The following is a 72,089-nucleotide window of genomic DNA, read 5'->3' as shown; positions in this document are numbered from 1 at the left end:
TGAGGAATCAACTAAAGCTTTATATGTTTGTATGGATGGAAGTAAGAAAAGAACCACCATGCTTAAAATGATGGGTGTTTCTTATATTGATTCTTTATTTAGTAAAATTAAGATTGATGATAAAAGGACTGAAGAAGAGTCAACTTTAGCTAGAAGGCGTCATGATAATTTGGAGGGTGAAAATCTTGTTGAGAAAATTGATAAAAGTGAGTTTCAAGAGGTCAAAACATTTACTAGTGATGTTCCCAATCTTTTGAATTACAATGACTTTAATTATGATAGTTGCTCTTTGATTGATTGTATTTCCTTGTTGTAATCCATGATAAATTCACCCCATGCTTATAAATAAAATAAAGCTTTTACTAAACATATTATTGATTCTATGATGAAAGCTTTAGAAGAAAAGTTGGAGTTAGATATTTCAATTCCTAGAAAATTACGTGATGAATGGGAACCTACTATCAAAGTCAAGATTAAAAATTATGAGAGTTTTGCTTTATGTGACTTGGGTGCTAGTGTTTCTACAATTCTGAAATCTTTATGTTATGTGTTTGGTCTTACCGATATTGAAAAATGTTCTCTAAATTTATTCTTAGCGGATTCTACTATTAAAAACCCTATGGGAAGAATTAGTGATGGTCTTATTCTTGAAAATAGGAATTATGTTCCCATAGATTTTATTGTTCTTGATATTGATTGTAATCCATCTTGTCCAATTATTCTTGGTAGACCGTTTCTAGTACTATCGGTGTTGTGATTGATATGAAAGAAGGCAATATTAAATTTCGATTTCCACTAAGGAAAGGGTATGGAACACTTCCCTCGAACTAGAATTAAGCCACCATATGAATCAGTCATGAGGGCATTGTATGGATCTAGAAATAAAGATGACAACACTTAGATCTTTGCTTTATGCCTAGCTAGGGGCATAAAACGATAGTGCTTGTTGGGAGGCAACCCAAGGAAGAAAAGTTATTTTTGTCCTTTTCTTTCTGATCTTGAGTGTTTGCACAATTCTGAATTTTATTTGCTTTTATTTGCATCTATCAATCTACTACAATTTTATCTCGTCAACTTGACTATTTCTAGCATTGTTACCCGAAAGGGTTTGACAACCCCTTTAACACGTGGGGTTGCAAGTATTTGCTCTTTGTGTGCAGGTACCATTTACTTGGTGTTGTGTGGTTCTCCTAATAGTTCGATAACCTTGGTCTCATCACTGAGGGACATACCTACCATAGCTGTGCTGCATCATCCCTTCCTCGTTGGGGAAATACCGACGTAGTTCAAGCCGCATCATTGGCCTATTGTCTGGATCGTATATTCAAAGGCGCCTATTTTCTTAGGATAACTAGGAATAACTGTCCCTAAGAAGCTTGGCCAACAACAATGACATACAAATAACATGTCACAATGATTACAATGGAGGCCCAATTCTTTTGCTAGATTCTCCCAGATTCTCCCAAAATCTTTGAGCCCCATTTGTTTTACAATCCTATCTAGTTAGGGACTAATTAGTTAGGATTGTAAAACAAATGAGGGTCAAAGGTTGTAGGAGAAGCTAGAGTGGGGCAGATTCTGGGAGCCATGAGGGCGTCGTCGGGGTCCGGAAGTGAGTGTGAGCACGAGCTTTGTAGAACATGAGACATACCTAGGTTCGGGGCTCTCTGGAGAGATAACACCCCTACTCCTGCTATGATGACTATGATCAAGAGTGTACAAGGTTCCTCATTGAGCTGTTTTGCTAGAGGAAGAGGGGTAGAGATATCGCTTGCTTCTCCTAGGTATGGTGTGTGAGTGGAGTGGATGGTGAACCTTTGCATGGGTGAGCCCAGGGTGGCCTTGTAGGCTGACCCCTAAGGGTACAATGGTAAAGCTACAAGGCCCTAGGGCTGGTTGCTGAGTGTCCTGGGTCGCCGAGTTCTCCGCCGGCTGCTGGGGCTCACCTATGGAGGGTCCCGCCGGCTGCTGATAATTCGGCCAACAAGTAGGGCCCGCCACCTGCGGGTCACGCTGATTGCCTTTAACTGTAGCACGATCTGTGCTAAAGAGGGCCGCGTTAGGGGTCGTATGGCTACAATGTTTTGTCAGTCAGGTAGGTGGCCTCCTGCTCAGCACGTATTGTAGCCATGCCATGTCGGGATTTGAGGGGAGCAGGTGGCACTGTTGATATGCTCCATCTTGTCATAGTGGTTGAGTGCAGACTCCGAGGGAGTGGACGGGCCAGCTGCTGGGAGCCGGCCAGCCCCAGAGCTATCTTCTAGGGGCGCGCCATCTTCTGGAAGGTGGCTGCGTGGTACCAACCGACCCTGGGAGCCAGCCGTGTGACCAGTCGGGACGAGGGGCCTTGCTAGCCCCGATGTCTTCAAATGTCCTTAGGTGCGGATGAGGCTTCCCAGGGTCCACCCCCCCGATTGTAGTCCCCAAAGCTGGTGAGACGCCACGGATCGTAGCCGGAGTGCCTCAGCATTTTCCCCTTTCAAGAGATCCTACACCTTTGTTCCATCCGGCTGGGAGAAACTGCGTGCCAAGAGCCGGCCGCGGCGAAGTCGGTCGTAAGTTGAATTTTGAATCGTCATGGCGGGCGTTGGGGAGATGCCGCCCGTTGCTTGAGCGCCGCGTGGTGCCAGCAAGCTAGTCCAGCCTGCCAGCCCACACGCATGATGGGACGCCACCGTAGGCCTGGGCCCGCCATTACACGGCCTTGGCATGTTCGCGGATCTGCTACGTCTAAGGTGGTCGGTTGCCCTTCCGAGGTTGAGTAATTGTGCACCATAACAGCGCGGGATTTTCGGTGGCGTGCGGGACATGGGCGCAGTTAGTCCCATGCCCCCCAAAGCATCGCCTCGGCCCCGCCATCGATGCAGTATAAATGGAGGGGGAGGGGTGGCCAAACGCACGCACACCCCCTCCCACTCTCTTCTTCGTCCTCTTCTCCTTTTCCTTTGTCGCGCCGCTGTGCCACACGCCACCGGAGCGCCGCCGCAACACCAACGCCACCCAGCTTTGTCGAGCCGTCGCCGGGCCGCCCCAAGCAATGGCGCGAGGTGATTGGGACGACTCCAACATGAATGAGGGCAACATCAAGTTCCTCCGCGTGATGCGGAGGCTTCCCGTCGAGGGGGTCGTGGGGACGCGGCTCCCAGATGACGGGGACATTTCACCGGCGCTGAGGGCCGGGGAGTTCTTTGTTTTCTGGAGGCATTTCCTCAACAGATATGGTTTGCCTGCGAGCATCTTCCTCCGCTCCTTCCTCGACTTCTACCGTCTCCAACCACATCATCTTACCCCAAAAATAGTGGCGCTTCTCTCTGCCTTCGTGACCTTCTGCGAAGTCTACCTTGGCGTCCTGCCCACCATCGAGCTATGGGGCAGGTTCTTCTACCTAAAGCTGGGTACCCAAGCCAAGGGCAAGCCAGCCTAGTACGAAGCCTACGTTTCCATGCGGCGCACCGGCTCTGGGACCCAAATTCCTCCCATCGCTTTGCTGGAGTCGGTGAAGCTATGGCAAAAATCGTACTTCTACATCCACAACCTCCACCCGACTCGTGATTAAATCAACCTACCGGCCTTCGCGATCGGCCTGCCTGCCGAGCCACGGAACAACTGGGGGCAGCAACCCAGGCCGGTGCCGGCTTCCATCACCAATGTCCTCGTCCGGCTTCAGGAGATGACGGACTCGGAGGGCCTCAAGCCGGCAGACTTGCTGGCCGCCTTTGTCTACCGCCGGGTTTCGCCCCTCCAAGCACGGCCACACCTGATATGCGACATGAGCGACCGTCAGGACCCATGCCAGATGTCCACGAAGGAGCTCCCGATGGTGGAAGTGGTCCGCCATGTCAATTATTTCTTTGACAGGAAGCTCAGTGAGGCCGACTGGCAATTCGGCAAGCAGCCATACAGCCGCGCCAACCCGCCACCACCAGGGAGTATCTGATCCCCATTCTTTGCCAATGCAGCACTTTTCATCCGACCTGACCACCCGGACGCGAGGCAGCGCTTTCTTGGCCAGGGAGCAGTCAACGCGCCAGCTTCGGGCCACCAATGGACGCCAGACCGCGAGGAGAGCGATGTGGGAGACCCCAGGCTAGGGGAGGCTGCGTTGGAGGACGGAGGCGAGGATGACGCCGCCGAGGGAGGCGGTGTTGGAGCAGGTGGAGCCGTAGGAGGAGATGATGACATCCGGTCCTTGCCGGCCGATGATGAAGACGGCAAGGGGTAGCGGCTCCCTGAAGGCGCCGCGAGGACGGGAGCCAACCGTTCGACAGCGTGGCCACCTAGCTAGCGGAGCGCTGGCTGCCGCACCCGGCGCGCCCAAGCGTAGCACCTAGGGGATGTTCGGCAACAAGCTTCCTAAGAAGGCCAAGCAAGCGGCTGCGACTAAGTAGCACAGGCCGCAAAGGCGGCCGCCACCCGGAGGGCCTCGAAGGAGCTAACGATGATATCCGGGTAAGTGCATCTACTGCACTGTCTAGATTGTTTTTCTTCCCCTTTGAAAATTTCTCATTCTTGTTCACTTTGCTGAGCAGGGCGCCCATTGCCACAACGCGGGCTCCATCCGCTTCGCTGATCAGGTCAACAGGCGGCTATGAGGAGGCCCAGCATGTGGATCCAGCCACCGCCCTCCGGGAGGAGACAGAATGGAACGCGCGTGAAGCGCGGGAGGAGCGGGCGGCCGTAGAGTGGGCATAGGCCGATGCCCAGGTGGCAGCGTTGGCGCAGGCGGAGGCACGGGCTGCAAGAACGGTGTAGGCCAAGGCAGCGAACAAGGCGCAAGAAGAGGCCGACGCCAAGACCGCGGTGGATCCAGTTGGTGGAGGGATCCCGGAGGCCGCCAACCTCGAGCAGCCAGAGTTGCAGGTGAGGGAGAACCAAAGACCTACTGGGGCAGCCAGAGCCAACCGGTCGGTGTCGGAGCAGGAGTTTGCCAACACCACCATCCTGGAGGCGGTAGAGATCTAGCACATGTTGGGTGCTGATGAGCGGGGTGATGGCCACCCCAGAGGGCCGGAGATGCCGCTGGCCGGCGCCAGATCCGTGACGAGGCAGGCCATGAAGGCACGCGTCTCGTTGCGCCTGCGCCTAGCGCGGGCGACCTCCGTGGCGACGCTGGTGAAAACCGGAGCCACGAGCTCGGAGGAGACCAATACTGGGGCCACGAGCACCACCGCGCTGGGCTGGACTACGGGGACCGGCACGGCCGCCCTGAACCTTGCGGTGCAGGATGTGGTGGACAAGTTCTCCGCCGATGGCGCCGCTCTCTTGTAGGTGAGGAACAAGATGGTGGCGATGCAGATGTCCATTTGGGTATGCTCTTGACCTTCTACATTTCAATTTTGCAATCTTTAGTGGGGGTGCGCCAGCTTACCTACTGTGTGTAGCCCCCGAGTTGCAAGCTGGCTGCTGAGCAGGCGGGTTGGAATTTAAAGGCGTGTTTCTATTTCTCGGCGTAGTTCTCTTGATGCAGGATTATCACAACATGCGAGCGGCCACCTACAACTTCTAGAACCAGATGCTTGCCACCCGGACTGTCGAGTTGCAGACGAGCAGAGGTATGTGGGCCGACTTTTAGTGGGGGCACGCAAGCGGACCCACTGGGTGTAGCCCCCGAGATTCAGGCCGACTGCTGAGCCGCCGGGCCGGATCTTCTCCCGCAGCTTCTTGCTTTAGTTGATGTAGATGCTGATGATTCCTCTTTGCTCTTGCAGAGGCCGCCGCACAGCTGAGGAGCCAGGTGCACGAGCTCGAGGGCCACATTCAGGCTAAGGAGCTAGAGCTCAGCCAGGCGGCCACGAAGCGCGACCGGCTTGAGAAGGAGCTGGCTGACCAGACGACCTAGCATGCGGAATAGGTCCGACTTCTGCAGGATGGGGAAGTGCCTCAAGGCCGAGTTTGAGTCCCTGCGCTCGGGCTGGGCCGACAGGGATAAGTACCTGTCGGACGGCTACTCGGTGACTGAGGTCTTGCTTGAAGGTATGTCTTCTTTATTCACCGACTAGTTAGCCGTCAGCTATCGCTGGAAGCCGGCTTCTAATCCCTTTGTCTTCTTTCGAACAGAGTACCTCCCGGGCCACTCTGGTGCCATCACCCAGGCGCAGAGTGTAGAGATTGTGTTGGACAGGCCCAGGAGCTTGGGCGAACAATTCCTGCCGTCTAGATGCGTCTTGAGCCGACGCTCCGCCTGCTTTGCAGTCTTCAACGCGTCGGGTCGCAGGTCTTGGATGGGCTTTATCCGGGTGCACAGATCCCCCGGACTCCCAGCTGGACGGCCGACTGGCCAGAAGTGGCATGGGGGTACGCTACAAAAAAAAGACACATCCGTGACATTTTGGGCTGAACGATTTTTTTTCTATCATGCTTATGACACTTCAATGACGATAATTGTAACAAAACCCGGTATCATCATAGATGTGGTGGGCTCCTACTTCTACGACAAAAAATCATGACAGAAAATGGGCTTTTCATCCTGGGCGGGCCGGAGACGCAGCTGCATGACATTCTTTGGGCCGTCCATGATGGAAAAAACCGTGGTAGAAGCGAGGGCGAGGAAAATTTTGGCGAGTTCCCGGTTACAGTGGGTGGTCGAGGGCCGAGCGATGCGCGTTTATCTCATACACGTACGCGCATGTGTGCGAGGCGTTGGGCTCTAACTGAACCTGAGCGAGCCGTTGGGCTCTAACTGAACCCGAGCGGTTGCAGTACAGGCTACGCATTACTGAACCCGAGCGATCGATTGAAGGCTATTAACTGAACCCGATCGAGCGATTCCTTCACTACTGCAACTAACTAAAGCCGATTGATGCTGCCTCTAGATGAACAGTGAGCATTGCGGGAGGGGCGGGGTTGGATGAACAGTGAGCGATGGGGGTGGATGAAAAGGACCCCGTGGTGTTGCCTCTGGATGAACAGGACCCCGATCGACCGAGCCGGTTGGGGCTGGAATAATAGGACCCCGTGGAGGGCTGGATGAACAAGACGACCCCGTGGAGGCCGAATGAACAGGACGACCCCGTGGAGGGCTGGATGAACATTATCCCGTGGAGGGGTGGTTGAACAGGAGCCCGTGGAGAGGGGTGGTTGAACAGTAGCCGGTGGAGTAGCACACGGTGGAGGCTGGATGAACAGGAGCCTGTGGATGAACAGTCGCAGGTGGAGGCTGGAGGAGGTCGACGGTGGATAAACAATAGCCCATGGAGGCTGGAGGAGGTCGACGGTGGAGATGAACAATATCCCGTGGAGTCCCGTTTTGTGGTACGCCACACCCGTCCCGATGAACATGACCCCTGTTTCGACCGCAGCGCTCCAACACAAGTCTGTTTCCTCCGTTTTGTGGTACGCCACACCCCTCCCGATTAACAGGACCTGTTTCGACCATAGGAGGTCCAACACAAGTCTGTTTCCTTTGTTTTGCGGTACGCCAGACCCCTCTCGATGAACAGGATCCCGTTTCGAACGTGGTCGATCGAACACAAGGCCGTTTCCTCCGTTCTGCGGTACGCCAGGCCTCGTTTCCATCGGCTGTTCCGTCGAAGCCGGTTGGCTCCCATGCGTTCCATTGCCTCCCGATGAACACGACGCATTCTGTTGCCTCCCGATGAACATGACGCATTCTGTTGCCTCCCCATGAACACGACGATGACGTAGTTTCTCCATTCTAACCCAGCCATACACGAGCCCTGGCCGTACGTATGGGTGAGTAGGCATTTGAGACCCCGCCCGTATGTACGTACGTGGCCATATTTTCTTTCTTGCACACTGGCCGTTGTACGTACGTGTACATGCTACATGCGCGCCTCTACTACGACACGTGCACGCCTCTACATCCACCAGTATGTACGTACATGTTCATGACCAGAATGACAACGCTACGTACGCTTCGACCAGGTGGGTTCCGACTGTCAGACACTTCCTTGCGTGCGAAGATGTAGCTGGTGGGTCCCAGCAGTCAGGGGGCGAATCATTTTTTTGCCCGAACGCACTTCCTTGCGTGTGAATATGTAGCTGGTGGGTCCCAATAGTCATGGGGGAAACATTTTTTTCACGGAATACGATGGCCCGTCTGGTGGGTCCCCGCTGTCACGTGGAGGAATAATTATTTTGCGCATAATAAGGAGGCACTTACTTGCGGCTGCCATGGACCCAGCTGTCAGCCTCTCCACGTACAGTACTCTTCCGATGGAAGTTGGTCGTTGACCACATTTACCATTCCGCGCTGAGAGCACCACCGCGGTGGACGACGGCGAGGCCTAGGAAGGGGACAACACGGTGCCGGGGAAGACATGGCAGTGGATGCCCACGCGGAGAGGAGTACGAGGGTTCATTGGTTCGGCTGCGGTGTGAGGCTGCCGTCGCCGCAGTATAACAGGGGGTGTGGGTGAGTAGAGGGATGGCCTAGCCAGCGGTGGGAGTAGTAGGAGACTATGAGGCCTCCGCGGCTTCACAGCCGGCCACGGGAGGCAGGAGCATGCGACACGACCGGCGCTGCTTTGGGCGGCTGGAGCAAGAAGACCAGATGTTGAAGAAGCACTACGGCCGTTGGATGGACATCGTACGGTCAATAGAGCTAGAATCGTGCATATTGACTAAAGTTGACAAAGGCCTCCGTCCCAGTCAATTTAGTAGGCCCACAAGTCAGCCTCCCACCAAGGTGGATCCCAGCTAGCAGGGGGACTATTCATTTTTTTGTGCGTAATAAGGAGGCACTTCCGGTGGGTCCGAGCTGACAGTGGGGGGAACGTCTTTTTTGCAAAACACGGTGGCCCGTCCGGTGGGTCCCAGCAGTCAAGGGGGAAACATTTTTTTTCGCGAAATACTGGTGGCCCGTCCGGTAGGTCCTTGTTGTCCGGTGGAGGAATAATTATTTTCTGCGTAATAAGGAGGCACTTCCTTGCGGCTGTCGTGGACCCGGCTGTCAGCCTCTCCACGTATAGTACTCTTCCGATGGAAGTCGGTTGTTGACCACATTGACCACGCCGCGCCGAGAGCACCATGGCGGTGGACGACGACGAGGCCTAGGAAGGGGACGACATGGAGCCCGGGAAGAAGCGGCAGTGGATGCCCACGCAGAGAGGAGTACGAGGGTTCACTGGTTCGGCTGCGCTGCCGTCGCTGCAGAATAACAGGGGGTGTGTGTGAGTGGAGTGGAGGCATGGCCTATGTCACACCCTAGCTAGTCATGCATTAGAGTGTTGCATCATGTTTATTCTTTCACCAGAAACCTGAAATGGGGATGACAGAACCCCCAGTCCCCTCTGAAACCAACTAGGGTTTACTAAAAACTTTTTCAATGAACCTGAAATGCCCTTCTAAAATGCCCATCATTTTTGTCTTGGTTCAGAACCTCTGCCAAAAGTGATGCACATTTTCCTAGGCCATCTTAGGGTTTTTGAATTAAATCATAAATATTTGAATTTGGGCATTTAAAATTATATAAAATATTTAAATGCTCAAATATCTCCAAACTAAAATGTTTCATGTTGGAAATAATCCAACTATGGACCAGGAGTAGTTTGGTGATTTTAGGAGTTGCCTAAGTATTTTATTTAATTCAACAAAGTTGCAGAAGTATTAAAAAAACAGAAAACAGAAAGAAATGGAAAAACTTACCTGGCGCCCAGCACCCGGCCCACCTGCCGGCCCAGCCCAGCGCCGCTCCAGCGAGCTGCTTGCCGGCCAGGCAGGCAGGCAGGTGCCCGACGGCGACCGCAGCGCGTGCCACGCACCTGCTCGCCGCCTCGCCGCTCCCCGCGCCCGGTGACGTCGTGGATCAGCCTCTCTCGCTCCCCCGAACCCCCCAGACACCCCCTCTCCTCTCCAGCTCCTCCCCCTCGCGCTCCCCCGCCATGGCCGACGCCACCATCGCCGTGCCTTCGTCGTAGCCGTGCTCCCCGCCACCCGTGCGTCCTCTCATCGTGTCCAGGAGCTCCGCCGTTGTCCACTCCATCGAGCAAGCCGAGCCCCGAGCGCTCGCAATGCCCGAGTCCACCGCAACGACCTCGCCCGAACCGCCGTCGCCGGAGATCCCCTTCAACGCCGTCGTCGCTCCGGTCCATCTCCAGCCACACCAAGGGCTTCGTCGCACTCACTGTGAGCTTAGCCATCTTCCCCCCCTCCTTTTCTTGCTCCCGAGCTGTGCAGCGACCTCCCGGAGCTCAACCGCACCCACCGCCGTGGAGCTCGTCGCCGACGTGCTCCCGGTCACCCTCCGACCACTCCACGGTGTCCATCATGCTCACCGTGTCACTTAGCACCTAGCTAGCCACTCCCCGAGCCTCACCGACCCCTCTAGCGTTGTCAGGACCCCGACTCAATGCCACATCGATCTAGCATGTAACACCCCATATCACTTTGTGGCCTCACGCACGGTATTCCCACGGGTGTCGCCTTACCTTTGCCCGGGACCGTTTGCGTCTTTTGGCACACGTATATGATAGTGTCGCTAGCATCCATATGGTAAGGAGCCCGGGCTGACATGGCTAGTCGTAAACCCAAAGTGGCACAAACTTACAGGGACAGGCATCCATGACCCAACATCGAACGTGTCGGTCATCAGCGAGTAAATCCAGGCTGTAGCACTGGGCTAGCAGGACTCCGGTGAACCGGGCTGTAGCGGGCTAACAGGACTCCGGTATTCATCGCGTGACATTTCCCTGAAGGGACAGACACAGGAACGAAGAAGGACACATGCCGGCCAGCCTAAGTGTTCCGGAGCAGTAGCAAGCTACCATGGCTCAGTGGAAACACTAGGAGACATTTCCCGGTAAGAGAGGCTACTAAGGATAAACAACTAGATAGTCAGATCCCACACATACCAAGCATTTCAACAACATACACACAATATGCTCGATATGTGCAGATACAACATGGCATCACAACATGACTCTACAACTCAAGTAATTATTCAATAGGCTCCGAGGAGCGAGATATTACAAACATGAGTCTCATGACCCAACAATCAGAGCATACAAGTCAAAGCACATGCGGAAGCTTAACATGTCTGAGTACAGACAACTATAACTGAAAAAGGCTGAGAAGCCTGACTATCTACCAGATCCTGCCGAGGGCACAAGATCGTAGCTGAGGTAACAAGCTAAACGTCGAAGACCACGCGGAATTACTAGTGAGACTGAAGTCTCTCTGCAAAAACATAAAATAGGCAAACGTGAGTACAAATGTACCCAGCAAGACTTACATCAGAACTATCTACATATGCATCATTATCAACAAAGGGATGGTGGGGTTTAACTGCAGCAAGCCAGCTTTGACTCGGTGGCTAACCTGAACTACGACTGCAATGTAACTCTTTTGTGGTGGCGCACATGAGTCCACATATTCACCATATCAATACACCACTATGGATCCGCTCCCGTCTCCCTACGAGAACGCCATCCATAGCACTCACGCTTATCTTGCGTATTTTAGAGTATCCACTTTCACTTGTCTATGAACTATGCAAGGGGTCCAAGTTTCCATATCCGAGGAATCCGGCTATTCGAATAGATGATGTTAACCCTGCAGGGGTGTACTTCTTCACACACGCTTTCGCCACTTATCGCCCTGTACACGTCATGTACCTCGGCAACCTTCAAGCGGAAGCCGGGCGAGGGAGTCGGCCACGACCTGACTAACCGAACAAGTCTCTAGTCCAGGTTTATCGCCTATTCGGGTTCCATCCGCAAGGAGATCCGGCCGGGGTGTCGCTTACGGCCCCAAACGATGTGTGCAGGGTTCCCAAGCCCACCAACCGGGTGCCACTTGGTACACCGGGCCACTGTGCCTAGTCTGTCCCAAGCCCACCTGTACCGGGTGCCACTTGGTAGACTACTAACACTACCTACAAACACCAGAAACTAGTTGCAACTCCTGGACAGAGATCATGTTGATTAATAAGTCGAGAGGGGCACTTAAGCATTCCAATGTGTGGTAGTAGCTGGTCATGGATCACAAACACAGAACTCAGTTCCTGAGGACGGCTGCAATGAGACAACCCACCATGTACTCCTACATGGCCTCTCACTGCTACCTTTACCAAATCGTGTTCACACACTTAGTTCACCCATAGTAGGACATGTTCACACGCCTCTGATTCATCCCCGATGAATCAGACCTGACTCAACTCTAAGCAGTAGCAGGCATGACAAACAAGCATGAATGAGTAGGCACATCAGGGCTCAAACAACTCCTACTCATGCTAGTGGGTTTCATCTATTTACTGTGGCAATGACAGGTCATGCAAAGGATAAAGGGTTCAGCTACCGCAGCAAGTATCAAATATGTCGTTGTTGTCCTAATGCAGTAAAAGAGAGCAGGAGCGAGAGAGTGGGATTTTATCGGAATGAACAAGGGGGTTTTGCTTTCCTGGCACTTCTGAAGATAATATAGCTCTTCATCGGTGTCAACGATCACATCATCGGTATCACGTCTATCGAGAGGGGACAAATACCGGCAACACAGAAGGGAACACAATCAATGCAATGCACAATATGATGCATGATCATGACATGGCAAAATGAATGTGTTTTGGGCTAATGCATCTAAAACCAGATTAAATGAAGTTGGTTTGAATCCAAGATTCAAATTCAAACTCCATATGTGGTTATTTAAATGTCATTCACTTCATTTGCCCTAAACAGTAGTGATAAGTTGTTCTAACATGCATGTAAATGGTACAGATGGATTCCTTGAATTTTTCTGATAATTTTTCATATATAAATTATTTAATTTGGAGTTACGGTTGAATTTCTATGAATTTTAGAAGTTTTAGCTATTTTCTGGAATTTCCTGATTATTTTTAAATCCAGAAAATCCTTATTGCGTCAGCCCCACGTCACAGTGACGTCCGCAGGGTCAACTGGGCGCCCCAGGTCAAACCTGACGTGTGGGGGCCACACGTCAGTGACACAGGAGCTAATCCCGGTCAAACCCAGCGCTAACTGAGGTTTGACCAGGGGTGGAGCCCACAGTCAGTGGCCTAGGGGGTTGGTTAGGGCGTCATTAGCGCTAATTAAGCGTGCCACGTCGGCAGTCGCCGGAGTTTCGCCGGCGACGGCCCAAAACGCGGCGGAGCCGCACCGGGGTGGCTCGGGTTTCGTCTATACTGCACCGTTCGGTGCGCCCTTTGGCTCTACGGGGAGCTGGCGCGATGGCGCGTCGGATGGTCGTGGTCTCCGGGCCTGGGGTGGCCGGAGTCGACGGGGGCGAGCTCGGTTGCGGCCGCCGGAGCTCGGGTGAGACACAGGCGACCACTAGGGGGCACGAGAGGGTGAGCTGCGGCAGGCAACGGGCTCGTGGAGACGTTCTGAGCACGATGGTGCACTCAGGTGGGAGCTCCAGTGGCTCTGGCCACGACGGCGACGAGGCACGGCGGCGGCGAGCTTCGGCCGTGGTGGAAGAAGGAGCTAGGGGACGAAATCAAGTGCGGGGAGTGAGGGGAAGAGAAGAGGAGCTCACGGGGAGTCGGACGAGACGCTAAGTGGGCTCGGGGACGTCCTGTCGGCGGCGAATCGAACGGCGGCGATTACCGGCCGTGGCGATGAAGATGGCGGCGATGGCGTGGCTACAGGGCACCCGGCGTCGCATGCGTCGTGGTGGAGCTTCATGGGGTCGGGACGGAGCTCAGGGGTGTGGAGAGGGAGCGAGGGGGTGGCTGTGGCCGCGAGGGAGCTCGTCGGTGACGGCGGCTCCGTTCGGTCCAGGCGGGAGAGAGGGAGCAGAGGAGGGAGGGTCGAGGGAGGAGAGTGAGCGAAACGGTCAGCGGGATCGGGACGGCCTGCGGGAGTCGTCCACGCGGCCAGGGGCTCGTCGGCAAGCAGGAGGTGGCCGCGCGGCCGTGCGCGTGCGAGCACGCAGCTGCTTCGGGGCGAGGGGAGGAAGACGACGGAGGGATGCAGTGGTGGGCTGGGCCGGCATCTGCTGGGCCACCAGGTGGGTGGGCCTCAGGTAAGCGTCGGGTAAGTTTTCTCTTCTCTGTCTTTTACTTATTGTTTTCTATTTTTTTTTCTGCAGCTTTGTGGCTTTATTAAAAATACTAAATCAATCCCAAAAATCATGCAACTGCTCATGACCACTGTTAGAAATATATCCTACAGTAAACATTTCAGTTTGGGATTATTTGAGCATTTAAAATATTTTATAGTATTCAAATGCCCAAATGCAAATAAGTAATGATTTAAATTCAAAGTCCCAAAAATAAATCCTTTTAAAATGTTCATCATTTTTGGTTTGGATCAAAACCCTTGCCAAAAATATTAAACATCTAAGGAGAGCATTTTGGAGCAATGAATGAGATTTTAGGGTTTTTGCCCTTCATTTATTTAGGGTTTTGAGGCTTCCAATTTCCCTCAGTTCAAATTTCAGAATTTAAACATGATGCACACACGAAGCTAGCCTAGAGCATTACCAGAAGCTAGGGATGTGACAAGCATCAAGTTCGTCTTCGGCCGAACCCCGGTGGCTGCCAAAGTCGTCGCCGGTGCCAACTCCGGCCACCCCGACCCCAACGGACTCCACCAAGAGCTGCGGCTCGTCCTCCGCTCCACTCCGGTGGTCTCCGCGACCCATTTGGTGGCCGAAACGGCCAAAACCACTTTCGCCGCCGCGTCGGGCTCGCCGGCGGCTAAACACCGGTGCAGCCGACCCGGGTTTGACCACGGGTGGGCCCTGGTTGACTCCCCTGAGTCAATGACAGGTGGGGCCCAGCCCTGTTAATTAAACAGGTTTAGTTTTAATTAAACTTTAATTAATCTAATCACACTGACACGCGGGACCCACTGTCAGGTTTGACCCGGACGTGTTCCGTTGACCTGCTGACGTCACACTGACGTCAGGCTGACGCAATAATTGATTTTCTGGAATTAATCAAATATAGGAAATTCCAGAATATAGTTTAAACTTCAAAAATTCATAACTTTTATTCTGTAACTCCAAATCAGACAAATTATATATGAAAAATGACCAGAAAAATCCAATCTATCCATCTGTACTATTTTCATGCATGATTAAACAAGTTAACCTGATGTTTAATGCAGAACAAGGAAAAGCACTTTAAAAGGCCATGTTTGAGTTTGAAATTTGAATCTTTGATTCAAATTGGTTCAAACCCTTCTGGTCTTAGTTGCATTAGCCCAACACACTCATATTGCTATGTTTCATGCATGCATCATATTGTTGCACATTGTTTGGTGATGGTTGTGTATCGGTGTTCTTTGCGGCAGGTTCTGCCCCCGAAGAGTACCGTGATTACCCTAACGAAGAACCGTATCAGTGCATCGAACCATCAGGCAAGCAACCAACCATTTGATCATATCGATACAATCCCATGTTCTCGCTCCTGCTCTCTTTTACTGCATTAAGACAATGCGTTTCAAACTGCTGTGTGCTACGGTAGTTGAACCCATTTCCTCTGCATGACCTGTCATTGCCACAGTAACTAGATGAAACCCACTAGCATGTGTAGGAGTTGATTGAGCCATATGTATGTGTTGTTCCTACCTTGCTATGCCTGCTATGCTTAGAGTCGTGTCAGGTCTGGTTCATCTGGGTGATGGCTAGAGTGAAATGATTATGTCGGTAATGAGAGTGGTGTGGTGAACATGATTTGGTAAAGGTATCGATGAGAGGCCATGTAGGAGTACATGGTGGGTTGTTTCATTGAAGCCGACCTTAAGCACTGAGATCTGTATGTGTGATTTAAGATACAGCTACTACCATGCATTGGGCCCTGAAATATGACCCCGCTCGACTTCTTATTCACCCTAGCTCTCTGTCCAGGAGTTGCAAGTAGTTTCTGGTGTTTGTAGCCTACTGGAGGCCGTGGGCAGCGCTGACCGTAGGGGTGGGCTGTGATGCGGTAGGTACGTGGCACGGTGTACCGAATACCCGTTAGGTATCTCGGGAACCCTGTTCACATCGTTCGGGGCCGTATGGGAAACCTCGGCCGGACTCCCTGCGGATGGAACCTGGATAGGCGATAAACCTGGACTAGAGGCTTAAGTGTTTAGGTAGGTCGTGGTCTACACCCACGTCGGCTTTCGCTTGAAGTCTGCCGAGCACATGTCGTGTGCAGACGCTAAGTGGTGGAAACATGTATGAAGAAGTACACCCCTGCAGGGTTATCATGATCTATTCGAATAGCCGCGTCCGCGGTAAAGGACTACTTGGTTGCCTATACAGTTCATAGACAAGTAAATGGAAACTACTAAAAGCCTCAAGATAAGTGTGAGTGCCGAGGATGGCTCTTCCGTAGGAAGATGGAGGTGGATCCTCGGTAGTGTATTGAAGTGGAGAGTAGTGGACTCGTGTGCGCAAAACCATTTCAAGTTGGAGTCTCGTAGGTTAGCCTAGCCAAGAGTCAAAGCTGGCTTGCTGCAATAACTCCACCAACCCTTCTTGATAATATGCATGTATGTAGGATCTGATGTAAGTCTTGCTGAGTACCTTTGTACTCATGTTGCTATAATTTACATTTTTACAGAAGACGCTGCAACCCCTTCTGATGGGTTCTACGTAGAAGTTGACATCAATGAGTAGGCTAAGGCCCAGGTGGTGATCCTGAGCTTGTGAAGGACCACGTAGTATAGCTAGGCTTTCCAAGCCTCTTTTATTTTACTAGTTGTCTGTACTCAGACAAGTTACTTCCGCTGCTGGTTTGTAAGACTGTATGACTTGAATGCTGGGTCGTGTGACCCGTACCTTTGTGTATGTTATGTATGGCTCTCTGAGCCTTAAATAAAGTACTTGTGTCATAGAGTCATGTTGTGATGCCTTGTTGTGTTTGCACATATCGAGCATATTGTGTGTATGATTGGAATGCTTGATATGTGTGGGATCTGACTACCTAGTTGTTTATCCTTAGTAGCCTCTCTTACCGGGAAATGTCTCCTAGTGTTACCACTGAGCCATGGTAGCTTGCTACTGCTCTGGAACACTTAGGCTGGCCGGCATGTGTCCTTCTTCGTTCCTGTGTCTGTCCCTTCGGGGAAATGTCACGCATTGAGTACCGGAGTCCTGTTAGCCCGCTACAGCCCGGTTTACCGGAGCCCTGCTAGCCCAGTGCTACAGCCCGGACCCACTTGCTGATGACCGACACGTTCGTTGCTGGGTCATGGATGCCTGTCCCTGTAAGCACTGTGCCACTTTGGGTTTACGACTAGTCATGTCAGCCCGGGCTCTTTATCATATGGATGCTAGCGACACTATCATATACGTGAGCCAAAAGGCGCAAACGGTCCCGGGCAAAGGTAAGGCGACACCCGTGGGGATACCGTGCGTGAGGCCGCAAAGTGATATGCGGTGTTACAAGCTAGACCGATGTGACATCGAGTCGGGGTCCTGACAGCCTAGCCAGCGGTGGGAGTAGTATGGGGGCGGTGAAGCCTCCGCGGTAGCACCGCCGACCACGGAAGGTAGGAGCAGGTGGCACGACCGGCGCTGCTTTGGGCGGCTGGAGCAAGAAGACCAGAGGTTGAAGAAGCACTACGGCCGTTAGATGGACATTGTACGGTCACTCGAGCTAGAATCGTAAATATTGACTAAGTTGACAAAGCCCTCCGACCCCGTCAACTTAGTAGGCCCACTATACTTGGTCCGAGCTAGCAGGGGGAGTATTCATTTTTTTGTCCGTAATAAGGAGGCACTTCCTTGCGTGCAAAGATATAGCTGGTGGGTCCGAGCTGTCAGCGGCGGTAACATTTTTTTCACGAAATACAGAGGCCCTTTCGGTGGGTCCCAGATGTTAGGTGGAGGAATCATCATTTTGCGTGTAATAAGGAGGCATTTCCTTGCGTGCGGCCGTGGACCCAGCTGTCAGCTTGTCCATGTACAGTCCATTTCAGATGCATGTCGGTCGTTGACCACGTTGACCACACCATGCCAAGAGAACCAGGGCGATGGACGATGGCGAGGCCTAGGAAGGGAACGACATGGAGCCAGGGAAGACTCGGCAGTTGTTTCCCACGCGGAGGGGAGTACGACTGTATGAGGGTTTACTAGTTCGTCTGTCGTCGCTGGAGAATAACAGCAGGTGTGGGTGAGTAGAGGGATGGCTAGGCCAGCGACGGGAGTACGGTGGGGCGGTGAGGCCTGCGTGGCAGCACAACCGGCCGCGGGGAGGAGGGAGCAGGCAGTCCCGCCGATGCTTGTTCGACAGGTTGGAGCAGGAAGAGCAGAGATTGAAGAAGCGCGATGGCCGTTGGATGGACACCCAACAGTCACTGCTTGTGCGTCAACCTGTTTTTAGGAAAGCCTAAAATCTGTGGAAAATAGCATACGGGCCATCTGCCATTATTTCTAATAATTTACTACCCATTTGCTAATTCTTATGGTTTTTTTGAGCCCATATTCTTTTTGTTAGCATTACAGCCCATATTGAAAAACGCCACTACAATTTGCAAACTTTGAAAAACGCCACTCCAGATTTCGAAAAATGCCACTAGAAATGGCATGAAATGCCATTTTTCAAAGTTTGAAAATTGTAGTGGCATTTCTCAGAAACACCAGATTTGGAGTGGCATTTACCAAATTAAGCCAAAATAAAAATAACTGGCGAGCTGCTGGGTCCCTGGTGTCAGCCGCTCGTTGTGCAATTCTCTCGTTTATTGACTAGGTTGACAATGGCATGGTACCCAGATGTCAGAAATCCATTAGGAGGAGCCATTTTGTTATTGTCTTGCAATAAGGATGCACTTGCTTGCGTACTGCCATGACCTTGGAGGGTCCCTGCTGTCATCCTCTCCATGTACAATCATCTCCTGATTGTGTATGCGTCAACATGGTAGGCCCACAAGTCAGCCTCTAAACCCGTCAGGAGAAATACAACCCATTTTAAAAAATAACAGCCCATTCCATATGTTCTAACGGAAAGTTCAACATTTAGAGCAAAGTAACAGGTTTGATCCACATATAGAGTACTGAACTTCCATGTTCACAACCATCATAGCAAAGTTAACTATCTACTCCCACTAATACTCTAGTAGAGTGCAAGTCCTAACTTACTCTTAGGTAACTAGACGATGCCGGCCGCCATCTGCGGTACATGCTAAACGCTGGCACCGGCGTCCTCTGCCTGGCCTCGGACTTGCCAGAGGTGCGATAGGGCGCGTTGCTCGCGCATGCTGGCCCTTTCCATGCCGGCGTGGTCCACTGAAGCTTCGGCTTCTAAGCGGGAAACCCACTTGATGAGTTGGTATGTGACGCCCACTATTCAATCATACACTAATCATACACACAAATGTGTACGATCAATATCAGGGACTGACAGAAAGATATCACAACACAACTCTAGACACAAATCAAAATAATACAAGCTTTATATTACAAGACAGGGGCCTCGAGGGCTCGAATACATAGCTCAGTACACAAGAGTCAGCGGAAGCAACAATATCTGAGTACAAACATAAGTTAAACAAAGATGCCTTAAGAAGGCTAGCACAAAAGCAACACGATCAAAGAGACAAGGCCTCCTGCCTGGGACCTCCTAACTACTCCTGGTCGTCGGCGATCTTCACATAGTAGCATCCATTGGCTGTGGCATCTGGCTCCAGGGTTCCACCATCTGGTCGCAACAACCGGAAAGAAGAAAGAAGGGAGAAAAGGGGGTAGCAAAGAAACCATGAGTACTCATCCAAAGTACTCACAAGCATCAGATCTATACAAAGTATGCATTGGTATCAAATGGAAGGTTTGTATCTGTGGACTGAACTGCAGAATGCCAGAATGGAGGGGGAAGGCCTAGCCTATCGAAGACTAGCATCTTCAAGCAGCTCCGAGCATCTTGAAGCATGTAGAAGAGTAAAGAATAGCAATTTAATATTTAACAAACATGTTGTAACATCAGTGCCCAGAGATCCTTCCTCGACTCCCTGCGAGAAAGCAATCCCGGGGCCACGTATCCATCACATATCTCAAGTATCCATTTCTAGTTGTATAAGATCCGGATGCAAGTCTGAACATCCATTCAGTGGATATGGTATTAGAATATATAACTTCCCTGCAGGGGTGCACCATGTTACCCAACACGCTCGATCACTCTGGTCGGACACACCTTTCTGGGGTCAATGCTCGGCCTCAGAAGATCAACACGTCGCAGCCCTACCTAGGCTCAGCAGAGAGGTCCCTGCCGGTCTACATCCTAAGCACTCCGGGGTCTTGGGCCCATCGCCCGCTACACTCCGGGTCGTTGCGAGCAGGGTGAATACCAACACCGCCTCGGATGGCCAGCCCGATCCGACCGTGCCGCAATACTGAACTGGACGTCTGACAAAGCTTCGGCTGATACTGCGACGTCGAGGCCCATATCTATTCTCGTGTGGTGGTTAGAGCATAAAGGCTAGCAGCCAACTCAGAACAAATACCCAAACCTGTTAGTGCATTAGGGGCTCGCGGAAACGAGCAGAGACTCACGATAAGGTGACCCCGTCGCCCCGTCTCATGGACTTACGGCAAGGGCACAGACTGCCCGGCTGTGCCACGTGGAAAACTCGCGGGTGCTCAACGGGCCCGCCCGACTTTCACATCAACTCGTGGGTACCCTTCAGGGCCGACCCGACTTCAACAATGGTCTCAAGTGAATTCAAGGTAACCGTGTGTCCAAACATCAAGGGGAAAACCCGAGGAATCACCCCCGGTGGATTCCACTCAATGTAATCATCAAGGTGAACGTAAGAGGGACCACCCTCGAGGTTCACACTTGAGGTGTTAAACGACATAGCCGTATCCGGAATGGTGAAAGAGGAAATCACCCTCGACGACCATGACCGAATAGCAACACTACAGAATTATCATCAGGAGTGCGTTATGAGGGATCACCCTCGGCACTTGATAGTAGCTCTGTAGAGTCGAGGAACAAAAGGGGCGTGATGTGATGTGAGGTGTCGGGCTCTGGTCATCGATCACGTCGATCGAGGCATCAATGATGAAGCATGGGCAACAAGGACAAGTGGGGTCTACCGGAGAGAAGAGGGGGAAGAAACAGTAAATGCACACGAACATATGCATAGCAAGACAATAAACGAGGGTAGAGGTGTACTAACATAGTGCCAGGCAATACTGACGAAGGGGGAAAACATCCGGGAAAGTTTTCCCGGTTCCGGACGTTTGTCAAACAGATGAACTGGAGGGGAAAATTTGCATGATTGCTATGCTAGGGACGTGTGGCGGGAGAACAGACCGCGTATTCATATTCGCCTCGTCGTTCTGAGCAACTTTCATGTACAAAACATTTTCATCCGAGTTACGGATTATTTTATAAGAATTTTCAAAGTTTTAACATTATTCTGGAATTGCTATTAATTCGAAAATGAAGACTAAAATGCTACGGGTACCCAGCTCTGCGTACACAGAAGTGTACTAGAGGATGACAGGTGGGCCAGGGGGTCCCAGTTGACCAGTCAACGTTTGATTGGTCAACAGGGGGTGGGGTCCCCCTGTCATAGTCTCCTTAGGTTAGTCTAACAATTTAGTTAACTAAACGAGGAGATTAAGCTAGCCAATTCTAATTAAACTTAATTAAACCAATTTAATTAAGTTAATTATTTTTATTATAATTCTTTTTTTTAATAAAAAACAGGGGAGAGGCCCCTGTTGCCAGTGGCACAAAAGCCACTCGGGTAGGCGTACGGGCGAGGGGCATGGGCGCCCGCCCGCACGGGCGCGTGGGCACGCCAGGGCGATGGCTCAACGGCCGGAGACTAGGCCAGGGGCGGGCGTGCGGATCCAGCAAGGTCAGGAGGTGAAGGGAGCAGGCCGGCTTGGTTGGGTGCGGGCTGTATGGGGCGGACGGAGGTGCGGCCAGTGCCGGGGTGGGCGGCACAGCGCAACGAGCGCAGCCCCAACACGAGTGCGGGGTGCGGGTGACCGCGGCGAGCAGTGCGCGGCCGGTGCAGGCGCGTGCGCCAGCATGGTGGAGCTCGGGACGACGGAGGGAGAGGGAAGATGGAGGGGGCTCTCACGGCCGTTGCATAGTAGAGGGTCGGTGAGGCTCGACGTAGCCGATGAGGGAGAGATGAGGAGGCGAGGCGACGCGGAACGGCTCCTGCGAGCGGTGTCGGTCAGCGAGGTCGGGGCGGGGAGGCCCTTCCGGATCTAGGAACGGGGAGGAGGATGGGGCCGCGAGGAGGACGATGATGGGGCAGCGCTAGCCGGCGTCGGCGAGGTGGCGCCAGGGAAGGGCAGCAGCGTCAGGGGCATGGAATGATGCGGGGTCTGGCTCCTCTTCCCTGATCCAAATGGGGGAAGCGGAGAGAGGCATGGGGGAGATTGAGGGGAGTGGGGGAGATCGTGCGGGGGAGAGTGGGGTGACACTAGGGTTTCGGGGAGGGGTTATACCGGGGGGTGAGGGGGCGTGTGGGCCGGCTTGGCCGGCCGACTGACTGGCTAGCTTGGAGCAAAAATATAAAGTGGCCTTCTAATATCTTTGATAAATGTGGCACTTTGCACAACAATAGATAGGAACAAAGTGAAGCTGCATAAAAAGTTTGTTGTCAGAAGGAGTTGGCTAACCATTTTTGGAAATTGGAAAAGCCAATGTAATTATTGTTGGACCACAAAATAAAATCCTAGGGGCATTTTGGGAACTCAAAAGAGGTTGGTCCCAACATGAAAAATATCCAAGGATTATTTGCCACACTTTGAACATTTTAGTTTTCATGTTTGACAAACTTGGATTTTTTACTTTAAATTTGAATTTGAATCCGAACAGTGATTTGGATCAAGTTGGGATTAGCAACAGTAATGTGATGGCATGGCACCATTAATAGGGGTTTAATGTAGCTTAATTATCCGGGCGTCACAATTCTCCTCTACTACAAGAAATCTCGTCCCGAGATTTAAGGCGTGTAATAAGGGGGAAGCTATAAGGATGGACGTCTGAAACGATCGACATCCGGTAGTTATCTCAAGGAATAAGATTTTAGAAGCACCAGGAACGTAGCGAGAGTGCTATAAGAAGATATAACAAGTTTCAACTAGGTATGCATCCAGCTGATGCATAAAACATGTGATGAAGGGGTTCAGAGCAATGGGAAAAAGTATTGCGTCTGATAACAGAACATATTACGATAATGGTGGCTCGCGAATTACATAGGAAGCCAAGCGCGAGGGATAACATAGAAAACATGGATGTATAGGAGAGTCAGATTTTGATCTTGTGGAACTGTGGGTTATGGGCCCACCATGTGGAACAAAAATTAGGAAGGGTGATGTCATCTTGAATGATCTTGATAGCAAGGCATATCAGGCAATAACCTGCGAGTTATGTCGGCAACAACATCGGTACCAAGGGCGAGGGACGAAGAGAACCATTTTCCTGCTCGTTAAGATGAGGCGGACCAATAGGCAAAGTTCTCGTCCATCGGTGGCTACCGAAATGTCATCAACAATAGTAACAAGGTCTTACTGCCAGAGTTGTACTCCGAGGTGTTTAAATAAGCAGAGAATTATCACTGCCCAGATATGTTAGGCTACAAGAAAGGTTAAACAAAGCAATGGAGACTTGAATCAGTTATCGGTGTTCTCGAGTGTCTATCAACTCAGAACCCGTAGAAACTTGGAATCAGCAAGAATTAATAGTTCATGAAGAACTCATAAGAGGCTATGTAGTTCCGTGATAATCTCGAGGTACCATAGGGTAATACTCAAGGGTATAGCAGAACAGGGGTTTGGACGGTGAAATGATATGCAGAAGACAAGTAAGTCAACTTGTCCTAGAAAGGGGATCAAAGAATAGCAATATGGTCGGAACCACGGTTCCAAAGGACAAAATATAGATACGAGATGAAATTATCACAAGGGGATTATTATTCTAACAAGAAGCTTCCATGATAGGATCTACATCGTGTTCATGGGCATGAACACAAAGTTCAAGGTTGACTCCCACTTCTTCAATGTATAACCTTTCGTTCACTTCCCATTTTCAACAAAGCCATACTGTTGAGATTTTATCTGGCATAACACCAGTAGAGTATGAGTCGTAGGGTTCACTCAGATTTAGGGAAGACAAAGATTCAACCCATAGGGACATACTATGAACATATACCAGAAACTTCACAAGTAAATAACTCAAGCCCGGAAGCAGAGTATGGGTGACGAGAGTGGGGGATACAATTTACCAAAGGCATTATGTATCCGAGGAAAGGCTCACAAGGTTACTGAATATGAAGGATGCAGTTGGATAAAACCCAACAAAGGACCTCGAGGTCCACAATGGATCTAATGTGAGTAACGGTACTCAACCAGAAGAAGAAGAATTTAAGGAGGTCAGGTTATAGAAACAACTGACTAATTCTATGCTCGAATGCAAAGGGGATTAAGATTTTCAAAACGGGGGATCAAAAGTAGAGGCTCTGATCAAAGACAATTAAGTTGAATAGACATAGATTGAAAATCAATCAAGGTTTGATTTGTCGAACACCAGCTCATGTCTGGAGTGACGTCTGAGCCAAGGGAAGAATTTTAAATAGGACTGATGATCGCGAGCACAAACAAATCAAATGAAATGCTCAAAATTACGATGACAAAGAATGTTAATCAGTATTGCTATACATATGGAAGTAACCATAATGCAAGAAGATAAGTATTTGCCGAGCAATAGTTGGAGAGGATTGCCGGAAGATCGGATGGTATTTCAAAGTATGAATCACTTAATAAACTAGGAATGAACAAATCCTCAGAAAGTGTGAGCAATTATCCATAATGGTATCCTTGCTGCAAGAAACTGCATGGTAGTAAGCATAAAGGATTCTCGGAACATCAGAGAGTATTTCAGGACATCTTGAAATAACCAGAGCAACTGGGGATGAAGGTATCAACGACAACATACGTAGTTACGCATAAGGATCTATCAGTGGTAGGGATCACAACAGCGAAGGGCACAAGGTTCTCTGGAAAACATCGAAGAGTATCTTCAGAATCTTCTGGTGCGCCAAGCAATCATTTGGAGTGAGGAGCTCTCTGGGAGAAAGTATTTACGAGAACCTAGAGTTATCTTTAGCAAAATCATTTAACCCGAATAGAAGAGAGATCAGATTCCCAGAGTATAGACGAGGAGTAAAAGATCCTAATACCACCCAATTGGTGACGTGGGCCCGTAAGCCACACAACCATGTTAGTAAAACAATTTTTTTAAAGACTAGACTCAAATTCGGCCAAGGAGTTTGAAAGGGGGATCCTACAGGCAGTCGGCTTTGATACCAACTTGTGACGCCCCCGATTCAATCGTACACTAATCATACACGCAAAAGTGTACGATCAAGATCGGGGACTCACGGGAAGATATCACAACATAACTCTAGACACAAATCAAAATAATACAAGCTTTATATTACAAGCCAGGGGCCTCGAGGGCTCGAATACATAGCACGATACACAAGAGTTAGCGGAAACAACAATATCTGAGTACAGACGTAAGTTAAACAAGGATGCCTTAAGAAGGCTAGCACAAAGGCAACACGATCAAAGAGGCAAGGCCTCTTGCCTGGGACTGTCGGCGTTCTGGGAACGGGGGTCCCCGGACTTGCCTACTTGCGGCCTACGGCATGGCTCAAGTGGTGGCCCAGTACGACCCATCTTCATCGACTCAAGCTCAAGACCCTCGCGAGGGGCCAACCCTCGTGGGGCGGATGATGCAAGGCTTCCTCAGGAATGGCCTCACCAGGATGGCTCGCGAGGAGGCGGAGAGATCAAAGCAAGGGTACCTCTCGAGCTGCTCATGACACAAGCCGTGACGATCGAGACCAGGCGGGCGCCGGCCTGTGCAGTGTCCTTGTTTCCTCTTTGGTGCAAAGGGGTCAAGCGCAGGCGTGGAGTACCAGGGTATCAAGCAAAGGTTACCATTTCGGTGCAACAAGACCAAGACCAGTAGAGCGGCAGGACGGAGGTCACCATGGATCCCAAGACGGCGTCATCGCCAGTGCCTTTGGCAGCCGAAGACCAACTTTAGTCAGGATAACTTGTACTAGATGTTCCCCTTCAAAATGGCCATTGTTGGCGCCCTTCCCGCTCAATATTTGGGAAGAGGACCAGGGCCTCTATATATAGAGATAGCCACCACAGTAGGACGGGATCGAATTCTTCTCAAGAAAACCGCCACCACAAGAACTCCTCTCGCAAGGCTGTTCTTCCCTTGTACTATTCATCATCAGCCCCGGAGGCAATCCACCACACCACACACTAGAGTAGGGTATTACACCACAACGGTGGCCCGAACCAGTATAAATCTTGTGTCCCTTGTCTTGTTAATCATGTAGCTTAGATTCTCAGCGAGGCGTTGGGACATGGATCGATAGGGGGAAGATCTTCGCGTGCACCCCAGAGTTCGAACCTTAAGCGTTTTGCCGGAACCCGATATCCGACATTTGGCGCACCAGGTAGGGGTGCAGCGGAATCTTTCTTCCGTTGTTCCGCCTTTGATCATTCGTCGCATCCATGACTGACGCTCGCCGAGCTCGCGCAAAGCGTCGTGCTGCTCTCGCCGCCCACGTCGCCCAGACGGCGCCTGTCGGTGGGCCTCCCCGTCGTTCTCGGTCGCCGGCCGCCCACGCTGCCACCGGCCCGGCGGGGAATGAGCAGCAGGCGTCGTTGCTGCATCCCTCGGTGCGGCGGGAAGGCCGCACCGCCACTCCGTCGCTGACTCCATCCGGTTCGCCGTCGCACGCCCGTCGCACTCCCACGGGGCGCGGATGCCGCGTTGCTCCTGGCACGTGAGCTCCTGCACTACCGCCTCGTCGATGACCTCTACGAGGAGTGGCTCGCTCGCATCACCAAGCTCGTCAACGCTGCTGGGGGCGCCCCTGCGCCGTCCCTCTCGCTCCCTAGCCCTCCGTCCTGCGTGGGTGATGCAGCTGAGGAGGTTCCTCTGCCACCTCCTCACCAAGAAGGCGCCCTGGCTCCAAGGCGCGCGGCCCCTGGACAAGACCCACCGCATCCGGTGCCCGCGCGACAAGAAAGGAGCTGCCAAGAAATCCCTCGTCCCCAAGAAGGTGCTCGCGTGCTCCCTGCACCAGCACGCCATGACCGCATCCCTCCGCCAGCACGTCAAGACCCTGCGCTGCCCCTGGCGGCGCCGCGCTGGAATCCTCAGGAGCAAGCCCCGCAGCTGCAAAGGGCTCCGGTGGCCACCACAGGCTGCCGTGCCTTCACCACTGAGCTGCGCAGTGTCGCCTGGCCAGGCAAGTTCAAGCCGATTCTACCTCCTCGCTACGACGGCACTGCCGACCCCGCGGAGTTCCTGCAGCTCTAAGAGCTGGGCATCGAAGCAGCCAATGGAGACGAAAAGGTCATGGCGAACTGGTTTCCCATGGCGCTCAAAGACGGCGCCCGCACCTGGCTCCTGAACCTGCCTCCCGGTACGATCTCCTCTTGGGACGAGCTGCGCACCCGCTTCATCGCCAATTTCCAGGGCACTCGCTACCGTCCTCCAATCATGGGTGACTTGCCCAGCATCAAGATTCCCAAGGTACATCTAGTGCTTCAACAGCGCTCGCCTGAAGATTCCCAAGGTGACCGTGGAGGCCATCATCTCAGCGTTCTCAAATGGCATCCGCGACGTCAAGATGAAGGAGGAGCTGGCAATCCACAAGGATCTGTGCACATCTCTGGAGCTGTTTAACCCGGCGACCAAGTGCGCAATGGCTGAGGAGGGATGCCTCTCCCTCCTCGAGCTCCCAGCCGCTGACCCAGAAGAGAAGAAAGCCAAGGCCAAGGGCATGAAGTGCAAAGGAGCAGCTGTACTTGCAGCAGCCAGACACGAAGCGCGGTAGGGACCATCCGGAGTCATCCAAGGGTAGCCAGTACTGTGTGTACCACGACCTCCACACCCACAACACCGACGAATGCCAAGAGCTCAGGGCCGTGCGAGAAGGACGTGTCGGTCGATGCCCTAAGCGCAACGATCGGGGCTATGGCCGAGGAGGAGGAAGTGGTGGAGGACGATGGGACGACCGTGGCCCTCGCCAAGGGTGCCGTGACTGGCCTCGCGAGGACCGCTGGCAGGACCAGCCTCGCGAGGGGGCTTGGAGGGATCAGCCTCGTGAGGATCGCCCGCAGGACAACGCAGGCCTTCCTCCTATGCCATCACCACCAAGAAGGAATGACGACCATCATCAGGACGAGGGGGCTGGGGGATTCTAGGAGCCGCGCGCTATCGCTTGCATCTTGGGCGGTGCCTAGGCCACAGCCTCTCAGCGCATCTTCAGGCAGTTTGCTCATGAGGTGAATGCAGTCCTTCCCAAGCTCGAGGCCACGTGACCTCTCAGGTGGTCCACGTGCGCCATCAGGTTCAGCTCAGTGGATCAGCTCAAGTGTGCGGCAACTGCCGGGGTCCTCCCAATGCTTTCTTCCCCAGTCATGAGCAATGTGCAAGTTACCAGGACCCTCATCGATGGCGGCACAGGAATCAAGGTTCTGTCCGTCGAGACGTTCAACAATCTCCATGTCTCATATGATCAGCTTCAGCCATCCAAGCTTTTCTCAGGAGTCACTGATGGTTCCACCACCCGATAGGGCAGGTCCGCCGCCCTGTTACCTTTGGATAGCGCAAGAACTACCGTACCGAGCTCATTGACTTTGACGTTGCCCACATTCACCTGCCATACAATGCCATCCTCGGGTATCCATCCCTCGCCAAGTTCATGGCAGTGACTCACCATGGATACAATGTCCTCAAGATGTCGGGAAGCGGCGGAGTCATCACAGTCCCCTGGGAAGAGAAGGATGCAGTGTGCTCCCTCGAGCGTCCCTTCCAAGACGCGTCAGTTGAGGACCCAGACAGCAAGAGCGGGAACCTTCCCAAGGCAGTTCCTAAGAAGAAGAAGACATCACCCAGCTCAAGGCCTCAGGAGGTAGGCGTCTCCGGAGGCACCACGCCAATATATGCGCCCGTCCAAGGGGCGCCTCCCTCCATCGCATAGGAAGGCGCGCCTGGCGCCCTCCTCAGGCAAGGCTCGGGGGCTCTCTCCTGGAGGGCCTCAGACTTTGCCAGGATCACAAGGGAGGCGCTCGGGCACCATTTGGAGGCGTGCTTCGCGGCACGCTTCCCTCAGGAAGGCTTGGAAAGGAGGGCCCAACCCTCAGGAGTTCATCACCAAGGTCACTCAGGAGCTGCAAGAATCGAGAGTCATGCACAGCGATGGCCGCCTACCCGGTGTAGCTCCCCATCCAGGCGAGGATGGTGGGCTGCGTGTCTGCATCGACTACCCAGGGCTCAACCGAGCTGCGTCTCAGGAGCGTTTCTGGCCTTCGCGCGTGGCACGTTGCGAGGGTCCACACGCAGCTACGTTTGCATGCCTTTTGGCCTGCCGAATGTGGCTGCTGCTCACCAGCGCCTGATGAGGAGCATTCTGGAAGCTCAGGAGGCTAAGCACCATGCGTTCCTGGCGGAGATGGAGATGGACCTTGAGGAGCCGCCCGGACCCCCAGAGCCTCCCGAGGCTTAGGGTTCCGAAGGCTCGTGAGGATTGACTTCTTCACCGTGCATCGTCAGCTAATCGAACACTCGCTCTGCAATGATATCAGGTGACCTCTTTCGATTTTCATTTCAGCTGGGAGCGCCCTCAGGGCTGCATCATTCCAAGGTCACGTGGGTCCATCCCCGCAGCATGTATCCATTTTGCTATGTCTTTAGTTCACCTTGCTGGGGGCGCCCCTCGGGCTGCATCACCCCCAAGCCGCTCGGGCAGACCCAGTGGCATGTATCTTTCCTGCATCTACCTAAGCTGATTTGCTCTTCACGATTAACCTGCCCATGATAATCGCCTGCTCGATTGACACCTACCTTTGGAGCCGCTCGCTCTAGCACGGCACTTGTGCATGGGTCTGTCCCTGCAACGTCGACAAATCTGAGTGGTCGAGCTCTGGCAGCTGCAGCCCCACAAAGTGCTACATCGCCAGGCCCTCAGTGCCATCACTCCCTCAGAGCAACCAATGGCCGGCCGACAATCGTAATGGCAGTCCCTGTTTCCCTCGTGTTGGTTTACAGGGTCGACCTAAGGAATAACGTGGGGGGCGGCGCGAGCTCTCTCTCTCTCTCTTACCCATGCAATTCGCTCGCACGTTGAAGGGGTGCTCTTGCGCATCGCGACTCAGGAGCTCTTACTGGCTCTCTAGCCCTCACCCCCTGGCCTTGTCCACGGCATCGCGACCTGGCATACCAGCGGCAACTGAGCTCGCTCGAGGGCCAGGACCTGAGGACGTAGAGCACGAAGGAGAGTGCAGGGAAGAGAGGAGGAGCTCACGAAGGCCTGACCCAGCGACATCCCAGCTGCCGACACGTAGGTCCGGCACCTTGCTAAGGAATGGCTCCAAGCTCTCGAGATAAGTCACGCTCCTGGAACAGCTAATTGACGCGACACCAAACCCTCACTTAATGCGGCTCTGTGACGGTGATTGCCTTCCTTTCTTGCCCATCGGCGGCTGCGTAAGCGCTAAAGGGGACCTCCTGAGCATCGCGCCTTAGGGGTTCTTACTAGACCTCGGGCCGCTCACCTCCTGGCCTTGACCACAGCATTGCGACCTAGCATACTAGCAACGGCTGAAGCCTTCCTGGGGACTGAGACCTGTCAGCGTAGAGCACCAAGTCGCCGTGAGGTTAGAAAGGGGGAACCGAGCAAATACAGGACAAGCATCTTGCACCACTTCACGATGAGGATAATATCAACAAAAGACACGATAGATGCTTTACATGCCCCCAGGGGGTATTTTCCTTGATTCCTCGCATGGAACAAAAGGCGTAATTCCTAAGGAGCCCCAACTAATGTGCCTCCATGACCGACGCCATCATCAACAGTGGGCCACGAGAGGCCGGCGCCAACCCCATCTAGATCAGCCGCGTCGGCGGCCTGAAGCAGCAACTCTGCTCCGAGCGTGGCACGAGCTCGGGGGCTCGTAGCTATAGTCGCTCGTCTCCGGAGTCACGAGAAGCTCGGGAGAGTCATTGGACCCTCTGGCATCTTCGCTGCTACCAGAGGAGCTACTGAGGAAGCAGGTCGCGCGATTAGCCCTCGCCACGTCGATGCCCCGGGCACCTTCCCTGGGGCAGCACTCCAGCCGGTGTCCTTCCGCATCGAAGACATTGAAGAACATCAGGGAGGCGCCGTCGTATTCCAGATGAATCATGAAGGCAACTCCTGTTTGGCAGACCCGGGCGATCTCGCCCCATCCCTGGGTCATGTAGACCTTGCCCGGAGCGACGACCTCAACCTCCGCTCCGGTCGCGGGGGTACCGCAGTCGGCGTGCTGCAGCCAGATCTTGAGAGGCCCCCTTGGCGACATCTCGAAGGCGAAGGAAGGAGGAAGGGGAATCCAGGATCTTGGAGGCATGGCGGCATGGAGCACTTGCTCGCGAGAGGAGTTCGCGACATGGACTCCAGAGCGACGACGCGCACTGCCGTGACTCGTCGGCATCGCTGACGGCGCGGGCGGCACCGCTCGGCGTCTTCTTCCCTAGGGCCCTCAACCCGGGCGTACAAAGGCAATGGAATCCCAGGAGGTGGCCACTCATACCAAGGCCTCGATGTCTCCTGCCGAGCAACCTTGTCGCGGTGGCCGGGGACCGGCCGCTTCTTCGGCGGGAGCGGGTCGGGCCCTTCTCGGGGGGCCTTTCCTTTCTCCTTGGCTGAGAATCGGCGGATCGGTGCCATTGGCATCAAGATGGAGGATGAGCTAGGAAGAAGGAGCAGAGCAAGAAGAGATGGACTGTGGAGGCTCATGCGTCTCCCTACTTATAGTCAAGAGGAGGCGAACCGTCGGCCTCCACGATCGCAGGTAATCATGACTCTTTTTGCATGCATGCAGGCACTCGTCAAATCGGGTAGTTGCCAAGGTAGCGTGGGGAAGCGGAGACGCCCACGTCCAATCAACCGCCACACGGCGACCAAGGCCGCAGGCTGTTGGGGCCCGAGGCGCTCCGCACTTGCCCCTTCACTTTGCTGCTAAGCCAAGTCCGAGTGCGCCTTGGGCCGATGGCTACTGTCGGCGTACTAGGAACGGGGGTCCCTAGACTTGCCTGCCTGCGGCCTGCGGCATGGCGCAAGTGGTGGCCCAGTAAGGCCCATCTTCATCAACTCAAGCTCAAGATCCTCGCGAGGGGCCAAGCCTCGCGGGGCAGACGCTGCAAGGCTTCCTCAGGAACGGCCTCACCAGGCCGGCTCACGAGGAGGCGGAGAGATCAAGGCAAGGGTACCTCACGAGGTGCTCATGATGCAAGCCATGACAATCGAGACCAGGTGGGCGCCAGGCAGGCGCCGGCCTGTGCAATGTCCTTGTTTCCTCTTTTGTGCAAAGGGGGCAAGCGCAGGCGTGGAGTACCGGGGCATCAAGAAAAGGTTACCATTTGGTGAACGAGACCAAGACCAGCAGAGCGGCACGACGGAGGTCACCGTGGAGCCCCAGACGGCATCATCGCCAGTGCCTTTGGCAACCGAAGACCAACTTTAGTCAGGATAACTTGTACTAGATGTTCCCTTCAAAATGGCCATTGTTGGCGCCCTTCCGCTCAATATTTGGGAAGAGGACCAGGGCCTCTATATATAGAGATAGCCACCACGGTAGGAGGGGATCGAATCCTTCTCAAGCAAACCGCTACCAGAAGAACACCTCTCGCAAGGCTGTTCTTCCCTTGTACTGTTCATCATCAGCCCCTGAGGCAATCCACCACACCACACACTAGAGTAGGGTATTACACCAGTATAAATCTTGTGCCCCTTGTGTTGTTCATCGTGTAGGTTAGATTCTCAGCGAGGCGTTGGCACGTGGATCGGTAGGGGGAAGATCTTCGCGCGCACCCTAGAGTTCAAACCTTAAGGGTTTTGCCGGAACCCGATATTCGACAGAGACCTCCTAACTACTCCTGGTCGTCGGCGATCTTCACGTAGTAGCATCCATCGGCGGTAGCATCTGGCTGCAGGGATCCACCATATGGTTGGAACTACCAGAAAGAAGAAAGAAGGGGGAAAAGGGGTTAGCAAAGCAACTGTGAGTACTCATCCAAAGTACTCGCAAGCATCAGATCTATAATAAGTATGCATTGGTATCAAATGGAAGGTTTGTATCCGTGGACTGGACTGCAGAATGCCAGAATAGCAGGGGAAGGCCTAGCCTATCGAAGACTAGAATCTTCAAGCACCTCCAAGCCTCTAGCAGCATGTAGAAGAGTAAAGAATAGCAATTTAATATTTAACAAACATGTTGTAACATCAACGCCGAGAGATCCTTCCTCGACTCCCCGCGAGAAAGCAATCCCGGGGCCACATATCCATCACATATCTCAAGTATCCATTTCTAGTTGTATAAGATCCGGATACAAGTCTGAACATCCATTACGGTGGACACGGTATTCAAATATATAACTTCCCTGCAGGGGTGCACCACGTTACCCAACACACTCGATCACTCTAGCCAGACACACCTTTCTGGGGTAAATGCCCGGCCTCGGAAGATGAACATGTCGTAGCCCTACCTACGCTCAGTAGAGAGGTCCCCACCGGTCTACATCCTAAGCACTCCGGGGTCTTGGGCCCATCGCCCGCAGCACTCCGGGTCGTTGCGAGCAGGGTAAATACCAGCACCGCCTTGGATGGCCAGCACGATCCGACCGTGCCGCACTGCTAAACTGGACGTCTGATAAAGCTTCAGCTGATACTGTGATGTCATGGCACATATCTATTCTCGCGTGGTGGTTAGTGCGTAAAGGCCAGGGGCCAACTCAGAACAAATACCCAAACCTGTTAGTGCATTGGGGGCTCGCGGAAACGAGCAGAGGCTCACGATAAGGTGACCCCGTCGCCCCGTCTCATGGACTTATGGCAAGGGCCCAGATTGCCCGGCCGTGCCACGTAGAAAACTCGCGTTTGCTCAATGGGCCCTCCCGACTTTCACATCAACTCGCGGGTACCCTTCAGGGCTGACCCGACCTCAACAATGGCCTCAAGTAAACTCAAGGTAACCGTGTGTCCAAACATCAAGGGGAAAACACGAGGAATCACCCCCGGTGGATTCCACTCAATGTAATCATCAAGGTGAATGTAAGAGGGACCACCCTCGAGGTTCACACTTGAGGTGTTGAACGACAGAGCCGTATTGGGAATGGTGAAAGAGGAAATCACCCTCGATGACCACGACCAAATAGCTACACTATAGAATTATCATTAGGAGTGCATTATCAGGGATCACCCTCGGCACTCGATAGAAGCTCTGTAGAGTCGAGAAACAAAAGGGGCGTGATGTGATGTGAGGTGTCGGGCTTTGGTTGTAGATCACGTCGATCGAGGCGTCGATGATGAAGCAGGGGTAACAAGGACAATTGGGGCCACTGATGGATCACTAGCCAACCTATACTAAGCAGTCTAGGATAAGCAGGTAGGTAACAATAGCAGGTACAAAAGCAGGATATGCATCAGAATAGGAGCAAACAATAACAGTAACAAAAATCTAATGCAAGCGTGAGAGTATAGAATGGGCGATATCGGGATGATCAAAGGGGGGGCTTGCCTGGTTGCTCAGACAAGAAGGAGGGTCGTCGTCGATGTAATCAATCGAAGTGGCATCAGCATCGGTCTCGGGGTCTACAGGAGAGAAGACGGGGAAGAAACATTAAATACACACGAACATATGCATAACAAGACAATAAGTGAGGCTAGAGGTGTTCTAACGCAGTGCTAGTAGATACTGACGAAGGGGGAAAACATCCGGGAAAGTTTTCCCGGTTCTGGATGTCTGTCAGACAGATGAAGCGGAGGGGAAAAGTTGCATGATTGCTATGCTAGGGATGTGTGGCAGGCGAATAGACTGCGTATTCGGATTCATCTCGTCGTTCTGAGCAACTTTCATGTACAAAACATTTTCATCCGAGTTACGGATTATTTTATATGAATTTTCAAAGTTTTAACAATATTCTGAAATTACTATTAATTCGAAAATAAAGACTAAAATGCTACGGGTACCCAGCTCTGCATACACAAAAGTGTACTAGAGGCTGACAGGTGGGCCAGGGGGTCCCAGTTGACCAGTCAACATTTGACTGGTCAACAGGGGGTGGGGTCCCCCTATCATATTCTCATTAGGCTAGTCTAACAGTTTAGTTAACTAAACGAGGAGATTAAGCTAACTAATTCTAATTAAACTTAATTAAACTAATTTAATTAAGTTAATTATTTTTACTATAATTCTTTTTTTAATAAAAACAGGGGAGAGGGCCCCTCCTGCCAGTGGCACGAAAGCCAGTGGAGCAGGCGTAGCGGGCGAGGGGCATGGGAATGGGCGCCCGCACGCACGGGCGCGTTGACGCGCCAGGGCGACGGTGCCAGGCGGGGGATCGACGGCCGGAGACGAGGCCATGGGCGGGCGTGCAGATCCAGCAAGGTCAGGAGGCGGAGGGCGCATTCCGGCTTGGTTGTGCACGGGCTGTATTGGGGCGGCCGGAGGCGCGACCAGTGCCGGGGCGGGGCGGCACGAAGCAACGAGCGCGGCCCCGAGACGAGGGTGGGGCGCGGTTGACCGCGACGAGTGGAGCGCGTTGGCGTGACGAGCGCGGCCGATGCAGGTGTCGGTGTCAAAACCGGCGGATCTCGGGTAGGGGGTCCTGAACTGTGCATCTAGGTCTAATGGTAACAGGAGGCGGGGGACACGATGTTTACCCAGGTTCGGGCCATCTCGATGGTGGTAATACCCTACTTCCTACTTGATTGATCTTGATGATATGAGTATTACAAGAGTTGATCTACCACGAGATCGGAGAGGCTAAACCCTAGAAGCTAGCCTATGATTATGATTGTTGTTGTCCTACGGACTAAACCCTCCGGTTTATATAGACACCGGGGGGCTAGGGTTACATAGAGTCGGTTATAGAGAAGGAGATCTGCATATCCAAATTGCAAAGCGTGCCTTCCACGCAAAGGAGAGTCCCACCCGGACACGGGACGACGTCTTCAATCTTGTATCTTCATAGTCCAACAGTCCGGCCAAAGTATATAGTTCGGCTATCCGAGGACCCCCTAATCCAGCAATCCCTGAGTAGCCCCCGAACCAGGCTTCAATGATGATGAGTCCGGCGCACAGATTGTCTTTGGCATTGCAAGGCGTGTTCTTCTCCAAAGTCCCTGAGTACCTGTTGTAACGAGCAGTGTCCGGCTTCCCATCAATGTTGCACTCCTCGGCTTGTGTGCTTCAATAAAGGTTATCTCCACGTGTCGAGCGAATGCGAGAAGTCGGGGCATTTTTACATTTGCCACCCTGACCATGTAAGTAAATCGTCTATTTAAAGAGACGGGGATCCTCAAATCCAAATCACACCATCCTCTCCCAGCGAGTATCCATCAGAGCGGGCCGGGAAGAAACCATCCCATCATGGCCGGCCGTCGCAGCTCCTCCTCTCGCTCCCGTAGCACCAAGTCAGGTGATTGGGAGAACTGTTCCGTTCCCCATAGCCGATTGGTAGATTTGCAGACCCAGGGGTTTCTCTCGCCAGCATACATGGTCCCCGTCCGAGCCGGACTAGCCACTTACAATGTCTGGGAGCAAGCGGAGAGTTTTCCCAACCCGTCCAAGGGGAGCGGGTATGCCTTGTCCCTTACTTGCTAAGGGGACTTGGATTTCCAATCCATCCATTCCTCCGCGGGCTCCTGGAGTTCTATGGCCTCCAGCTGCATCACTTCACCCCCGCCTCCATTTTACACATCGCCGGCTACGTTGCCTTTTGCCAGCTGTTTCTCGGCTGCGAAGCTCATTTCGAGCTATGGAAGAGGCTATTATGCCTTTTACCCCGTACTCAGGAGGGGTCAATATATCAAGCGGGCGGAGCCGAAATATGGCGCATCGTCGGGATCGGATACCTGTCCGGTACCCTGAAGAAGACATCCGAAGACTGGCCTTCAGAGAGGTTTTATATGGAGGACGTCTCCCTTCCAGACCCTATTCGGATGGGCCTTCCTGAGTTTGCAAATGCCCCATTGAAGAAACGCCACAGCTGGTGCCCCCGAAGCCCCCAAGAGGAAGATAACAGAGAGGTCCTTTTCCTGATGGACAGGATAAAGACGCTGGCCAAATCAGGACAGAGAATAATTGAGGTTATGTCAATATGTATAATGTGGGGAGTGCAGCCACTTCAATATGGGGGGAAAGCCATGTGGCACTTCAATGGAGAAGACGATGCCACCCGCTGCGGCCGTAAAGGTCCGGACTCCACCGCCGCACTGGCGAAAATACTGTTCGATTTGTACAAAGGGGAAGAAGAGGAGTTCATCCATATTAAGCCACGGGACGGATTCTCCATGTACAACCCCCAAGCTGGGTGAGCTGCTATCTTTTATTCCAGTCTTTCCCGTATTCTTCATCAGAAATATTTACCTCGCCAATTCATAGCAGGAACTGCGAAAAGTTATGAGGGAGGTCCACATCCAGAGGACCCCGAACGGGCCCTCGACCCCTGACTTGAAGAAGATCCGGACATATTTGTGGAGCTCGTCGACAGGACATTTTATTAGTTAAGCTGTGACGATGCCTTGGTGGCCATCATAGATGATTACCTTGGCCTACTCCCTACATCACATGTAAGTAAAAACTGGAGTGCCAACTTCCATGAAGGATCCCATCTTTGCACCTTACCCACCGCACATGTATTGCGTTTTACAGGGAAGGCCATCGGGATGCCGTGCCGAACCCACGGTGACTCATCAATAAGGGTCACCGAAGCCGGGTAGGCTTAAGAGGAAGGTGGTCAGGACCGAGACGCCGTCGCAGAGGTATGATAAAAAAACCTGCTACGTAATTGTTGTCTTTTAAAATATAACAATGTCCATGGTTTCCTGGGAGAAAAAGCGCTCGCCGGATTGTATCCGGAGAGCCTGCCGGCCACGCCTCCACCAGCCGGACTCTGAGGCCGGACTCAAGGGTGGAGGTCAACATGGGGACAATGCCGGACTGTCCTCCTACAGAGGATGCGGATGGATTATCCGCTACAAACACCGAAGTGGAGAGTGCCGTGAATCACATGCACCGTCGGGCGACACTATGCGACCCTAATTTCTTTGAAGAGGCGTTCAATGCCTTCAACTCAGGGGACATGTACATCCGAGCTGCTCAAGATGGCCATGCCAGAGCCACGGACCAGTATGTAAAGGACATACAGGTAAGAAAATCTGATAATTATATATATCAGTAGCCCCTCAGACTTGAAACAGTTGGCACAACTGATTTAAGGATCATTGTATGCATAGGCTCTTACGGAGAAGAATACCAAGTTAACTCAAGAGCTAGAGGAATGCAAAGCCCAGCTACGGGTCGCAATTGCCGGAATGGAGGAGTCCAGGAAGGCCCCATCTGGTAATACTTGTCTTGATCGAAAAGAATGTAATAACATGTAGCAGTTAGTATTCAGCATGAATTCAAATCTAACAATAGATTCTGCAGATAATCCGGGAGGTAATCCGGAGATCGTACCGGGGGATGACCAACATGCTCAACGACAGCTAAAGGTTGGCGAGCGTGTGCTTACAAAGGTTATACGGGAGAAAAATAATCTCCAGGATGCGAATACCCGACTGGACGTCGAATTAAAGGATGTTCGGGCCCAGCTTGCTGACTCCGTGAAGGAGAATAAGAGGCTTTGGCGCGGCATTTTTAGTAAGTGCTCGAACGAACCTTGGTAAAGTTCGGCGAAGAAGCAGGCTAACAGAATTATGTCTGTAGATATGTTGACAGGTCGTCCCGAAGAGGTGATGCCCGTTTCTGCAGGTGATCTTCTGCAAGAGCTCTCCCAACTGCATGGACAAATTCGGCAAGTGATGGAGGGTATTGCCCAGGCCTTGTGGCCGTCCGCCTCCCTGCCAGGAGGCATGGCAGAGCTCGTAGAGATGCTCAAGGGAGCGCGGCGGCGCTTCCGATTATGGAAGATATCGGCCTGCCGACATGGTGCAAGGGAAACCTGGGCCATGGTGAAGACGCGATACACCAAGGCTGACGCGAACCATATGGCCGAGGACGGACCTGTACGGTCGGATGGGAAAGAGATCCCTATAAGTCTAGTATATGACCAGGTAGCATTAGCCGCTAAGTATTCCCAACAGGATTGTAGGCTAGACAACCTGTTGGATGGCATAGAAGAAGAATTTAGTTAGTGTAAGTGACTTTGTACTTCAAAGGACGTATTTTGTCCCTAGCCGGATTGTAAATCATTTGTCATGGCGGACCTTTTCGCTTCAACCTCTGGACCCGACAGTCCGGAGTGTATCTGAATACCTGCTCAGTTATGTAAAAACCGGGGTATGCGTGGAAACCATGCGTAGGGGTCATAAGTGCTTGAACAGACAAGTACCCAACTAGCTATGTTATATTACATGGATAGTAAGAAACATCTTCAAGGGAGAGTAGTTCCGTTAAGGGTTCCTTTCCCTGGGTACGCATGCATTAATGTGCATGTCTGAACTATGACAAGCAATGCGGGATATAAACATCTGGGGGCATGTATTACAATAAGGAAGAAACATCTTTTGTTCACCGATCGAATATTCCCTTAAGAACACTAGCTTTCAGCTTCACCCAGTCCAAGGTACACATCCGGCTGACCCGGCAGTAACAATCGCAGAGGTGCTCCCCTTATGCCCTAGCCGAATTAACGGGAACGTAGGGCATAAACACAAGAGCCAGGCAACCCAGCTTGGCCAAAACTTCAGTCATATTGATGCATATAATGGCGAAAAAAGGTACATATGGAGCAGTGACACATATGTGGTGGGCATAAAGCCCAGAAGATAATTATATTAAGCTTATGTATAAGAAGCCCCCAGGTGTATTGAGCACGCATAACGCGGCAGGAGTGTGCGATCGAAGCACACTTAAAGCTTTTAAGGCTATATAAAAAAAGGAAAGAAAGAAAGAAAGAGGATATAACTTTAAAAAAAGGGCGGAGATAGGGAGACGAACACAGAGTTCGGAACTAGGCGTAGAATCTTCGGAGTCTGGCCGCGTTCCATGGGTTCGGCTCGAGTTGATTATCTCATGCATCAAGCAGATGGTACGCTCCTCCGGTGAGAACTTTATCAATGATGAAGGGACCCTCCCACTTGGGCTTGAGCTTGTCCTTTTTCTTCTTCGGTAGGTGTAGAACCAGTTAGCCGATGTTATAAGTTTTGGCCCGTACTTCTCTGCTTTGATACCTTCGAGCCTGCTGCTGATAGAATGCCGAACGGGCCTTTGCAACATCACGCTCCTCCTCCAGGTCATCTAAACTGTCCTGCCGATCCAGCTCGGCTTCTCTCTCTTCATACATGCGCACTTTAGGTGAGTCATGAATGATATCGTAGGGTAGCACTGCCTCTGTGCCGTACACCATAAAAATCGTGTGTATCCGATGGTGCGATTTGGCGTGGTCCACAGCCCCCATAGTACGGAGTCGAGCTCCTCGACCCAGTGCGTATCTGATTCCTTCAGGGATCGCACTAGTCTGGGTTTAATGCCGCTCATAATAAGACCATTTGCTCGTTCGACTTGACCGTTTGTTTGGAGGTGATAGACAGAGGCATAATCGAGCTTAATGCCCGTTTTGCCGCACCAAGTTTTCACCTTGTCGGCTGTGAAGTTTGAGTCGTTAACGGTGCTGATGCTGTGGGGGACACCGTAATGGTGTAAGACCCCGGATATGAAGTCTATCACTGGTCCGGACTCGGTCGTTTTAATTGGTTTGGCTTCTATCCATTTGGTGAATTTATCCACCATGACCAACAAGTATTTTTTTTTCTTATGGCTTCCTCCTTTAAGGGGTGCAACCATATCGAGCCCCAAGACCGCATAGGGCCAAGTTATGGGGATTGTTTGGAGAGTGGTAGGTGGCATGTGGCTTTGATTTGCAAAAGGCTGGCAACCGACGCAATGTTGGACAAGGTCCTGTGCGTCTGCTCGGGTTGTCGGCCAATAGAAACCTGTACGGAAGGCCTTGCTTATGAGTGCCCGAGCTGCAGCATGGTGGCCACCGAGTCCGGCATGAATTTCGGCCAAGAGCTCCCGCCCTTCCTATTCAGAGATTCACATTTGGAGCACTCCAGTCGCGCTTTTCTAATAAAGCTCTCCCTCATGGACCTTGTAGGCTTTAGAGCACCGCACAATGCAACGTGCCTCATTTTGGTCCTCAGGGAGTTCTTGCCTATTAAAGTAGGCTAAGAAGGGTTCGGTCCACGGGGCGATGACAGCCATAATCACGTGGGCCAAAGGTGTTATTTCATTGGCAGAGCCTCCGATTATGTCAGAATGTTCGGGATTTGGGGTTGTGTTCGGATCCGGACTTGTATTGCCGGTCTCCCCTTCCCATACCACCAATGGCTTGAACAGCCTTTCCAAGAAGATATTAGGTGGGACGGGGTCGCGCTTGGCACCGATGCGGGCGAGGATATCCGCTGCTTGATTGTTTTCTCGGACCACATGGTGGAATTCGAGCCCCTCGAACCGACCTAACATTTTGTGGACGGCATTGTGGTAAGCCGCCATCTTTTGGGTCCTTGGCGTCAAAGTCTCAATTTATTTGAGATATTGCCAGGTTCGAATCCCCACGAACTTCTAGGCGTTGAATGCCCATGGAGACTTCCATCCAAAGACCATGCAATAGAGCCTCATATTCGGCTGCATGGTTGGAATCTGTGTATAGTAATTGGAGTACATATTGGACTGTATCTCCTGTGGGGGATGTCAAGACAACGCCTGCCCCTAGACCAACCAGCATCTTAGAGCCGTCAAAGTGCATGATCCAATTGGAGTACACGCCATACTCTTTAGGGAGTTCGGCTTCTGTCCATTCGGCGACGAAGTCAGCCAGTACTTGTGACTTAATGGCTCGCTGTGGTTTATATGTTATGTCGAACGGGAAGAGCTCGATAGCCCATTTAGCAATCCGGCCCGTGGCGTCGTGCTTATTTATTATAGCATTGAGGGGTGCTTCAAAGGCCACAGTGATTGAACACTCTTGAAAGTAGTGTCGTAGTTTGTGCGATGCCATGAAGACCGTGTATGCTATCTTTTGATAATGCTGGTACTATGACTTGCACGGAGTGAGGACAGTGGATATGTAGTATACCGGCTTTTGAAGCGGGAACTTATGTCTGTCCGTCTCTCGTTCGATGACGAGCACTGCGCTTACAACCTGGTGTGTTGTAGCTATATATAACAACATAGGTTCGCCGATATTTGGCGCGGCCAGGATTGGATTGCTAGCCAAGAGGGCCTTTATTTCTTCCAGTTCGGCCGTAGCCGCGTCCGTCCACTCGAAGTGTTTGGTGCTTCGAAGAAGGCGATAAAGAGGTAGTGCCTTTTCTCCTGTTCGGGAGATAAAGCGGCTTAAGGCAGCCACGCATCCAGTTAATTTCTGGATTTGCTTGCGGTCTGTTGGGGTAGCCAACTGTGACAGAGCTCGGATTTTAGCCGGATTTGCTTCAATTCCTCTATTGGAAACAATGAAGCCCAATAGCTTTTCGGCAGGTACGCCGAAAACGCATTTTGCCGGATTGAGCTTGATGTCATATGTTCGTAGATTGTCGATCGTAAGCCTCAAGTCGTCTATTAAAGATTCGACGTGTCTGGTTTTGATGACCACATCATCTACGTATGCCTCCACTGTTTAGCCGATTTGTATTTCCAGGCATTTCTGAATCATGCATTGATAGGTTGCACCGGCGTTTTGAGCCCGAAAGGCATGGTGTTAATACAGAAGGGGCCGGATGCAGTGATGAATGCCGTTGCGGCTTGATCGGACTCCACCATCTTCATTTGATGGTATCCGGAGTTTGCGTCGAGGAAGCACAATGAGTCGTGTCCTACAGTAGCATCAATGATTTGATCGATGCGGGGAGTGGGAAGGGATCCTTAGGGAAAGCCTTATTGAGGTCCTTGAAATCGACACATAGGCGCCAGGATTTGTCCTTCTTTGGTACCATCACCAGGTTTGCTAGCTAGTCCGGATGTTTTATTTCTCTGATGAATCCGGCCTCGAGTAACTTGGCTAGCTCTTCTCCCATGGCTTGTCGCTTAGGTTCTGAAAAGCACCGAAGAGTTTGCTTGACCGGCTTGTATCCCTTCAGTATGTTTAGGCTATGCTCGGCCAGCCTGCGTGGGATACCTGGCATGTCTGAAGGATGCCAGGCGAAGATGTCCCGATTCTCACACAAGAACTCTCGCAGTGCGTCGTCTATTGTGGGGTTCAGCTGTGCCCCAATGGATGCTATTTTTACAGGGTCTGTTGGGTGGACCTGGAATTTGAATATTTCATCCGCTTGTTTAAAAGAGGTGGACTTGGGTCATTTGTCGAGTATCACATCGTCCCTGTCCACTTTGGAGTGTAGCGCAGTTAGTTCTTCGGCCGCGAGGGCTTCGGATAATGCCTCAAGGGCTAGTGCGGCGGTTTTATTTTCCGCACGAAGTGCTACGTCCGGATCACTAGCTAGAGTGATGATTCCATTGGGCCCGGGCATCTTGAGCTTCATGTACCCATAATGGGGTATAGGTTGGAAGCTCGTGAATGCATCCCGCCCTAAAAGGGTATGGTATCCTCTACTGAATGGGGCCACTTGGAATGTGATTTCTTCGGACCTATAATTCTCCGGTGTGCCGAATACCACATCTAGTGTGATCTTTCCCACACATCGTGCCTCCCCGCTGGGGATGATTCCTCTAAAGGTCGTGCTACTTTGCTCAATGCGGCTCTTGTCTATTTCCATTTTGTAAGAGTTTCCTTGTAGATGAGGTTTAATCCACTACCACCGTCCATGAGAACTTTAGTAAGCCGGAAGCCATCCACAATCGGACTAAGGACCAAAGCGGCTGGTGCTCGGACTGTTCAGAATTGAGGTTCGTCACTGGCATTGAAGGTTATGGACGTGTCGTTCCATGGATTTATTGCTGCAACGTGGTAGACTTTGGCGAGGCTGCGGAGTGCCCGCTTACACCTATTATTTGAGGCGAAAGTCTCGAAGAGTGTCAGTACTGTATTGTTATTTTCCGTGGGATGGTGCTCTGCGGCATTGTTGATGAGGAGATCCTCGCTGCTCTTGGCCACCTGCCGGAGTATTCAACATGCTCTAAGGCTATGTGTTGGTATGGTATCTGGTGTACTGTGCATTTTGCATGGCCCATTGAGCCATCCCTCCAATACGGTTCCACGCCCTGTAGTGGGCTTTGGTTTCTTTGTAGTTGGATCGGGTGACTTGCGAGAGTGCACCCTTTTAGTTCGGACGAGGGGTTTAGTGAGAGCCGGAGGATCCCAGAATTTTGTTTGGGTTTTCCAAGCGCTTTCCATCGCACAGTACTTCTGTACTATGGTCGCCAAGTCAGCGGTGTGTGCTATGTCACAGCGACTTATGGAGTTGAGAATTCCCTTGTCCGTGCAATTTTTGCAAAAGAATGAGATTGCGTCTTCCTCACGACAGTCCTTAACCTTGCTCATTACAAGGAGGAATCTGGCCCAGAAGTGATGTACTGTCTCTTGGGGCTCTTGTCTAATGTGGGAAAGATCACTTGTACCTATGTGGGTGGGTAGATTTAAGTCCAAACCCTGACCTCATCGGAGACCCAGGGGCAAGGGAGCTTCTGAGCTTGGTAGCGCGGGCTCCGGGATGTTGCCCAATTTTTCTGGCCCGCTGTCCAATTCGAGGTTCGGAGCATGGGCCACGTCCTCCCGTAGACGGGTATCTCGCTCGGAGAGCTCGGAAATTTGTACATAGTTCATCCTCAAAATAGAGGAAGAATCGCTGAATTGTTCCTCCACCACCGCTATATGATGGCTGACCGGCGGAGAGTTAATCTCCCTTTGGTCAGGTTTAAGCCCGATCCGATCATAGTCCGTGGCGACTCCCAGGGCGGCGATGCGATCCAAGAGCTCGCTCAGGGAGGAGAGCTCCATTGGATCCATCTGCTCGGTGGATTCCAAGCTGATGTGGAGGCTGTTCTTGAGGACCTAAGAAGTCATCATCTGCGCGGCGGCCGAACGGTCGGTCATAATGAAGCCGCCCAGTCGGAGAGTTTGGCCTACAGCCAGGGCTCCCCTAGAGGTGATTTTGTCCTTGACAACAAGGTGAGTCATCAAGCCTTATAGTGATGGCACAATGGAACTCTCAATGAAAGCACCAATGTCGGTGTCAAAACCGGCGGATCTCGGGTAGGGGGTCCCGAACTGTGTGTCTAAGGCTAATGGTAAGAGGAGGCAGGGGACACGATGTTTATCCAGGTTCGGGCCCTCTCGATGGAGGTAATACCCTACTTCCTGCTTGATTGATCTTGATGATATGAGTATTAAAAGAGTTGATCTACCATGAGATCGTAGGGGCTAAACCCTAGAAGTTAGCCTATGACTATGATTGTTGTTGTCCTACGGACTAAACCCTCCGGTTTATATAGACACTGGGGGGCTAGGGTTACACAGAGTCGGTTACAGAGAAGGAGATCTATATATCCGAACTGCCAAGCTTGCCTTCCACGCAAAGGAGAGTCCCACCCGGACACGGGACGAAGTCTTCAATCTTGTATCTTCATAGTCCAACAGTCCGGCCAAAGTATATAGTCCGGCTGTACGAGGACCCCCTAGTCCAGGACTCCCTTGGCAGGCGCGTGCGCCGACGTGATGGTGCTTCGGACGACGGAGAGAGAGGGGAGATGGAGGGGGGCTCTCATGGCCGTTGCAGAGTACATGGTCGACAAGGCTCGATGGAGCCGATGAGGGAGAGATGAGGAAGCGAGGCGACGTGGAGTGGCTCCGGGGAGCGGCATCCGTCAGCGAGGTCGGGGCGGGGAGGCCCTTCCGGATCCAGGAACGGGGAGGAGGATGGGGCCGCGAGGAGGACGACGACGGGGCAGCGCTAGCCAGCGTCGGTGAGGAGGCACCGGGAAAGGGCAACAGCGTTAGGGGCACGGAGCGATGCGGGATTTGGCTCCTCTTCCCCGATCCATATGGGGGAAGGGGAGAGAGAGGCATGGGGGAGATCGAGGGGAGTGGGGGAGATCATGCGGGGGAGAGTGGGGTGACACTAGGGTTTCAGGGAGGGGTTATACCAGGGGGTGAGGGGGCATGTGGGCCGGCCTGGCCGGCCGGCTGAATGGCCAGCTGGGCCACGAGGGCCACTGGGAAAAAAAGGGGGTTGATGCTTTTCTCTTTTTTTTATTCGGCCTCTGTTTCCTATTTAAAAGAGCTACTAAAATATCTTTGTTAAATGTGGCACTTTGCACAAAAATAGATAGGAACAAACTGAAACTTCATAAAAAGTTTGGGGTGCGAAGGTGTTGGCTATCCATTTTTAGAAATTGGAAAAGCCAATGCAATTATTGTTCGACCACAAAATAAAATCCCACGGGCATTTTGGGAACTCAAAAGAGGTTGGTCCCAACATGAAAAATATCCAAGGATTATTTGCCACACTTTGAACATTTTAGTTTTCATGTTTGACAAACTTGGATTTTTGACTTTAAATTTGAATTTTAATTCGAACAGTGATTTGGATCAAGTGGGGATTAACAATAGTAATGTGATGACGTGGCACCATTAATAGGGGTTTACTATAGCTTAATTATCCGGGCGTCACATGGTAGTAAAAATCGGCGTCGCGAACGCATGCGTGCCGACAGCCTCCAGGGCTATTTGTCGGGCGCCGGCCTCCACGTAGTAGGCCCAGTTGCGGGCGCTCTGCTCGCGACTCAGAGCGTCGGTACGCTGCTGCTCCATGTCCCGCTGGCGGCGCAAATCGGCGATATGCTGCTCCTCCGCCAGGCGGTCGCGCTCCAACAACTCCTGCTCCTCCGCCAGGCGGTCGTGCTCCAACAAGTCCTCGATCTCCGCATTTCCATCTAAAGATAGATAGAATGCCTCCTCCCTCCATCTGCCTTCCGGTGAAAAACCGAACACTAGTTCCGGTGGTGACTGCCTCTGGCCTCGCCTACCGCGGATGGACGGGTGCATGGCAGACGTGGCCAGGGCAAGGATAAGTGGCGAGCGACGTCTGGCCGGTGGGGGCTTATGAGGATATGGCGAGTTGGGTCACGGTGCCACCGGAGAAGGCCGGGAAACAATACTTATAGGCGGAAGGTAGCGCGACGGTCATCAGAATTCAATGCATAAGCAGGCATGGCTTAGCGTGCCAGCTTGCCGTGAAAAACTAGAGAAACTGAAATTATGATTTTGTCGTCCCGTCCCGTCTGGGTCTCTCGCCGGCATGACGGTCAAACGAGTGCACTCGAATCATCTCCCTCCTAGTCAATAATGATTCCACGGATTTAAAAAGCCCGCAAAAATTAAAGAGCATCTTTTTTGCATCAGTTAGCTGCCTTAATTACGGCCGGCTGCATGCAGGCACTCACAATCGCTCGCAGCTAGTACGCGGAGCAGCATGCAACAAATCGTAGACGAGGGCACACATGCAGCCACTTAAATCGCCGGAATTAATTAGGCTTAAACTTCTGCATGCCGTTAATTATTGCCATGCCTTGGTCTTGCTGCTTTGCTCACGGGACTAATAAACCCAGACGGAGGGAGTACCTTGGTTGGTGAGAGGTTTGAATTAAGCCCTGCAAACCAGAAAGGAGGTACTAGTATGTGCGTGATCCGCTATTTATTTGTGTAGGTCGTTTCTTTAATTGAGCCCAGCAAACCGGAAAGGAGGTAGTACATGCGTGATCCGCTATTTGTCAGTGTAGGATCGAGTAGGTAGGATAGTGTAGCTTGTCAGTTTCTTCAGAGGTAGGCATTTTTATTCAGAAAATTGCCACTTCAGATCTTGCGTCGCAAATAAAACTGCCAGGAGCGCATTAGTAGGCTAGCTAGTGATCGATCAGTAACTTGTAAACACTGAACGAACAGAAATAAGTAATTGTTAATGCATCTCAATGATTCACAGATCATATACAAATATGTAGCTCCAAAAGCAAAGATCAGCCACTTTGGATCTTGCGTCGCAACTAAAACCAACCAGTACAATTCCCATACATAAGATCATAATGTTAATGCATCTCAATGATTCATAGATCATATACAAATATGTAGCTCCAAAAGGAAAGATCTAGAAAAAACATCTGTTCTTCCTACTAACAAGGATGCTTCTCTTGGCCAACATTCAATACAGACTGATAGCCAAATTTGTTTGTGAAGTCTATAATTCCTCTTGCAAACATAAGTGGTTTCACCAACAGCTGGAGCCATGAGAATGAACCACACATGATGGAGGAACATCCACTGCAATATGATTTGGTCTTCGCTCGATCACACGACGAGACTATTTTTGGAATACAAACTTTAACTTAGGCAAAATGATGCCCATTGTATAATCAGACCAAAGAAATGAAGCACCTAGTGTTGGCCAATAAATAGTACATTACTACTTTTCTGCAGTCCATGAAGTGACTATCCAATCTTTCTGTGTCAATTTTCAAATGGCACTGCATGCAGTGACTGTACTATTCTCTTGTGCAGTTCAACCAAAATTGCGGTCACTTTGTTTGTTTGCCAAATAGAAACGGGCAGACATCTCCGTCTGCAGAAATATCAAGCAGCTAGTAAACATATACCACACCTTGTATTTTTTGTTTAAACATGTCTCTTCCGCTTAGCATTTGTCATGTTCTGCACTGGACAATTTGATACAGTTATGTTTTGCCCTGGACAATTTCATACTGAATTGATTTGCTAGTTCAGAGCAGAAATATAGCTGCCTACTCTTCATCAGAACATAGGATATCCATGTTCGCAATGATGGAAGAGGTGAAATCGATACAACCGAAATTGAGCATCCAATCATTGAATCTTGTCCTGCACCTCCAATGTAGGTCCACCCTGACAATAAATTCACATGCAAACCACTAGTATTACTATCTAATGATAGTACAAAAAGAGTAGCAAGATAGTAGCAAACCATGTACCTTCGTAATGAATAGCTCATAGTGCTACCAATTGGATATAAAGGTTTGGAAGAAAACATGCTCCTAATGTTGAACCCGTTGGACTTTTTGTGAAGTTCCACTAAAATTGAGCATCCCTGTTTGCATAGATATTGAAAGGTGATTACTGTAAAAACGACACTAGTTGAAGCATAGACTAACAAATATAAGCATTCCAATTTCTTAATGGAAAAGGTAGCAAGACTATTTCTAACCACCTGTTTGAAGGAATAAATAAGGCAACAACGGCTGATGTCAGAAAGGCATATATAGTTCTTTTTGAAAGAATGATCGACTCCTGACCTTTCCTCTTCTTTTAAGCATATTTTGTGCAGTTCAACTAAAATAAAATGCCATCACCTACTTGGCAATTCAGTGACACTGTACAAAAGGAAATGACGTAACATTACATCATGATGTCAGGTATGTAGTGGACAGGCATTAGAGACAAACATACAGACCTCCTCCGATAACATAATGAACATTAATTTTAACAAAGGTGTGACTAGCTTTACTGGGATAATTTGAGTGAACTCTACACCCTCTGTTCCTTAATATAAGACGTTTTCACGGTTCAATTTAAAGTACCCAAATGTCTAGTATTTAGAAAAACAGGTAGTAGTTTTCTTAAGCACATATCTGGGAAAGATTGCCACACTTTATTTATGTCCATAGACTAATGCAACACCATTCAAATACTACAAATATACACTAATCCAATGGTAGTGCAACATGAGAGTAGTTAGTTTATTACAGGGTATAGTACAATGATTTTACTGAACAGATTTCAATAAACTCTAGCACTGGAAGTTTTCTATAAGAATTAACAATACAAAATGTAAAGGTAACACGTTTCAGCATTGGTATACTAGCTGTGCATGAGCATTAAACCAAATACAAAAGTCTGAAGGTAACTAGCATTATTAACTAATGATAGTATAAAAAAATTGCAAACAATGTACCTGCAAGGTAAATATCATTTCGAACTCATGGGGACCTTAAAAATTCCTATCCCAATCTCGATAATCGATGAAACATAAAAACTTGATCGAAAGAATCAAGAGAATAGCCGGAGGAGGAGGTGCCCACTCTTGACCTTTCCTCTTGTCTTCATAATTTTTTTTGCAGTTTAACCAAAATAAAATGACATCAGCACCTTGGCATTTTGGTGGCACTGTATAAAAAAATTAACTTATCTCATGAAAGTGAGGTATGTAATCTATAAGCATTAACATTGCAAAAATATGAAGGTAGTAAAAAGTTCCATCGTTGGTATACTAGCTATGCAACAGCATTAGATTGCCTTAGCTAAAAAATCTTTAATACTTCCACAATCAACAGCTAACCCTGAAATAATCCAGTTAAATTAAATGGCATTGCTTAAATTTATCGGTGGCATTAGACTGAGGGCGGCATTAGTTAAATGTGGCATGACTTTAGCAGTAGCATTGCTTGACTTAACTGTTGGCGTTATACTAACAGCAAAAAATGTGGCAAAAAGAGCATCGGAGGCCCATTCGGACAGTGGGCGCACCAGTACGATGTACCTCAACGGACGCAGAGTGGTGAGGGAGGTATGGTTGCCTAGAGCAACAAATATCCAGGTAGCATATGTGGATTACCTCCCATTTTTGTTCTCTTTAGCCACCTTTTTCCTATGTGAGGACAACAATCGATCGACCTGGTCATTCTGTATTGCGTTGTCATGCCTTTCTACCCTTCTTCAACCAAGAGACACGAGATTTGTTCCTTAGCTACTGATTTTCCTCTTTTAAACCTAGATGCGGGTTTGATGCCTACTCTCTTGGATAGTACAGTCTCCCTTCCTTTCCTTATTCAACCCATACATGGATTAGTCTGCATGAAGTAGGGTTTCCTTTAATAGTGCAAATTAAGATTTTCGTCTGCGTGACCAGCAGAGCAGAGGATAGCAAATTGGAAAGATGGTGGAGTGGAAAAAGATCCACATGCAGCAACGTGGCAAATGGGGCAATAGAACAAGGGTATGGTTCGAAAAGAGGTAGCATACCTGAGGGTCGGCGGGAAGTGGCTCCGCTCGTGGTCGTCGTCCTCCGCACACACTACGACAGCGAGCCTGGGGATGGAGGCCATCCCGCACGGGCGCTAGGTCTAGAGGACGGCCTTGTCGTCAGTGCGTGACCTCGCTCGCCGACGACGAGTGCGTCAACGCTGCACGTCCTTTTCTTCCCTGGAGGATCTGTGACCACTGGTGAGGAGGGAGATAGAGGCCATCTTTTTTAGATCTAGAGAGAGGGTGATAGTGTGAGAAGCAAGTGGGTAGCCCTTAGCAAGAAAGCGTTGAAGCTCCGACCTATATATCTTTTTTATACTACTAGTACTAGAGGTGGAGTAGTGGTAGAGTAGTTTATATTTTCTCTGCATACAGTACCAGTTAGTCGTGCTTCAAAACTGAACGACACGCCATTAAAAAAATAAAGGTTGATAACTAATGCGACACCTCGGGCCAACGCGGCCAGATCACATTTTCCACAAGAAATTACACACCATGTTTCGTTGACATGTGGTCCCATTCCAACATATCAGTGAGATGACGGCGAGTCCTTTTCTACTAGTATTTCCGAACGGACGTGTAGGCCGGGGCGCCTCTTCATGTACCGTGGCAAACTGGCAACCGTCCATCGACTCTTTGCCTTTCCCTCTTGATTTGGAACTGCTATCGCGCGCTCTTCCTCCCTACTCCATTTGCATTCACCCTTCCTTCTACCATTGTTTGATCGTCTCCATGGAAGGAACATGCATGACGTGGTGGAGGAACTCATTTATTGGTGCGACGTCATCACCTCGGCTAGCATAGCAGGTTCGTTCAAGACCATTCTCGACTCAACTAATAACATCATTACAAGGAACCCAAGGGTCAAGGAGCGGTTTGATCTCCCCTATCTTCTTTGCGTTGACCCTGATGACTGGCACGGGGACGACAGAGGCCTCGCCTTGTGCAAGTTGATGCCGCTTGATAATGATATGTGTGATGTTAAGATGCCATCACTTGAGGGTAAGGCTTGGGCAGCCGCAAATGGAGATTGGGTTGTTTATATTGGGTCCAACTTCGAGTGGGAACTTGTGAATGTGTACGCTCGTCACCGGGTTCCACTTCCCAAAATCTCAGCAGACTGCCCAGAGGTTGAGCACACCGGTATTTTACGCACGTTAAAATGCGATCATGGTGACTGTCTTCTACGGAAGATGGCAATTTGTCGAGTTCCCAACCGCTCTTGGAATTACAAGAACTATGTAGTTGTTGCTATCTTCACCAAGCTTGTTGCCGTCCTTTGTGGTTCGACTGGATGGATACTGCTCAAAAATTACTTTCTCCACACGGATGAGTACTGTGATGCAATTCAATACGAGGGTCTTGTGTTTGCTTCCACCACTCATGGCACTGTTTTTGCATGGGATCCTCATAGTTTCGGTACGTTTATCTTCCACCATAATTATAATTGTTTCATCCACATGCATGTGGGTTAGCAAGTTTCCCTTTACTAATTAACCTTCTTCTTGTGTTTCCAAGGTCCTGTGAACATTCCACCACCTATACCTGAAAAATTTTATAACCAAGGAGGAGATGACGATGGTGATGATCACAAGCATGAGCACGAGCAGCGCCCGTATACTCAATGGCGCCTGCCAACTAATTCCGATGGATCACCTCTTCTTGTCTGTATGCAGCCCACTGCTGATGTTACTGCTAAGGAAGCAGGTGTTGTCTCCCATGGTCGCACTCTCCGGGCCTATTCCAACACCTGTTGCATGGTATTCGGGATGGATACTAGTGTGCTAGCGCCAACACCTTCTCCCTGGTACAGAATTGATAGTCTTGGAGAAAACACGCTCTTCCTTGGGCAAAACTATCCAGTGATGGTGAAAGGCGATCCAACTACTGTTGACACAACGTTACTACCATTTATGAGAAGCAACTGTATCTATACCTCAGACATTTCGGTGGTTCCCTACCTTGGTACTGATATAATTGGCTGCTTCAGCCTGTATGATCAGTCCTGTGTTGGTCCCGAGATCGACAATGGATGGCCCTTCCCAGAGAATCACTTGTGGTTCAAAGAAGCGTTTCCAACGCCGAGGATTGGTTGAGTTGAAGTTCATTTCATTGCTTTTTATTTGTTGTTATGAAAACCTTACAATTTATAATGTATCCTCATTGTCGATGTGGGTTGATGACCTATTGTATGTAATAAAATGATATGCCTGTGATAAACTTACTAAATTTATGAATGGCTTTCGAGTCGCTTCTCTGACTGAGTGGTGTGACGAGGCAAAAAAATGTTTTCCGAATACATAATTGTACGTGCATTGCAACAGGTTATCGTATGAGGCCAATCAACAATAGAAGTACACTATTTGTACTAGCTTCACATGCTTCGCGCGTCGGGTGGGTGTTTTTACTGTAGCCATATGTTAATGTGTTCGCTGTACGTAACCAGGACCTCGAATCCTTGATACTACGAGTACTGTATAAGTAGTAGGAGTAGTAGGGTCGCATGGGCCAGAACAAGCATTCACGTCCAGGAGTACGACACACGCCACCAGCACGACATCCATCTGACAACATATTTCTTGGAGTCCGTGCTAGAGCATTCTCTTCAACCTCATCGTTTCTCTAACTCAGCCATCGCGTGGCGGGCGAGTTGGGGGTTTGCCGATAGTCGGTTTCCTCAACTGTGGTCCCACTTGTAAGTCCAACTCCAATGCACGACCCCAAACGGACCTCCATTTTGCACGAACTCCAATGATAATTTTGACTAGAAAAGCAAGACCAAAGAAAACAAGAACCACAAGAATACATTTTTGAAGATATCCAACTTCCATAACTGCTCCTGTAAGTTGGATTAGTGCCTTCTCGATGCATTCATTATTGATCTGCGGAGGGGCAATCTTGCATGCTTCTTTCTTCTTTTAGTGTAAATAAGTCGACGCTGCTTCCTCGCATCTAGTCTCATGTCTAGCCTCTATTCTATCAACAAGTGCACTAGTGTCATCTCTAGCCTCCATGCTAGCTAAAAGTGCTAGAACATCTACTAAATTTCGCTCTATCAAAAGATCAATGTACTCTTCTTCCCAATACCAGAACTTGCATCGATTCTACACAATAAATTTTTTAAGTTATCACAGCTAGTCTAATCTGAGAGCACAACCGAAGATTTGGTCGAGTTCTTCCTCCTTTTGCCGACACGTGGGACATCCAGCATCCAGGTCGTGTCATGCAAGAAAATAGAGTGGTAGTTGAAGCCACGTGATGTGCATCTTGGGTTAAACTTTAAATAGAATCTTACTACTCTTGAGTAACTCCAAAAGCGGCCACCGAAGATCTTTTATGGATTTGTTTTTCATCACCAGCACGTCGAGGTGAAAGATGTGCAGGTTCAGTGGGTTCTCTTGCGTTTTCACTGACATGTGGGACCACATATGAGCAAACAGACGATGGGCTCCGTGCATCCACCGGCTGGCTGAAAAGAGAGATAGAGGAGGGCTGAGCACGGACTCCAGGAAATTTGGTCTACGTAACCAGCACCTCGATATAGGATCCATATAGTGGGGTGGCATGGGCCATAACTATCATTCATGTCTAGTAGTACGGCACACGCCACCCACACGAGTCCCATCCGACACCAATTTTCTTGTAGTTCGTGCTACAGCCATCTCTTCTCCCTCCTGTTTTCTCAGCCATCATGCCATGGGCGGGGTGGGGGTTTGCCGATAGTCGGTTTGCTCAACTGCGGTCCCACTTGTAAGTGAAAATGCAACACCGCACACATTCCCCCTTGAGCAGCGTGCCGGACCAACCGTGTGGGGGTGCGACGCAAACACGACAAGCTTTTCCTTTTGAACTTTTAACTTGTAAAATTTGGTTCTGCTCCATGGAGCGACTGGCGATTTTCCCTAGAGTAATGAGAAGTTTGGTTCTGGCGCCGTTCATGCATGGAGTACGTACAAAAATTATGAAGTTGATGCGAAAGGTAAGATAATTACTAGTAGTACCATATACTACTACATGGATTTGACAGAAAGATAAAAATACATACGGATCCATCAACGACATCCTCACGCCCTAGTGCACCGGGTCACCAACCGACGTGTGAGGAGCAGCAGCGTTGGCGGCGAGCTGAACGTGTTTCTGAACAATGACGTCCAAGGTTGCCCTACGGTCCAAGAAGGCCAGCGTCCTATCGTCCTCCTCTTGCATGTAGTAGTCCTTGTGGACGATTTGCATGTAGACGTGGGTGATTATGTCGGTGGTGTCTTGCTGCGCCAGGCGCTGCGCGGTGAGCGCGACTTCGAGGTGGACATTCTTTGGTGCGACGACGGGCAGTCGCAGGGCCACCAGTGCATCGAAGAGGTTGTCACCATAGCGGCCACTGAGGGTGGCTGGCATCGCAGAGCCTGGCGCATCGGCTGGAGGCGTACGTCAAAGTCTTCCGTGAGCTTCTTGACGATGGTGAACTTGTCGAGGAAATGGACGAGAACCTCGTCGAACAAGGAGATGAAGCTGTCGTCCAAGCGGCCCCTCGCCCTGGCGGCCTCAAGCAATACCTGGAGACATTCCTCGGTGCCGGGCCATAGGCCGGCGTCGTAGACCATAGGCCGGTGCCGGGTCATCGCCTCCATGGGTCTAGCTTAAATTCTAGTAAACTGATCTTGTGATTCGAGTGATCACTCTTGCCCTTGGTTAGCATGCGTAGGTGCGTATGATTTCGTACTACTCCCTCCGTCTAGGTGTGTAAGTCATCTTGCGAAAACAAAATAATCCCAAAACACTTAGGCGTGGTGCATTAACTTCTACCCCTTTTCTTGTTTCTTAACATATCATGTAATAGGAGATTTGGGGTGTGCATGCTTTTCTTGTTTCTACCCCTTGTCAGTTCATTGCATGCTAATGCTATTAATTAGCCAATAAACATTAAGTTCTCTCATTTTCCCTTCCTTCCTGGTCACGGTGCACAACCTAAGATGACTTACTCACCTAGAAAGAGGAAGTAGATTGGACTGGCGGGGAGCCTTTATATGAGAAGTGCAGACTGCATTGAATTCACGTGTGTGTTGGCCATCTACTCCTTGGCCTTCTACTGCACCTGCCTTTGGCTGTATGATAGGTGGGCCAGCCACCTGTTGGGACCATGTGTCATTCACCCAAAGGAAGTTGAAGTAAGTGAATGAAGTTGTATCCCCCTCCGTGCCGGTGCAGTATAGTCATCTCACCGGACCTCTAGTTGGGGCCAAACGAGAGAAGTTTGATGTTTACTGGTTTATTGGTCCCCTTTGCATTTTGCGCCAAGTTTTGACCTTTGATTTAACTAAAATGTTAATGCATGTAAACAAAAAATGTTGTGTGAGTCACCTTACAAAAACCAAATAATCCCAAAACACTTAGGCACGATACATTAAGTCCCTCCTCGTTTCTTATTTCGTGACATATCAACCAACAAGAGATGTGGGCCGTGCATGCTTTCAATGACTTGAGACTACCAAACATGGCATGCAATGTTTAGTTCATTGCATGTTATCCTATTAATTAGCAAAAACACATTAAGTTCTCTCGTCGGTAGGAATGAAACAATACACCATGTATTTATTTACAGAGGGAGTAGTACATTTTTTGTGACATACATTACTAGATATTGCTAGTGAAATACTAAAATCCAGATGGACGTGGTAGTACTACTAAATCCAGACAGTGGTGCTACTAGTACTAGTAGTAGTACTACCAATGTAGTAGGAGTACTAGCACTATACTACCCTCAGGTCAAATTATTACGTGCTGCTCCTCATTGTGAAGTGACAAGACCCTGCGCTGGAGATGACACATGAATATAGGCGCCGTGTTCGGCATACCATAGTCAGCCTCACCGTCTGCAGTCACTATCATCATGGCTATAGAGCTAGCCTACTTACAACTAGCCCTGTTCGACATAATTTCTCGTGCGTAGATGCCCGTGCATTGCACGAAACACCAAGACTGGGGGTGGACAGCACCGGCGGCGGCCATCACGCCAGATTTTTCCATGGCCTTCTAGATGTGGTGGGGAGGAGATAAGGATGATTGGGAGAGACAAGGAGTTGTTTGTAAATAGGGAACAAGTGCGGGCATCTTTTTGCAAAAATGGAGAAGTTTGGTTTGTATGCGTCAGATCTAGATCCGACGGCTATTGGTGAAAGATGGGACACACAACATCATCAGCAACTCAGGACCTATTTGATTCGCATGACAATATTACAAGTTTCCTGATATTTACAAATGTCAGGAGTAATGCTGCACCTACGAAGAGAGAATTACTAGGAAGTTTATGTAAGAACTTTCGTTACTTTAGGTGGATGCAGCATTATCATACAAACTAAAATCCACCGCCCTAACAAGTCACTAATGGGCAAATAAGTTTTCAAGTCTCTAGCCACTTGATGTTTGAAAAACAAATTCAGATTCTGCAGAGACTTTGTCATTTAGGCTTAGACACTTGCGGTGATCAGCACACCATTAATTGTTGCGCCAGAGAACACCAAACCTCATTACCTTGAGCACACTTGCCTCTAGAACAAAGAACCTAGCCAATTTATTCTCAGATGTGCTGCCTCGGTAGTCGATCAAATCAATTTCTGTAAGATGGGGATCAAGGCATTCGATGAGATTGTTATAGTGCAGCACATTTATTACTTTCGTGTCTTTTTCATCTACAAAAGAAGAGAACATATTAGAGCAGTTGACTGTATAAGATTGCCGTGTTCATCAAGAGGTAGGCTCATACGATAGGGTTGGCTGGCTAGTGATATTTTTCCACACACACTCTCTCTCTTTTCGTTTCCTCTAATTTACCTAGGAGCACGTGAAGAGCTTGGGCATTTGTTGCCTTCCACTATGTGGTCGATGCCATATTTCGCAAAAGTATGCCACATAATACACATTGATGTCAAATCAAAAGATTTTGGCACCGCTCTCACGATGTGAGAGAGTTGGCACCGCTGTGCACACAGACCCACATGTATAAACAAATCAATCAAACCAACTACACCAGCCTCTCACTCTCCCAAACAAGTGTTTTTTATTGCCTCAGTCCTCTCTCTCTCTCTCCCACGCAAGTGTTTTTTCATTGCGTGAGTTAATTTGGCACCGGAGCAAAGTAGGTGATCTAGATTGGGGCACTAGGTGAGCAATGGAGGGGAATCGATGCCAAATGCATCACAAGTGAATTTGGCACGTGTTTTGGCCTACATAGCCCACTTTTGTACTCCCTCCGTCCCAAAATTCTTATCTTAAATTTGTCTAAATACGGATGTATCTAGTTACATTTTAGTGTTAGATACATCCATATCTAAACAAATGTAAGACAAGAATTTTCGGACGGAGGGAGTACTACCTCGTATTTAGTATAAAATTTTGACCATAGATTTACCTAAGAAAATGCCAATGCATGTCACTAAAAATTACACCATTTGAAATTATGTTCAAATACGAATCCAACAATATAGTTCCTAGTGACATGCATTAACATTTTGTCAGTTAAATCTATGGTCAAATTTTGATACTACAAAATAGGAAGAGTAAACCAGGACGAAGGTAGTACTTGCTCTTAGGGTAACCATAGAGTTATTGGATTAGTCTAAATTACTTTGCACTATGACTAGCCTAGGATACTATAGTAGTACAACATAAAAACGATGCAGGTGATCACATGAGAAAAAAATATTAAAAACATTTCTTTCGGTGCAGTGCGTAGATGCAGTATTGAACACTACACTTGTCATTGTAATTTGGGAAAATTAGGAAAAAATTGAGCTACTTTGTGATTACCGTTTACTAATAGGATAGAAGTTTCACCTTGATGAGTAGCTTCTCCGTTCATGGGAAGCATGTAAGGAATCCAACAACTTGATCCAGATTGGGGCCGATAGATTTTAGTGCCAAGATCTTCACTGTGCGCATGGACTGGGTCAAGCTTGTGGGAATCATTTTCTGGAAGACGGTCGTAAATACATCAAGAAGAATTTTAAAAATGTGAATTTCAAGAAGACGGAGAAGAAGATGAGCATTGTACCTAAACGATTACGGATCCAATAAAGAGTTCGGAGAATTTGCCAGACGAGTACACCAACGTTGTTAATTTCGGCGCGTCAATGACCCTAATTTTTGTTGGACCTTCTACATCCGATACACGCAATCTCTCAAGGAAAGGCGCATTCTCAATGACCATAACATGGAACAGCTGGAGTGATCTTTTCCCAATTGATATCTTGTTGCGGGGCCAGCAAGACACATAAATCCATCGGAGATTCATCGAGGCGATGTGGAGGCTAGTGAACCCATGGATCTGCTCAAGACGAAGGTACTCAAGTGCAGTACAGCTGAGGAGCAGGTGCTGCATAGCCTTCTTCGAGATGACAACGTCGAAGACGTCGAGTGGCTTGAGTTGAGGGAGAAGAATGGCGGGCATGTCAATAATCTGGGGAAGATTGCAGCAGCTCAAGCTGGCGTGGCGCAGCATTGGCGTGAGGTAGCGCGTGGACGGCGGCAGAGAGCGACATCGTCCAGCTTCAAAGCTGAGCTCCTCGAGCTGCTCTAGGGCGGGGGATAAGAACCACTCGTCGAACTTGGGTTGGACCTAGTTGGTACTGAACATTCGGATGTCAAGGCATCTGAATGGCTCAGGGTGCGATGAAAGGATCTTGGAGACTGCGGCCAGGCGTTTGCAATCCCCGTCGTAGAGGCAGCTGTCGACGGTGAGGTTGAGGGGGACGCGGCGCCAGAGGGGGCACCACCGCCGAGAGAGCAGTGCGGTCCGCACGGCAGATTTGGTGGGGAGGGGGCCGATGATGACGAGAAGCATGTCGTCGGGGAGGCTGCTGATGAAGTCCAGGCTCGCCGGATGCGGTTTTGGCTCGAGCCGCCTCTGCTTGTTGGCTGCCTCGCCGTCCATCTCAACCAGCGGTGACGCCGGTGTACACATGTGTTGGTGTGTGTTATGTGCTGGGTGTGCGCGAGTGTGTCCTTCCGTGCATGCCACAACGTAGTGGTGAATCGTGCGCGAGAGCGTCCTTCACGCGCAAGAAGTATGTCCTCAATACGCCCTCAATTTACTAGCGTGCGGGGTGCTTCCCCGAGTGGTTTCAACTTTGTTTACTTGACCGCATGTCATATGGGCCTCTAGTTTACTTATTTTCACCCACTGCCACATGGGCCAGCACACGAAGATACAGAACACGAGCTGACAAGGCAGCATGTGGACCGGTTGACCGGTCAACCGGTCCGCATATACCTGGTCAAACTTTTCTTTGGTTTGACTTTTCAAAACATCCATATGCTTATAGACGCGACAGAGTCCCTAACTAGAGAGAGAGACAGAGAGAGAGAGAGATAGAAAGAGTGAGTAAAAAAAGTGTGTGCGCGTATGTGAAAGAGACATGGACAACACATGATAAAAGTAGAGAAAAAGCGTGTGTGTCTTATGCAAACATATCACACATGCAACTTCGACAACGGAGGCAAGGTAAGGAGATAGTGTGTGGTTGTTTGGAACCGAGAGAGCAAGACCCCTAGCACGTGGCCATGAGGGGGGAAGATAGCAAGAGCTCATGCTGGCGCGGCGCAGCATTGGCGTGAGGCGGTGCACGGACGGCGGCAGAGATTGACTTCGTCCAGCTTCAAAGTTGAGCTCCTCGAGTTGCTCTAGGGCCGGGGATAAGAACCACTCGTCGAACTTGGGTTGGACCTTGCAGTTGGTACTGAACATGTGGAAGTCAAGGCGTCTGGCTGGCCCTGGGTGCGATGAAAGGATCTTGGAGACTGCGGCCATGCGTTTGCAATCCCCGTCGCAGAGGGAGCTGTCGACGGTGAGGTTGAGGGGGATGCGGCGCCAGAGGGGGCACCACCGCCGGGAGAGCAGGGCGGTCCGCATGGCAGATTTGGTGGGGAGGAGGCCGATGATGATGAGCAGCATGTCATCGGGGAGCCTGTTGATGAAGTCTAGGCTCACCGTATGCGGTTTTGGCTCGAGCCGCCTCCGCTTGTTGGCTGCCTCGCCGTCCATCTCAACCGGCGGCGACGCCGATGTACACGTGTGCTGGTGTGTGTTGTGTGCTGGGTGTGCGCGAGTGCGTCCTTCTGTGCATGCTGCCGTGCAGTGGTGTAATGTGCACGAGAGCGTCCTTCACGCGCAAGAAGTGTGTCCTCAATGCGCCCTCAATTTACTAGCGTGCGGGGTGCTACCCCAAGTGGTTTCAACTTTGTTTACTTTAGCACATGTCAGATGGGCCTCTAGTTTACTTATTTTCACCCACTACCACATGGGCCAGCACACGAAGATACAGAGCACGAGTTGACAAGGCAGCATGTGGACCGGTTGACCGGTCAACTAAACAATATACGGAGCTATACGCTAACACAGTGAGCGTATAATCCGTCGATATAGAGAGTTCGAGTGAGAGGGGAGGCCCGTGAGAGATAGCAGAGAGAGAGAAAGAGCTACTCCCTCCATTTGATAATGTAGTTCCAACATTTTTTTTAGAGTCAAACTTTTGAAACTTTGACCAAGTTTATAAAGAAATTACTTATATCTACAATACCAAATATAAATGATAGTATGAACTAAGTACATGTTGTGATGAATCTAATGATCGTTCCAGATGTAAATGTTTTTCTCCACATATACCTGGTCAAACTTTTCTTTGGTTGACTTTTCAAAACATCCATATGCTTATGGACGTGACAGAGTCCCTAACTAGAGAGAGAGAGAGAGAGAGAAATAGAAAGAGTGAGTGAAAAAAGTGTGTGTGTGTGTGTGTGTGTGTGTATGTGAAAGAGACATGGACAACACACAATAAAAGTAGATAAAAAGCGTGTGTGTCTTATGCAAACATATCACACATGCATCTTCAACAACGGAGGCAAGGTGAGGAGATAGTGTGTGGTTGTTTGGAACCGAGAGAGCAAGACCCCTAGCACGTGGCCAAGAGGGGTCTAACAAACAAGGGAGAGAGGTCGAGAGAGACGTACAGAGAAAATGCAGACATGGGGAGGAGAGAGTGTATGTTTGTCATAGAGAGATCCCATGGAGATCGTGATGGGACTATATGGGTGGGAGATCAAGTGACAAGGTGTGTGCGCGATAGAAGATGCCCCGAGAGATATTGAGATAGACGTATGGATGGAAGGAGACAATACGTGTGTTCCTGATGGCTAGTGAGAGATGATCGTACTTAGGAGGGGGGAGTGCTCGCGCCTATGATGGAGTGAGAGATTATGGTACTTAGGGGGGTGCGTGTCACATGGAGAGAGAACAAGGGTGGAGAGTGTTGGATGGGTCTATATGTATAGCGCGAGCGAGACATGTGTATGTGTGAACCAGGGAGATATAAGGTCAGTTTGGTTTGCGTCCTGAGCGTCTTTTGCCTAGCCTGGGGTTGTGCCTGGATTTCATGCACGCTTGTTTTGTTGCTACCCTGTGAAAAAAGAAAGCCCGCCTGGCCTGGATTCGCTTGCACTTTAATTAGCCTGGCTGGACTCCAGACACTACAAGTAGCTTGGCCCAGGCGACCGATTTTGAACGACTGGCCGTGCCTGGCCGTGCGACCACGAGGCTAACAACAGCCTGGATGGATATGTGCATTAAATAATTGCTCCATGGACTGATTGATGGGACGTTGATGCTTTGCCTGGCCCAGGCATGAAGCAAACGCTTCAGCACCACACAAGCCTTGCCAGGCAGAAATATTTTACATCTCATGTCCACACCAGGCAGTACTGGCCATGAAGGCATGAGGGTCAGGTCACGAACCAAACTAACCAATAAAGTTTGAGAGAGATTGAGGAGCCCCGATAAGGCTGAGTGGTGCGTCGGATAGCTAAGAGGGGGAAAGAGATATTCCATCTGCTCGATAATGCAGTGCATGTAAATTTTTTAGATGTCAAACTTTGGAAACTTTGATAAGGTTTACGCAAATGTTATTTATATCTACAATACCAAAGATACATCATACAAAACTACATCTCATGGTGAATCTAATGGTATATGTTTGTCGTTCTAGATGCAATTGTTTTTCTCCACGTACATGGTCAAACTTTGTGATGTTTGACTTTTCAATAAATCTATATGCTATGGACCGAGGGGAGTGCCTAAGTCGAGACAGATCAAGTGCGTGTGGAGAATGAGTAAGTGTGCAAAAAGAGTATGTGTGTGAAAGAGAAAGTGACAACAAACGATAAATTAGAGAGAGTGTGTGTTTTTTCTTTTCTTATTCAAACATATCAGGCATGCAACTCCGAGATAGGAAAGTGAAGCGAGGAGATACACGAAGATAGCTAGTGTGTGATTGTTTGCGACAGGGAGAGACACCCCTGTAGCACATGTCCAATAGAGGTCTGGCCAACAAGGAACAAAGGTCGAGAGGTACACATGGAGGACATGGACGCATGGGGAGGGAGAGTGGGTGTGTTTGTGATAGAGACATCCCCTCGAGATCATGAGGAGATCGAGGGAGGTGCGTGCGAGATAGAAAGATGTCCCGAGAGAAATCGAGATAGACCATGCACATGTTTGTGATGGACACTAAGATTAGCTAGTCATATACATATAGCGGGGACTATGTGTGCGTACAATTGAGTAAGAGACCATCATACTTGGCTTGCTAGGCATGATATTGTGTGTGTGTGCGTGTGAGATGGAGAGAGAACCAGGGAGAGAGATAGAGTTTTAGATGGGCCTATCGAGTGTGAGTGAGATATGCATGTGTATGTGTGAACCAGGTAGATGGAGAGTTTGAGAGAGAGGGGGAAGAGCTCTGAGACGACAGAGTGGTGCGTGAGAGAGTTACGGGCAACGAGCCAAGGAATTTGTGTGCGCACGATGAGTGCACCCAAGATATCTAGCTTGGACTAGATAGAGTATCATACATAGTGTGCGAGAAAGACCTATAGATGGAGTATATATGCATGCAAACTAGAACCCCCCCCCACACACACACAGACAAAAAGAGAGATTGAGAGATTGAGAGAAGCTGAGAGGGACCAACAAGGTTTGTGTGTCGGATGCATGCGACATAATTGAAGATTGTCGGTGAGAGAGAGAGAGAGAGAGAGAGAGCAGGAGTCCGGGAGAGGGGGAGGTCGCGTTTTATGCATCAAAGACTGATATAAACCATGTTTCGATATAAACTTGCATTCAAATATTTAAATTGGAGAACATGTTGTCTGCAATCCACACATGAACGGATATATGCGTATATCAAAAAAGTTCATTAATTTGACTTTCAACATGTTCATGGAGTACTATAATATTGGACAACATGCTACTCGATTGAGGTGTTCAATTTTGGATTTAGTTCACTATTTTGACCTAGTGAATGAGCTATTTCATTGAATCGAGATATTTCATTTTGGGTTTGATTTGCGTTTTTGAGTGGGTCAACTATTTGTCATATAGTAAATCGCTAGCAACGAGCATGTAAAAACACATTACTCCCGAGCATCATCTCTCCATCTAAAAAAGAAGTGGCAAGCTAATATTTCAAAATTTGATTCGAATCGACTTGGTAAGGTAGACGTGGATGCTCGTTCTCCCAAAATTTGAACGAACCGTTAAACATCCTCTACTCGGTGGAATTCGCCCGAGCAAATAAATGGGGGATGCGAAATTACCGTCCTATGTGGGACACGCATCAATTGGCCTGTTGTACATCGAGGGTAGGTTCGTAACTTCATCCAAGCATGCCTTCTCCTCGGTCGAAATGACATGTGCCGAATAATTCATAAACCAAGGTCGGAAAATCACGCTCTCCTCGCCCGAAACCGCTCGCGCCCACTATATTTCAAAACACGCCCTCCTCGCCCGAAATCGCTCCCGTCCACTATTTGTGGAGAAGCAAAGTTACTCTACTATCCCCGACCCATAGTACACAGACCCAAGCCTAAAGGCAGGGTTAGAACTATAACTCCCCCCTCACATTTCAGACAAATGCTTCCGTAAGACATGGTTCCACTCCCATCCCAATTCCCCCCCCCCATTCATACCTCGTGCACCTTCTCCCCGGAAGCTCCCTTCTCCCGAGTCGCGAAACCTCAGCCCCTCTTCCATGGTGCCCCCACCGCACCAATTTCACAGCCGCCCACTTCCAAATGCCGGAGACGCTGTCCATTTGTTGTCGTGCACTAGGCCGTGTGCCTCTTACTCAGTGCTGCTGGAGCTGCCTCGATGACGGTCGCGTGAACCGTACTGGAGCCGATTCACCCCCGCCTTTGTTCACGACGCCGGAGCGGCTCCAACATCGGATCCGTCTAGAGTCCCGGCGCTGCTTTCCCGTAGCTGTCTACCATCAAGACATTGCTCTTTCCCTGCCGCCGGTCGCCACTGCAACCGCGCCGGCCTCACCGACTCGACAGCTGGACCGGCCTACTTCACCATGCCGCCAGATAGGACGCACCCTCGTATCAAATCACTTTATTTAGGCGTCAGTTGTCTAAATTTTTATTCGGGGCCAATCGATTCCCAATGGGAAGCAGCACCCCTCGAGGCGGCGCAGCTCCTAGGATGCCAGTTGGCTGGTGTCTAACGTAAGGGTGCGGGGCCGCAAGTTCACCGCGGAAGCAGCGCATAGATGGCTATCTTAGAGTTGCGTGGGTTGAAGATACTGTCACCGCCAGATCTTGATGATGGGGAGTCTTTGTGGATTGGCCCGGGGGCGGCGCAACCATGGTAGTGCGGTGGCGCGGGGAGCGGGGTTTTGGCCGGGGCCACGGACGGCAGAGGCAGGCTGCTCTGCCGTTGGTCGATGGCTCTTCGGGGAAGATTTTTCGAACAGTGTCAGCCGGGAGGCACAAGACGGCCATATAGGCATCCAGCGTAGATCGGACAGTACCAAAATAAAATAAAATTGTGTGACCCCAGTTTAGTCTTCAGTCAACAGACGTGTGACCACTCTCGTACCCTGCTATTGATCTCTTAGTGTAATTCTTCAGATCAAAGAGATATGTCGTTCTTAACATTATGCGGTATCTGCATCTTCAGCCACACCGTCTACAACTCACTGCAGTTGTCGGATTTCGGGTTCCGTCAGACCCTTGAGGTTCGAACACTGGGGTGCGCACAGAGATTTAACCCTCTACCTGCCTGCTCCTCGCCGAATTGCTAGGATCTAAACTACCAAACAGAACAACACAAGAGACACGAGATTTATACTGGTTCAGGCCACCATTGTGGTGTAATACCCTACTCCAGTGTGTGGTGTGGTGGATTGCCTCTTAGGCTGATGATGAACAATACAAGGAAGAACAGCCTCGCGAGGGTCTGTTCTTGGCTGGTGCGATGAACTGCCAGGAGGAGTTCAATCGCTCTATCTACTGGTTTCTTGGTGAGGATCCAGATTGCTAGATCAAGTCCAGATGCCTCTACCTTGGGGGTGGCTAGTCCTATTTATAGGCAAAGGCCCTGGGCCTCTTCCCAAATATTGAGCGGGAAGGGCTTCAACAATTGGCCATTTTGAAGGGGAACAACGAGTACACTTATCCTGACTAAAGTTGGTCCTCTCCTGTCAAAGGCTCTGGTGGTAACGCCTGCTTGGGCTCCACAATGACTTCTTCCCTGCCATTGGGTTGGTCTTGGTCTCGTTGCACCGAAATGGATGCCTTTGCTTGATGCTCTCGCCTGTGCTTGCTCCCTTTGCACCAAAGAGGAAAGGAGGACACTGCGCGGGCTGGCGCCTGACTGGCGCCCTTGGTCGTCATGGCTTGCGTCATGGGCACCTCGCGAGGTACCCCGCCTTGAACTCTCCGCCTCCTCGTGAGCCAGCCTGACGAGGCCGTGCCTGAGGAAGCTCCTTGTCATCCTCCTCGCGAGGCTTGGCCCCTCACGAGGGTCCTGAGTTTGCGTTGATAAAGATGGGCCACGCTGGGCCCCCCTTTGAGCCACGCCGCAGGCCGCAGGTAGGCAAGTCTGGGGACCCCTGTTCCCAGAACGCCGACAGTATCCCCCGGGCCCACGGTGCGCCCGAACTTGGCTGAGCAGAGAGGCAAAAGGGCAACTGCGTAGCGTCGCGGGCCCTAACAGCCTGCGGCCTTGGGCGCCGCGTGGCGGTTGATTGGACTTGGGCGCCTCTGCTTCCCCATGACGCCTTGGTAACCGCACGGATTCGACAAATCCCTGCATGCAAAGCGGGTCATGATTACCTGCGATCATGGAGGTCGACGGTTGGCCTTCGCCGGCTATAAGTACGGAATGGCGCGCGCCCTTCTAGTCTACTCCCTCGGCTTCTCCCCCTTCCTGGGCCTTGCCCCGTCTTGCTGCAATGGCTCCGATCCGCCGGTTCTCCGCGGAAGAGAAGGGAAAAGCTCCCCAAGAGGATCCTGACCCGCTTCCCCCGAAGAAGCGGCTTGCTCTCTGGCATCGGGGCGAGGGCACTGGCCAGGAAGCGTCAAGACCCTGGTGCGAGCGGCCACCACCGGGGTTCCCACTTCCCTTGTACGCGCATATCGGTGGCTCTGAAGGAGCCGACGCCGAATGCCACGGGCGGCGCCGCCGTCGGCGCCGACGGGTCACGAAGGTGTGCATCTTCCCCCCTTGAGTCCATGCCGAGGGCCCCTGCCGAGAGTTCGTGCTTCGCGCAGCCACGCCTCCTAAGTCTTGGATTCGTCTCCCCCTTTCTTCGCCTCCATCATCCGGCAGGGGGAACCCCTGGGGCTTTGGCTGCAGCACGCCGGCTGCAGCACCCTCGCGACCGGGGCAGAGGTCGCGGTCATTGTCCTGGGCGAGGTCTTCATGACTCGAGGCTGGGGCGAGGTCGCCCGGGTCTTCAGGACAAGGGGTGCCCTCGCGATCCACCTGGAGTATGACGGTGCTTCGGTGATGTCCTTCAACGTCTTCGATGCGGAGGGTCGCCGGCTAGAGTGTTGCCCGTGAGGAGGTGGTCGGGACCCTGCCGCGGCGAGACAGAGGCCGGCCAACCGCTCCCCCGGCAGCTCCCCAGGCGGTGGAGGCGCCGGTGGATCCAGCGACTCCACCGAGCTCTTTGCGACTCCGGAGACGAGCGACGAGAGCTACGAGCCCCCGAGCCTGCGCCGCTCCCGGAGCAGGGCGGGCTCGTCAGGCCGCTGCCGCCCCTGATCTGGATGGGGTTGGCGCCGGTGCTGGGCGGCCCACTGTTGATGATGGCGTCCGCCGCGTTGGCCTCTGTAGCTAGGACTCCTTAGGATCCGCGTCTTTTGTTCCTGCGAGGAGCCAATAATGTACCCCACGGGGGCTTGTAAGATGTTTGCAGCTCCGTTTGTCAATATGATCCTCGTTGCGAAGTAGTGCGAGATGCTTATTCCATTTTAGCTTAGTTTCCTCCTTTCAGACCTCTTGAGGGCTTGATGCTCTGCGCCGACAGGTCCCAGTCCCAAGGCGGCTTCAGCCGTCGCTGGTATGCCAGGTCGCGATGTCGTGGTCAAGGCCAGGAGGTGAGCGGCCTGAGGTCCGGTAAGAGCCCCTGAGTCGTGATGCTCAGGAGGTCCCCCTTAGCGCTCAAGCAGCCGTCATTCGGTGAGAAAGGAGAGCGGCGTTGCTAACACGGGATTGCACTTGGTGCGGGGACGGTGCTGCGATAACTAGTGTTTCCGGAGAGTGACTTATCTCGAGGGTCAGGAAACGCTTCCTGGTGCGGCACTAGATCCGTGCCTTGGCCGATGAGGGGTTGCTTGGCGAGGTCCTCGCGTGCTCCCCCCCTCTCGCCTTCGCTCCCCTTTCTTCTCTACGTCCTCAAGTCCCGGCCCTCGAGCGAGTCTCAACTGTCGCTGGCTTGCCAGGTCGCAATGCCGTGGGCAAGGCCAGAGGGTGAGGGCTGGAGAGCCGGTAGGAGCTCTGAGTCGCGATGCCCAGGCATCCCCCCTTTAACATGCAAGCGGTTTGCGCGGACGAGAGCGAAGAAGGCACTGTGAGGGCCTTGCCTGGCGATTCTCCTTGGAGGGACCCTGCAGGCTCATCACAAAAGGAACGAGAGTTCATCGTGGCAATCGACAGTTAGCCGTTAGTTGCTTTGGAGAGGCGACGCGGCACGAAAGGCCTGGCGAGGCGTATTGGGGCACCGTGAGCCTGCGCGGGACTCACGGGGCCCTACCTCAAGGCGGGTTGCGCCTCGCTCTGGGCCTTATCTCGGAGTGTGTTCCTGCAAATTTGGCCAGATGCCGGTGCTCTACGTCCTCGAGTCCCGGCTCTCGAGCTGGTCTCAGCCGTCGCTAGCATGCCAGGTCGCGATGCCATGGACAAGACTAGAGGGTGAGGGCTGGAGAGCCGGTAGGAGCCCTGAGTCGCGATGCTCAGGCACCCCCCCCTTTAACGCGCAAGCTGGGTTAGATGTCGAAACTCTACGTCCTCGGGTCCTGGCTCTCGAGCTGGTCTCAGCCGTCGCTGGCATGCCAGGTCGCGATGCCATGGACAAGACCAGAGGGTGACGGCTGGAGAGCCGGTAGGAGCCCTGAGTCGCGATGCTCAGGAACCCCCCCTTTAACGCCCAAGATTCCGACACCCAGGAGGAAAAGGCACCAAATAACAAGCATGATGGGTCGAAAGCATAGCCCTAAGGTAAACGCAAGAAGGGTACATGCCGCTGGGTCAGGCTCGAGCGACTTGGGGATGATGCAGCCCGAGGGGCGCCCCCAATAAGGTAAGCTAAGAACATGAAATAAAAGGGATACACGCCGCAGGGACGGACCCACGCGGCCTGGGAATAATGCGGCCCTGAGGGCGCTCCCAGCCAGAAATGAAACTTGAAAGATGTCACCTGATGATGTTGGGGACGAAGGGGTGTTGGTGTAGCAGACTCGGCGGGCTGCGGGAGCCGGTCCTCATGAGCCCCCAGGCCCAGGGGCCTCAGGAGGCTCTAGAGGCGCTGGCGGCTCCTCGCGGGCTATCTCCATCTCCACCAGGGCTACGGAACGCCTGACCTCTTGAGCCTCCAGGATGGCCCTTATGAGGCGCTGGTGCGCAGCAGCCGCGTTCGGCAAGCCATAAGGCATGCGAACGTAGCTGTGAGGCGGACTGTCGCAGCATCCCACTTGCGAGGGCCAGAGGCACTCCTGAGACGCGGCTCGGTTGAGCCCCGGTATGTCGATGCAGACGCGCAGCCCACCATCCTCGCCTGGATGGGGGGCCACAGCGGGTAAGCGGCGGCTACCTCTCATGACCCTTGGCTCCTATAGCTCCTGAATGGCCTTGCTGATGAACTCCTGAGGGTTTGGCCCTCCTTGCCTTGCTCCTTCTTGAGAGAAACGTGCTTCGAAACACGCCTCCACGTGGTGCCCAAGCGCCTCCCTCGTGACCTTGGTGAGGTCAGCAGCCCTCTAGGGGAGAGCCCCCGAGCCCTGCCTGAGGAGGGCACCGGGTGCGCTTCCCTATGCGATGGAAGGAGGTTCCCCCTGAGCAGGCGCGGGCCCTGAGGGTCCTGCCTCCTGAGGGGCCGGGTCGGACGATGTCTTCTTCTTCTTGGGGGCGGCCTCAGGAAGCCTCCTGCTTCTGCGGTCCGGGTCTTCGAGTGATGCGGCCTGAAAGGCTCGCTCTAGGGAGCACACTGCGTCTCTCTCTTTGCAGGGCACCGTGATGACCCCACCACTTCCTGGCATCTTGAGGACGTTGTAGCCGTGGTGGGTTACGGCCATGAACTTGGCCAGCACTGGGTACCCGAGGATGGCATTGTACGGCAGGCGAATGTGGGCGACGTCGAAGTCGATGAGCTCGGTGCGGTAGTTGTCGCGTGCCCCAAAGGTGACAGGAGGGCGGACCTGCCCAATCGGGACCGTGGAGCCGTCGGTGACTCTAGAGAAAGGCTTGGTTGGATGAAGCTGGTTGTAGGGTACTTGGAGATTGTTGAACATTTCCACGGATAGGACGTTGAGCCCTGCCCCTCCGTCGATGAGGGTCCTGGTGACCAGCACGTTGCTGATGATTGGGGAACAAAGCATCGGGAGGACTCCGGCTGTGGCCGCACACTTGAGCTGATCTGCTGAGCTGAACGTGATGGCGCATGCTGACCACCTGAGAGGGCGCGTGGCCTCACGCTTGGGGAGGACTGCATTCACTTCACGGGCGAACTGCTTGAAGATGCGGTTAGAGGCCGGGGCTTGAGCTCCACCCAGGATGCAGGCGATTGCGCGTGGTTCCTGGAAGCCCCCGGCCCCCTCATCCTGATGACGGTCTTCTTTTCTCCTTGGTTGTGGCAGCAGCGGAGGGAGGCCCGCGTTCCCTTGCGGGCGATCCTCGCGAGGCTGATCCCTCCAGCCTCCCTCGCAGGTGGGTCCTGCCAGCGATCCTCGCGAGGTTGGTCGCGCCACCCTTGGCGTGGGCCGTGGTCTTCCCAATGTCCTGCGTTCCTTCCTCCTCCTCGGCCGTAGCCCCGATCACTGCGGTCGAGACGTCTGCCGACCCTTCCTTCACGCACGACCCGGAGCTCTTGGCATTCATTGGTGTTGTGGGTGTGGAGGTCGTGGTACACGCAGTACCAACTGCGCTTGGAGGATTCGGGCTGATCTCTGCCCCGCTTGGTGTCTGGCTCTGCGCGAGTACGGCAGCCCCATTGCGCTTCACGTCCTTGGCCTTGGGCTTCTTCTCTTCTGGGTCCGCGACAGGCAGCTCGAGGAGGGAGAGGCGTCCCTCCTCAGCCCTGGCGCACTTGGTCGCCAAGTTGAACAGCTCCAAGGAGGTGCACAGGTCTTCATGCATCGCCAACTCCTCCTTCATCTTGACGTCGCACACACCATCGGAGAAGGCTGAGATGATGGCCTCCTCCGTCACCTTGGGGATCTTGAGGCACGCGTTGTTGAAGCGCTGGATGTACTTCTGCAGGGTTTCCCCTGGTTGCTGCTTGATACGGCGCATGTCGCTCACGGCGGGTGGCCGGTCGTGAGTACCCTAGAAGTTGGCGATGAAGCGGGTGCGCATCTCGTCCCAGGAGGAGATTGTGCCTGGGGCCAGATTCAGGAGCCAGGTGCAGGATCCGTCCTTGAGTGCCATGGGAAACCAGTTTGCCATGACCTTTTCGTCTCCGTTGGCAGCCTCGATGCCCAACTCGTGGAGCTGGAGGAACTCTGCAGGGTCAGCCGTGCCGTCGTAGCGAGGACGCAGGTCTGGCTTGAACTTTCCGGGCCACGCGACGCTGCGTAGCTCGGAGGTGAAGGCGCGGCAGCCCGCTGTGGCCACAGGAGGCCTTGGGCGACGAAG

The sequence above is a fragment of the Triticum dicoccoides genome, chromosome 6B (genome assembly GCF_002162155.2).
Source record: "Triticum dicoccoides isolate Atlit2015 ecotype Zavitan chromosome 6B, WEW_v2.0, whole genome shotgun sequence".
NCBI classification, from domain to species: Eukaryota; Viridiplantae; Streptophyta; class Magnoliopsida; order Poales; family Poaceae; genus Triticum; species Triticum dicoccoides.
The sequence above is the reverse complement of the archived record's forward strand: the minus strand, read 5'-3'. Positions refer to the sequence as shown.